The 72089-nt window shown below is 44.3% G+C and overlaps 1 protein-coding gene across 1 annotated transcript; it reads left to right on the top strand.

Annotated features, from left to right (window-relative positions):
- The first annotated feature begins 18162 nt into the window (after positions 1–18162).
- CX3CL1 (C-X3-C motif chemokine ligand 1) lies at positions 18163–51220 on the top strand. The gene is made up of 3 exons (XM_070953135.1): positions 18163–18241; positions 46979–47099; positions 49506–51220. The coding sequence occupies exons 1-3, from the start codon at positions 18163–18165 to the stop codon at positions 50695–50697; spliced, it is 1392 nt and encodes a 463-aa protein (XP_070809236.1). The 3' UTR covers positions 50698–51220.
- Positions 51221–72089: the final 20869 nt, after the last annotated feature.

Below are 72089 nucleotides of genomic sequence, written 5' to 3'. Positions count from 1 at the left end.
TCCAGATGGAACTCTACAGACCTGAACACTGGGCCCTTTCTAACAAAATTAGTCTGCTGAGCCTGGATAGCTCTGCAGACTAAAAGCACTGTAATTTAACACCAGTTGTCTGCAATTACTGTAAGTTCGAATCTTGCCAGGCTCAAGGTTGACTCAGCCTTCCATCCTTTCTAAGGTAGGTAAACTGAGGACCCAGTTTGTGGGGGCAATAAGCTGACTTTGTATAAATATACAAAAGGATGAAGGCTATTGCTTAACGCATTGTAAGCCACCCTGAGTCTCCGGAGAAGGGCGGCATATAAATCAAATTTAAAAAAAAAATGAAATTCAGTGTAGAGAAAAGTAAAGTCCTACACTTAAGAAAAACCAAAAGTACAAAGGAAGACAAAATAATGGTTAAATTAGGTGGAGAAATATAAAAATAAATGGGAAGGTATAAAAATTGTGGAAAGGAAATGTTTATGTCAAATGTAAATAAAATAATTAGAATAATAGTATATATTAAAGCGGTATATAATATACATACATATATATATATATATATATATATATATATATATATATATATATATATATATATATATATATGATATACTAGAAATATATGTATAAAAGATATAAAAATAAGAAAGAGAAAATGTATAAATATGGATTACTGATGGGAAGATGTTGAACAGAAGAAGATGTAAATATCTGAATTTGCTTGTTTTTTAAAAAAACTGTTTAATAAAAATATTTTAAAAAAAAAAAAAACCAAAAGTACACATGTAAACTGAGTGAAACCAGGCTTAATAGCAGTGACTGTGAGAGGGATTTTGGAGTCTTAGTGGAAAACCAGCTAAATAGGAGCTAGCAGTGTGCAGTGGCAGCTAAACAAGCCAACGCAATCCTAAATTGCATTAACAGAGGGATGCAATCAAGATCAAGGGAGGTACTCATACCACCCTATAAAGCCTTAGTAAGACCACACCTAGAATACTACATCTAGTTTTGGTCACCACACTATAAAAAAGATGTTGAGACTCTAGAAAGAGTGCAGAGAAGAGCAACCAAGGATGATGAGGGGACTGGAGGCTAAAACATAGGATGAACGGTTGCAGGAACTGGGCATGGCTAGTCTAGTGAAGTGAAGGACCAGGGGAGACACGATAGCAGTCTTCCAATATTTGAGGGGCTGCCACAGAGAGGAGGAAGGGGGTCAAGCTATTCTCCAAAGCACCTGAAGGCCAGACAAGGAATAATCGATGGAAATTGACCGAGGAGAGAAATAAGGGGGAATTTTCTGACAGTGAGAACAATCAACGAGTGGAACAGAAGTTGCCTTCGGAATTTGTGGGAGCTTCATCACTTGAGACTTTCAAGAAGAGACTGGACAGCCATCTGTCAGAAATGGTGTAAGGCAGTGGTGAAATGTAAAATTTGTTACTACCGGTTCTGTGGGCGTGGCTTGGTGGTGGGGGGGTTAATATGACTGAGTGGGCGTGACGACTTTTTTTTTTAACTTTTAAAACCATTTTTTCTCCAACCTCTTCGGCTGAAGAGGTTGTAAAAAAAATGCTTTTAAAAGCCTCTGATGATCCCAGCTGACTTGCCTGATCGGCAGAGGCTTTTTTTCCTTTTAAAAACATTTTTTTCTATAACCTCTTTGGCTGAAGAGGTTGTAGAAAAAATGCTTTTTCTAGAATTAGGGGTGACACGATAGCAGTATTCCAGTATTTGAGGAGCTGCCACAAAGAAGAGGGGGTCAAATTATTCTCCAAAGCACCAGAAGGCAGGACAAGAAACAATGGATGGAAATTAATCAAGGAGAGTAGCGACCTGGAATTAAGGAGAAACTTCCTAACAGTGAGAACAATTAGACAGTGGAACAGCTGGCCTCCAGAAATCGTGGATGCTCCACAAGTGGTGGGTTGCCTCCGGTTCGCACCGGTTCAATAGAACCAATAGTAAACTGGCGGGAGACCCTTTTGATCAAGTCAACCTAATCCAATTTGACACCTTTGGGTGTATACAGGTAGTTCTCAACTTACTACCATAGTTGGAACCAGAATTTCCGTTGCTGTTGTGGCCCGCCAGCGGCCTGCATTGATTGTTGCTGATCCGGACGACAAGGAGGCTGGTGTGGTGCTGCGCCAGCAGCCTGTGCAGCTGGCACTCGAGTTGGACAGTGAGGAGGCTGAAGAAGATGTGGGGCCAGAGGCAGGGATTCAGCCAGGGCCTTCAGAACCTCCAGAAGCTCCCATAAGTGAAGAGGATGAAGAGGAGGAGCCTCTTCTCGATGCACGAGCACGCAGGGCTGCCAAAAGGCAGGAGTGGTTACTCAGGAGGAGGTCTCCTCAAGAGTAAGGCATGGGGCTAGTTGGCCACTTCCTTAGCCTACTTAAGTTTGCACACAGCTTGTAAAAAGCTGCAGGAAACAACGTGTGTTCGTCCGTTCGTTCGCTGATCATTGGGTTTGAATTTTCTCTGCAAACCCGGCTTCTGGGCTTTCTGCCAACTCTAGTAAGACTCTATCTTATCTGTGGAATTTCTGGCGGGTTGTTAAGAACATTTTATTCACAGCCTGCATTTGCAAAAGACTGTGTTTTGAAGTAAACTGAGTTTTGTTCGGAGTTTGTGTGTGCTACATTCTTTGGGGTCCGTAGCTGGGGCAGAACAGTTGCCAAGCAAGGCAGTTGGGAGCCACACCCCGTTTTCCAACTTTTATTTTTTTTTGCCACAGTTATTAACAAAAGCACAGCTGTTAAAACAATCATGCAGTTGTTCAGAAAATCTGGCTTCTCCTATTGACTTGGCTTGTCGAAAGCCAGCGAAGAAGGTCATAAACAGTGACCCCACGATCACCTGAAGCTGCAAATTGTTGTAAATACGAGCTGGTTGCCAAGGGCTCAAATTTTGATAACAGGACTGGGTTGATGTCGCAACAGTCCTAAGTGCGAGAACCGATTGTAAGTCACATTTTTCAGCAGTAACTTCAAACAGTCCCTAAAGAATGGTTGTAACTCAAGGACCAGCATGTTTCAAGAAATAAGACCTGGCTATAGGGACTGATTATCTAAAAATTTTAACAATCCTTTCGAAGGGTGTGTCAAATTTTTCAACTTTCAATTTTCAAACATTAGGGGTGCTCAAAAGGTGTGACTTGCCTTGAGGATCCTAACGATATTTTGGTTACTTTAATATAATAATAAGAATATAATAAGTAACTACATAAATATCATAACTTTTTAACATTTTGTTTGTTTCATCTGAGCGTCCACGTTTCGGGATTATGTTGAGACTTTTGGAAAAAGTGCAGAGAAGAGCCACTAAGATGATCAAAGGCCTGGAGACTAAAACATACAAAGAGCGGTTGCAGGAACTGGATAGGGCTACTCTAGAGAAAAGAAGGACTAGGGATGACATGATAGCAGGATTCCAGTACTTGAGGGGCTGCCACAAAGAGGAGGGAGTCAACTTAGCCTGTTTCCCCGAAAATAAGACCCAACCAACTGAGACTGAGTGGCTGTGGTTCCCAGCATCCCGATATAGTCAGCTGACTCCATCGCTGACTATTGGGGGCAAGTCTTTGGCCTCCTCGGAGAGGGCGCGCAATCTGGGAGTCCTCCTGGATACGCAGCTGTCCTTGGAGGAACATCTGATGGCTGTAGCCAGGGGGACCTTTTGTCAGGTTCGCCTGATTCGCCAGTTGCGACACTTTCTTGATCGGGATTCCTTGTGTACAGTCACTCATGCCCTCGTCACCTCTCGCCTGGACTACTGCAACGCTCTCTACATGGGGCTCCCTTTGAAGAGCACTCGGAGGCTCCAACTGGTCCAGAATGTGGCCGCGCGGGTAATTATGGGAGCTGCATGGTGCTCCCACATAACACCGCTCCTGCGCGAGCTGCACTGGCTCCCAGTGATCTTCTGAGTGCGCTTCAAGGTGTTGGTTACCACCTTTAAAGCGCTCCATGGCATAGGACCTAGTTATCTTCGAGACCGCCTGCTGCTACCAACAACATCCCATCGACCCGTGCGCTCCCACAGAGAGGGCCTCCTCGGGGTGCCATCAGCCAAACAATGTAGGCTGGTGACCCCCAGGGGGAGGGCCTTCTCTGTGGGGGCACCTACCGTATGGAACCAGCTGCCCCCAGAGATAAGGAGAATCCAAGACCTTGGTGCCTTCTGCCGTGCCCTTAAAACCTTCTTTTTCCAGCAAGCTGGGCTGGCCTAACATATTTTTTAAATATTTTTAATTGGTTTGTCATTTTAAACTGGGGCCAAATTAATATATATTCTTTTAATTGTTTTTAATGTTTGTATTGTATGTTTTTATCTGGCTGTACACCGCCCTGAGTCCCTCGGGAGAAGGTGCGGTATATAAATTTGAAATTAAAAACAAAAACAAAAACCGGAAAATAAGTCCTAGCATGATTTTTCAGGATGCTCGTAATATAAGCCCTACCCCCAAAATAAGCTCTAGTTAAGATTGTCAGCCAGATGGATGCATTTAGTACTGTGTTTCCCCCAAAACAAGCCCTAACCAGAAAATATGCCCTAATGCATCTTTTAGAGCAAAAATTAATATAAGACCCGGTCTTATTTTCAGGGAAACACGGTATTTTCCAAAGCACCAAAAAGGCAGGACAAGAAACAATGGATGGAAACTAATCGAGGAGAGAAGCAACCTGGAATTGAGGAGAAACTTCCTAACAGTGAGGACAATTAACCAGTGGAACTGCCTGCCACCATAAGTTGTGGGTGATTCATCGCTGGAGGATTTTAAGAAGAGACTGGACAGCCACTTGTCTCAAATTCTATAACTTGAGCAGGGGGCTGGACCAGAAAACTTCTAAGGTCCCTCAAGCTCCTTTCTGATTATGAAAACAGAAGTCTGACACATTTGGAGGGCATTCGATCAGGGAAAGCCTGGCTAAACCGTTTCACATCTGACTGAGGAATTATGGGAATAGAAGTCCACATGTCTTAAAGTTACCAAGACTGAGAAACATGGTATGCAGCTAGACCTCAACTTACAGCCATTCATTTAAAGACTGTTAAAGCTTTAAATGCACTGCTACAGTGGCCCTGGAAAAGACGACTTACGACCGTTTTTTGCACGTACGACCATTGCAGTGTTCCCATGGTCACTTCAGGGGTGAAATCCAGCAGGTTCTGACAGGTTCTGGAGAACCGGTAGCGGAAATTTTGAGTAGTTTGGATAACCGGCAAAAACCACCTCTTGCTGGCCACAGAGTGGGGTGGGAATGGAGATTTTGCAGTATCCTTCCCCTGGAGTGGGGTGGGAATGGAGATTTTGCAGTATCCTTCCCCTGGAGTGGGGTGGGAATGGAGATTTTGCAGTATCCTTCCCCCAGGAGTGGGGAGGGAATGGAGATTTTGCAGTATCTTTCCCCCAGGAGTGGGGAGGGAGTGGGGATTTTGCAGTATCCTTCCCCTGGAGTGGGGAGGGAATGGAGATTTTGCAGTATCCTTCCCCTGGAGTGGGGAGGGAATGGGGATTTTGCAGTATCCTTCCGCTGCCACGGCCACCAAGCCACACCACGGCCACCAAGCCACGCCCACAGATCCGGTAGTAAAAGAAATTGAATTTCACCACTGGGTCATGTGATCTGGGACTGGGTGCTTAATAACTGCCATGGATTTATGACAGTGGCACTATCCTGGGGTCATGTGTTCACTATTTATGACCTTCTCAGACAATGGGGGGAGCCAGATTTAGTGACGATTCACTTAACCACAGTAATTGACTTAACAGCTGTGGCAAAATCAAACATAACTGACTGCCTTGCTTAAGATATTCTGATCCTAACTGGTCATAAGTCAAGGACTACCTGTATTCGATTAGTTTACAACAAGCTTTTCATGTTTTGGTTCAATGGTGCTCTTTGACATTCCCTGCCTCCACTCAGTGGTGGGATTCAAAAAATTTTACTACCAGTTCTATGGGCATGGTTTGGTGGGTGTGGCATGGCATGGCATGTCTTGGTGGGCATGGCATGTCTTGGTGGGTGTGGCATGTCTTGGTGGGTGTGGCTTGGTGGGCGTGGCAGGGGAAGGATACTGTAAAATCTCCATTCCCACCCCACTCCAGGGGAAGGATTACTGCAAAATCCTCATTTCCACCCTATCAGCTGGGACTCGGGAGGCAGAGAATAGATGGGGACGGGGCCAGTCAGAGGTGGTATTTACCTGTTCTCCGAACTACTCAAAATTTCCGCTACCGGTTCTCTAGAACTGGTCAGAACCTGCTGAATACTACCTCTGCCTCCACTGTAATTCACTTTGCACTAAGTCTCCAACCTTGATCACTTTAAGACCTGTGGACCTCAATTCCCAGAATTGACTGGGAGTTGAACTGGCTGGCTGGGGAATTCTGAGAGCTGAAATCCACAGGTTTTAAAGTGCAAGTTGGAGATCCCTGCACTAAATCCATTTGAATTTTGATTTCAAATATGAAAAGCATCTGAGATGCCTCAGGCTGCAGAAGAGGTGGCCCCATCAGCTCCGCCTTGCTTTAGCTTTAGAACCAGATATATGGTGTGTGGTATATGCAGTACAATGCAGCGAGCCATGTGCTGTTCTGTACACTGGGGAAACAAAACAATCACTTCACAAGCACATGGCACAACATAGGAGAACAAACCCAACAGGACTAGGATTCAGCAGTCGATCTGCATTTAAAAGACAAAGGCCACTCTTTTGAAGATAACAAAGTCCACATTTTGGACAGAGAGGACCGCTGGATTGAAAGAAGGATCAAAGGGACCATCTATGTCAAAATTGAACAGCCCTCTCTCAATGGAGGGGGAGGGATACGACATCAACTATCTCCAGTCTTCAACATAGTCCTTTCAGCAGTTCCAAGAAGGCTCCACACCCCTTTGCACTTCTCAGGTGACCCTGAGGACACAGAGGAACTTCCAAGTGGCCTCAAGGACTCTCTAAAAGGATGCAAATGACCAGCTGTCTGCAAGGAATATAAATCCTTTCATTCCCCACCATCCAATCAGAGCTGAAGAAGCTTCTTGGATGAAAAGAGAAACGTCTTCAAAGAAAAACCAGAAAGTCCAGTTGCCTCTTGAAAAATGGGATGTTTTAGAACCCAAATTGCACAAACCAGTTCTATCAAACTGTTCTCCGTTGGCACTTTTACAAATGTGCAGAAATGATTTGTTTTCTTGGACAAGATGATTGCTGTCCCAGGGATCTCTTGAATGCTGGGGAAAAGATGCCAGGCAAAAAAAAAAAAAACCCTCAGAGCTGGCAACCCAATTTGGCAGGTTCCCTGCATTGTTTATGGCCATGCAACTAAAATGAACAAGCACAAAAATTTGGGTCACTGCAAGGCCAGGAATAATTGAGTTGACTTGCCTGGACAGGCACAAAGTTTCTGGCGTCTCTCAGAGATCAACAGAGACAGTAGTCTCGTCCCCCGTTCTGTTACATCACAATGCGCTAGGTTCAGCGATGGGAGTCAAAAATTTTAGCAACTGTTTCTCTGCCCGGTTCCTGGGTGGCGGTGGCCATGGTGGGCGTGGCCTACTCGGCCTCCTGCATTGCAAGGGGAGGGCGTTTTTGCCCTCCCCAAGCTCCGGAGGCTTTCCTCACACATCTGGGAGGGTGAAAATGGCCTCCCCCAGGCTCCAGAGGACCTCTGGAGGCTGGAAACGGGCCCGTTTCCAGACTTCTGGAACTTCCCCCTGTGGGCATTCTGTGGGCGTGGCTTGGTGAGCATGGCATGGCTTGGTGGGCATGGCTTGGTGGGTGTGGCTTGGTGGGCATGGCTTGGTGGGTGTGGCAGGGGAAAGATAGTGTAAAATCTCCATTCCCTCCTGATCACCTGGGACTTGGGAGGCAGAGAATAGATGAGGGCGGGGCCAGTCAGCATTTTTACTACCGGTTCTCCAAATTATTCAAAATTTCTGCTACTGGTTCTCCAGAACTGGTCAGAACCTGCTGAAACCCACCTCTGGACTAAACGCCAAAGGCACATGGAATGCTGTCACCTTCCCACCAAGGTGGTCCCTATTTTTCTACTTGCATTTTTTACCTGCTTTTGAATTGCTAGGTTGGCAGAAGCTGGGACAAGTAATGGGAGCTCACCCCGCTATGCGGCACTCGGGATTCAAACCCTAGTAATATGTTAGAGATTTGTTTATTTATTTAACTTCAGAAGTTGTGGTTGCTCCAAAACTGGAAGTTTTTACAAAGAGACTGGACAGCCACTTGCCTGAAATGGTATAAGGGTTTCCTGCCTGAGCAGGGGGTTGGACTAGAAGACCTCCAAAGTCCCTTCCAACTCTGTTATTCTATTCTGAGATAGGACCATTTGTGGTTTAGCATCTGGAAAAAAAAATCATCTATTAGCGAGTTATATGTAGACCTCGATTTTCAATCACAATTGGGCCCAGATTCTCCGTTATTAAGCAAGGTGGTTGTTTAAATGAGCCACACCCCATTTTAGGACTTTTGCCATGGTTGTTAAGTGAATCACACAGTCTTTAAGCAAATTCCAACTTCCCCCATTGACTTTGCTTGTTGAACGTCGGCCGGGAAAGCCGCAAATGACAATTGCGTGACTTCGGGATGCCGCAACCGTTATAAATTACATACCAGCTGCCAATACCTGAATTTTGATCAAAGTGAACCTGGAGAGGCTGCAACAGTCCTGGTTGAGGTTTAGTAGTTAGCCATTTTTTTTTCCACTGCTGGTGTAACTTCCAAATGTTGCTAAACGTCTTATATATGTTGATGGCAGCAAAATTACTTTCTGCACAAAATGGAAGGAGGCTTCAATCCCCGCAATGGATAAACAGTTGCAAAAGCTCATGGAATTTAGCAGAGCTAAATAAGTGCTTTATCAAATGCTTTGATAAAACAAAAAACAAACAAACCACAATTAACTTTTGTTTCTGCTTGGAAACCGCTTCTGGACTTTGTGCCTGAGGTGGGGAAAAAAATGTAACTTTGTTTTTGAGTTTTGTGGATTAGATAGATCTGTTGCTATAGAAATGGCTAGTGGATACTGTGATCAACTATTATCACTTCCAGGAATTCAATTCTAACCGGCTCAAGGTTGACTCAGCCTTCCGTCCTTCCGAGGTGGGTAAAATGAGGACCCAGATTGTTGGGGGCAGTAGGCTGACTCTGTAAACTGCTTAGAGTGGGCTGTGAAGCCCTGTGAAGCAGTATATAAGTCTAAATCCTATTGCCCATCCATCCATCCATGATGCGCAGTGGTTAGAATGCAGTATTGCAGGCTAACTCTGCCCACTGCCAGGAGTTTGATTCTAACCGGCTCAAGGTTAACTCAGCCTTTCATCCTTCCGAGGTCGGAAAAACGAGGACCCAGATTGTTGGGGGCAAGAGACTGACTCTGTAAACCGCTTAGAGAGGGCTATTGCCTTTCCATCCATCCATCCATCCATGATGTGCAGTGGTTAGAATGTATTATTGTAGACTGGCTCTGCCCACTGCCAGCAGTTCAATCCTGACTGGCTCAAAGTTGACTCTTCTGAGGTCAGCAAAATGAGGAGCCAGATTGTTGAGGGCAAGAGGCTGACTTGTAAACCACTTAGAGAGGGCTATAAAGCATTATGAAGCGGTATATAAGCACTGCAAAGATGTATATAAGTCTAAGGGCTATTGCTATCTTCCTTTCTTCCTTCCTTCCTTCCTTCCTTCCTTCCTTCCTTCCTTCCTTCCTTCCTTCCTTCCTTCCTTCCTTCCTGTCTTCCTTCCTTCCTTCCTGTTAGAATGCAGTATTGCAGGCTAACTCTGCCCACAGCCAGGAGTTCGATCTTGATCAGCTCAAAGTTGACTCACCCTTCTGTCCATCCAAGGTCAGCAAAATGAGGAGCCAGATTGTTGGGGGCAAGAGGCTGACTTTTAAACCACTTAGAGAGGGCTATAAAGCATTATGAAGCGGTATATAAGTCGAAGTGCTATTGGTATGGCTATTATGTAAAAGTATAAAGTTGAGGTTTGATATTACTATCTTATTCTACTGCATTAAAGGGAGTCGGGAGTCAATGCCTTGTCTTTTTTTTCCCCTTCTTTTCTACACTTTTCTCTTCCCTTTTCCCTCCCCTATTTTTCCTATTATTTCCTTTTGTATTCTTGTATTTTATATTATGAACTACTCAAAAACATAATTCACCAAAGGCAGCTCAATGAATTCTTGTAAGCCAAGGACTTATTCATATGTCTGCCAAGCACTGACATGTATCGCTTTGGAAAGTCCCATGGCATTTGTGTTGTTTTCTTAGGTTTCATATTTAGTGTGTTGTTGGAACCCAGCCACAACAACTTGTTACCCTCCAGAAAAAACTAAGCACGGTAAAAACGACAGGTAGTCTTCGACTTACGACCAGAATTGAGCCCCAAATTCTTTTTCCTAAGCGAGACATTCATTAAGGGAGTTTTGCCTCATTTTGCAACTTTTCTCACCTAGTTGTTAAGTGAAACATTGCAGTTGTTGAGTTAGTAATCCGGTTGTTAAGTGAATCTGGCTTTCCCCTTGATTTTGCTTGTCAAAAGGTCACAAAAGGGGATCACGTGACACACACACACACCCCCGGGACACGGCAACGGTCATTAATCTGAGTCTTAATTTTGATCACGTAACCATGGGGATACTGCAATGTCGTAAGTGTGAAAAACGGTCATAAGTCACTTTTTTCAGTGCCATTGTAACTTTGAACAGTCACTAAATGAATAGTCGTAAGTCCAGAACTACCTGTATACATGCACACTAGATTATAACCTATGTTTTGTAAACCAGAATGGCTACATTCGCACAAGCCAGGACCAAGTTAGCCAGAGGTGGAATTCAGCCGGTTCAGACCGGTTCGGGTGAATCGGATGCTAATTTTAGATCTGGTTCACCGAACTGGTAGTTGCAAGGACTTTGCTGGCCCTGCCTACCCCTCCCTGCCCCCTCCCAGGAGTCTCCACGCAGCCCGTTTTGGATGCCAGATAAGTGCAGAGCCTGGGTGGAGGCTCTGGGAGGGCAAAAAAGGGGCCTCCCGGAGGTTCCAGAAGTCTGGAACCGTCACTAAGTGAACTGTTGTAAGTCAAGGACTACCTGTAATCAAGATTTAGCAGGCGGAGACAGAATAGACTCTGTGACAGGTTGGAATGCAAATTCTGGAGATTTTGTGAGCTGAGGATGTGACTTTGAAAGGGCTGCTGGGGGTGGTGGTGGCTGCAGGTAGGTAGAGTGTGTTATCTTCAGGTGAGTTCTTGTAGGAGGGGGAGGAGGAGGGGGATTCTGGAGTGTTGGGAGGTACATTCCCCACCCACCCACCAGGGATGGGTTCTACTTAACTTTACTACTGGTTCGCAATGGGAAGCTTTTGCGCATGCGCAGATCGCTGATGATGACATCTGGGGCGGTGGGCAGGGCCTCCCACTGGTTTTACTACTGGTTCTTGCGAACTGGTCCGAACCGGGGGCAACCCACCACTGCAACCCACACACCGACCCCGCAGTTCCTCAGCCATGCTTGTTCCAGGAGACTTTTTCCTTCTTTGCCTTTGCCCTTGGATTTGAGTTTTATTTTATTTACTGAATTCTTTCTAGGCTTGTCACAACTGCTCACCCCCACACCCACACACCCCATTCTTGAAACCACTCAAGAAGGAGGTTAACTTTTTATGTGGGAAACAGAAGGGGGTTTGTTTGTGCAAGCTTGATTAGCACGTTAAGCAAGAAAGCTAAATATTTAAGGTAAAGGGAGGGAGGGAGGGAGGGAAGGTGAGAAAGAGGAAGGGAAATAAGGCAGGAGGGCAGGGGAAAGGAAAGGAAAGAAGGAGAGGAGAGAGGGGAGGAGAGAGGAGGGGAGGAAAGAAAGAATGAAAGAGTGAAAGAAAGAAAGAAAGAGAAAGAAAGAAAGAAAGAAAGAAAGAAAGAAAGAAAGAAAGAGAAAGAAAGAAAGAAAGGAAAGAAAGGAAAAGAAGAGGAAGAGAGGAAGAAGAAAAAAGAAAAAGAAAGAAAGGAAAGAAAGAGGAAAAGAAGAGGAAGAAGAAAGAAAAAGAGAAAGAAAGAAGAAAGAAAGAAAGAAAGAAAGAAAGAGGAAAGAAAGGAAAAGAAGAGGAAGAGAGGAAGAAGAAAAAAGAAAAAGAAAGGAAGGAAGGAAAGAAAGGAAAAGAAGAGGAAGAAGAAAGAAAGAAAGAAAAAGAGAAAGAAAGAAAGAAAGAAAGAAAGAAAGAAAGAAAGAAAGAAAGAAAGAAAGAACGAACTTCAAATCTGTGGTCAAATTTTTCATTAGGTGCCCTCAGAAACTTCTGCCCTTTCGCAGATTCTGTGGAAGGGCTTGGCGTCTATTATACTCACCCTGTCATTTCCTTGTAGATTTATCAACTCACCTTTTCCTCAAAGCCAGAGTTGGTTAGCTGACAGTGCGGATACATTTTTCCCAGCCTTAACCTGAACTCCCCTATTATGATTGCACCATAATAAATTTTTTTAAAAAATCATGTTTCCTTGCCAGTAAAATAGTTTACATTATTCTTGGCTAGCAGTATGTATAGCCGGAGTAGGCGAAGGTATTTTTACTTGCTTCCTTGGAAATGTAAGGTGGGCCTTTGGACAATAAGCTGCTGAAAGGGTTTTGATTGACCGTCAAGGCTTCCCAAGGTCTTTAGATTTCTCAATCCAATTTTCATTAAGGTGAGATTGTCCCAAGAGACCTCATCGTATTCGCTGGAAATTCCGGGTAGGGAATTTTGCTTCAGTCGATATTTCTACCTGCAGCTGTGGGAATGTAAGCCTTTGAAGCTTGTAGAAGGAGATTATAACCTGATCCTTCTCTCCTCAGCCTGTAGCCAGGCCAGGCACTTCAGGATGGGATTTCAGCATGTACTTATCCTCAACTTTGTGAAATGTATGCAGATCCATTTGTCCCTTTCCTTGTTCTCAAGTTTTATATATAACCCTTGATCTTATTAGGGGAGTCAGCATGTATTTGGAAAAGTTTAGGCAAAGGAAGGAAGGGAAGGAGGGAGGGAGGAAGGAAAGAAAGAAAGAAAGAAGAAAGGGAGGGAGAGAAAGAAAAGGAAGGAGAGAGGAAAAAAAGAAAGAAAGAGGAAGAAAGAAAGGAAAGAAAGAGGGAGAGAGAGAAGGAGAGAGAAAGGAAGAAAGAAAAAGAAAGAAAGAAAGAGGGATAGAAAGAAAAGGAGGGAGAGAGAAAGGAAGGAAGGAAGAAGGAAAGAAAGAGGGAGGGAAGGAGAAAGAAAAAGAAAGAAAGGGAGAGAGAATGGAAGAAAGGAAGAAAGGAAGGAAAGGAAGGAAGAAAAGAAAAAAGGAAGGAAGGAAATAGAAAGGAAGGAATGAAGGAAAGAAAGAAAGAGGGAGAGAAAGAAAAGGAGGGAGATAGAAAGAAAGAAAGAAAAGGAGGGAGAAAGGAAGGAAGAAAGAAAGAGGGAGGGAAGGAGAAAGAAAAAGAAAGGGGGAGAATGGAAGAAAAGAAGAAAGGAAGGAAAAAGGAAGGAAGGAAGGAAGGAAGAAAGGAAGGAAGGAAGGAAAAAAAGAAAGAAAGAAAGAAAGAAAGAAAGCCCCCAAACTTTTCTGGAACGGAAGGCAAATTTAACAAAATGGATCCCACAATGAGCATGGTGAGTCCATGAGGCTTTGGCTGCCTCCTCTGGTTCCTAGTTTGTTTTCTACGTTACCCTGCCTAATCTTCATCTGGGCACAGAGGCATCTTAGTGTGGACACAAGTCCCTTCTCGGGACAAGGTCTCTTTCTGGAACCATCTCCCCTGAATACACAACAGGTCACAATTTTGATTGCTTCCAGCAAAGTGAAAAAGACTTGGCTCCTTTCCCGCTTGCTCATTTTAATTGTCCTTCAGCTTGTCCTTTCATATATTGGGTTACTTCTTAAGTGCCGAGTGCCAATCTTTGGCCCAGAATGGCATTCTTTGGGTGGCCTTAGAAATACTTGCACCATTTTTAACAAACAGAGCAAACAAGGAAACAAAAAAAAAAGCAGAGCCTTGGACTGCAAGACACTGGCCATTATTTTAATGCCCGGGGAAATCTAACTGCAACAGATAAAACATTCTTGTCAACAGCCAAGAGGGAGTTGGCATGGCTGGCTTTGCAAGATGCTAATTCCTTTTATTTGTAATTTTAATAAATCTGCATTTTGAAGAAAAATCCAGAGCAGGCAGGGCTGGGGATTGAATGATGTTGTGAGATGAAACTAGGTGCTAAGGCTTCCACATTTGATATTATCAGAGCCAGGTATTTTTTTTTCCAGGTATCTGTGGCACAAAAAAAAAAAAAAATGAATTTCAGTCCTGTGTAGAGAAGACTCCAAAGTGGAATAGCAGAAATAAAATGGGTATCTGTATAGGCAGCCCTTGACTTGCAACCATGTTCAAAGTTACAACGGTACTAAAAAAAAGGTGGCTTATTGCACTTATGACCATTGCATGGTCATATCATCAAAATTCATACACATGCAGCATTTTGGAGTCATATGATTCCATTTGCAACCTTCCCAGCTGGCTTCCTACAAACAGTCAATGGGGGAAGCTGGATCTGTTTAACAACTGCATGATTCACTTAACAACTGCAGTGAGATGCTGTACAACCGTGGCTCAAGGGGTCATAAAATGGGGCATGACTCGTTCAACAACCACCTTGCTTTAGCAACGAAATTTCTGATCCCTATTTTTTTTTCCCCTTTAATTTATATGCCGCCCTTCTCCAGAGACTCAGGGCGGCTTACAATGCGTTAAGCAATAGCCTTCATACTTTTGTATATTTATACAAAGTCAGCTTATTGCCCCCACAAACTGGGTCCTCATTTCACCTACCTTTGAAAGGATGGAAGGCTGAGTCAACCTTGAGCCTGGTAAGATTCGAACCTGCAGTAATTGCAGGCAGCAGATGTTAATAACAGTGCTTTAGTCCACTGTGCTACAGGCTCTTTTTGATCATACGTTGTGTACTTCCCATTTTTTTGTGCAAAGAATTTCTAATTCAGCCTCTGAATTCTCCTGTGGAAATCCTCAGGAACCTCAATGGAGTCCAGCTTTTTGCCACTCTGTGGACTTCCACTCAGCAGAATTCCTTGAGCCTGGGTGAGAATTTCAGAGCACTGAAACCCACCCATCTGGACAAATCTCTTTCTCTAGGATTGACAGACATGGTAAGAGAGACTGACAGCTTGATTTAAGGCAGGGACTGGTTTTCTTGCCTGTCACTTTGTTGATCGGCTGTCATTAACCTAAAATTGATGGCTCTTTTTTGCTCCTTTGTGTTTTAAGGAATTTCTCCTAAACACTCTGCATCGGTGATGAAACTTCACTTTTTGTTTCTTGGAATTAGGATGGATCAATGCGTTTGGAAAAAAAATGTGATCTGGACTTTATTAAACCATAAAGCCATCCTTTCATTCTTGGCTGCCCCGTGCCATGTTTCTACCATGAATTTCCCCATGAAATTATCCCCATCTCCCCTAGATGCTGGTAGATTGCTCTCATTTTCATTTTTAATTACAAATGCTTCTTTAATTCTCTTCTCTACCCAACTGGCTTGCTTGGAAAAAATTTTTTTTTTAAGTGTTTGGAGAAATCCTAACATACACAACTCTACAGAATTACCACCAAACAGGCTTTTCGCCTCGTTGAAGATGATGGATGAGTGGTGGACATCTAAATTTTTGCAAGAGGTTTTGTGAAAAAGGTCTTTCTTTGTTCTTGATTGCTATTTCTCGGATTCCAGAGGAAATCTGAATGGTTTGACGGCTGAACAGAAGCAGACTTGTTAAGAAAGGTGGGTCCTCTGTAACATGTTATTGCAAAACATTTAGCATATCTGATGTTGGTTTACAGTAAGAGCTTCCAGGAAGAAAGTTCCTTGTATTGTCAACTGATGGTTAAGGGCACCACTAGAGTAAACACCATGTTATTCTTAGGAGGAAAAAGTAGGAAAAAAAGATAAGAGGGTTATAAATGCAAATCTTTTGGATGTCGCTAATCTTCTTCTTGTGCCATATCCGTCATCGGATGTTGGCAATCATGTTGGCCATCCTATTTTTTATCAACAGCCGCATGAAAAAGGGCTGTTGAGTTTTGTCCAAACTGGTCCCTTAGGTTTTGAAGCCACTATGTTCTTCTTCTGCCTGGATCTCATTTGTCTTCAATCTTTCCCTGGAGAGGATTAAGTGAAGGATGGTGTATTTTTCTGGGTGTCACATCACATGTCCGAAATATTCTAACTTTCACTTTTTTAGGGTTTTGATGATTTCCCTTGACTTTCCCAGGTGGCTTATCACCTCATTTCTGATTTTGTCAACCCAGCTTATATGTAACAGCTGCCTAATGTCTCTAATAACATTTCAGAATGGAATAGGGGGATAGACAGGATTTCTGTCTATCAGAAATCCTGAGTCCAGATTAAGACTATTTTTAAGTTATGTTTAACAGACATAAGAACATAATTTCTGGAACTGATGCCTGAATGCTTCAGAAAGTCTTACTTTTTGCCTGCTGATAACCTGCTCCAATATTGAAAGAATCTAAAGCAAAAAAAAAAAAAAAAAAACCAACAACAGACTATCCAGGAAAAAGAAGGACTACGGGTGACATGATGGCAGCGTTCCAATATTTGAGGGGCTGCCACAAAGAGGAGGTCAACTGATTGTACATGTATACATCCGGACTGGACTGTGATGTCTCTTCTCTTCTCTTCTCTTCTCTTCTCTTCTCTTCTCTTCTCTTCTCTTCTCTTCTCTTCTCTTCTCTTCTCTTTCTCTTCTCTTCTCTCCTCTCCCCTCCCCTCCCCTCCCCTCCCCCTCCCCCTTCCATTCTCTCTTCTCTTCTCTTCTCTTCTCTTCTCTTCTCTTCTCTTCTCTTCTCTTCTCTTCTCTTCTCTTCTCTTCTCTTCTCTTCTCCTCTCCTCTCCTCCCCTCCCCTCCCCTCCCCTTCCATTCTCTATTCTCCTTTCTCTTCTCTTCTCTTCTCTTCTCTTCTCTTCTCTTCTCTTCTCTTCTCTCTTCTCTTCTCTTCTCCTCTCCTCTCCTCTCCTCTCCTCTCCTCTCCTCTCCTCTCATCTTCTCCTCTCCTCTCCTCTCCTCTCCTCTCCTCTCTCTATTCCATTCCATTCTCTATTCTCTATTCTCTATTCTCTATTCTCTCTCTTCTCTTCTCTTCTCTTCTCTTCTCTCCTCTCCTCTCCTCTCCTCTCCTCTCCCCTCCCCTCCCCTCCCCTTCCATTCTCTATTCTCCCCTCCCCTCCCCTCCCCTCCCCTCCCCTCCCCTCTCCTCTCCTCTCCTCTCTATTCCATTCTCCATTCTCCATTCTCCATTCTCTTCTCTTCTCTTCTCTTCTCTTCTCTTCTCTTCTCTTCTCTTCTCTTCTCTTCTCTTCTCTTCTCTTCTCTTCTCTTCTCTTCTCCTTCTCCTCTTCTCTTTCCTTCATAAGTTTCCATTCGTTGCTTCTTGTTCTGCCTTCAGCTGCTCTGAAGAAGAAGAGCAGAGAATAGATGGGGGCCAGTCAGAAGAGATCGGGAGGAATCAGCTGGGACTGATCGGGAGGAAATGGTGATTTTACAGTACCCTTCCCCTGCCACACCCACCAAGCCACACCCACAGAACCGGTAGTAAAAAAATTTTGGAACCCACCACTGCGCTGCACCATCCTAAATGCATGCCCAGTTGCCAAGCGGCTGACGTTTCAACACATGACTGTGGAAATAACAGAACAACAAGAGTCGGAGGGGACCTTGGAGGTCTTCTAGTCCAACCCCCTTCTTCAGCTCTGGAAAGAAATCAGCTTTGGGACACCGGTTGCAAAGTTTTCTCCGCCTTCCTTCCCGTCGCTCCGTATCCGTGCTCCGGCCACCCCGCCCTACCTGGAGTCGTTCCAACCTCCGCTTGGGATCCCTGGAAGGAGTGGGGTGAGGGGGGCGCTTGGGGGCCTGTCCCACACGCCTCCCCTTGACGTCAGCGCAGAAAACCCAGCCCGGAGCCGCGCGGAGTTTCCAACCTGCGCCGGTGCCAGCAAAGAGCAGCGGCTGAGCAAGCGGAGAGAGGCAGAATCCGAGCCAGAAGCCCGGGCGCCGCACCGGCTCAAGGCGACCGTGACCCGTCGGGGTGCCCTCGGGGTGCCCCGGGGACGCCCCGCTCTCGGCAGCGGGACCATGCCCGATGCGGCGCGGAGCCTGCTGGCGCTGCTGGCGCTGACGGTCGCTTGCGAGTGGCCCATCCCGGCGGTGGCAGGTGAGGCTGGATTTGGGGGTGGATGGGCATTGAGAGGGGGGGTGTCCCCCCCCAAACCAGCAGCCGTCGGGGAGAAGCCGTGGGAAGCGAAGCGCTGGAACTCAAACCCGGGTTAGCTCGGTTGTCTCCTCACACAACCTGCTGGACCCGGATAGGAACGGGGTTCACATGTGGCGTCGAACCAGAAAGGATTCCTAGTATGGGCTAGATTCGCGCAGCGGGTTTAAACTATCAATCCGAACTAGTCAGGGGTCGTGAGAATGCAGCCGATTTTTTTTTTAAATTTGATTTATATGCCGCCCTTCTCCGGAGACTCAGGGCGGCTTACAGTGCGTTAAGCAATAGCCTTCATACTTTTGTATATTTATACAAAGTCAGCTTATTGCCCCCACAATCCGGGTCCTCAATTTACCTACCTTAGAAAGGATGGAAGGCCGAGTCAACCTTGAGCCTGGCGAGATTCGAACCTGCAGTAATTGCAGGCAGCTGGTCTTAATAACAGGATGCTTTAGACCACTGTACTACCAAGGCTCTAGGTAGTAGGATTTGATGGCTTGGGTTAGTTTGGCAAGCAGCCAACTTGGAAGGCGGTCTAACCCAAGGGTCTCCAACCTTGGCAACTTTGAGACTTGTGGACTTTCAACTCCCAGAGTTCTGTTTTAAGTCCACAAATCTTCAAAGTTGCCAACATTGGAGACCCCTGGTCTAACCTGATGACTTTTTTTTTTTTAATACAGCACTGAAGGTAGGAACTGGCCAGGCAAGAGTAGATTAATCTCCCGTCTTCTCTTATGTGGACCTGCGCGTGTCCCCTGCGCACGGTCACTCATGCCCTCGTCCCGTCCCGTCTGGACTACTGTAATGCTCTCTACATGGGGCTCCCCTTGAAAAGCACTCTGAGGCTCCAACTGGTCCAGAATGCAGCCACGCGGGTGGTTATGGATGCGACTCGGGCGCACCCACGTAACACCCCTCCTGCGCGAGCTGCACTGGTTTACGGTGGTCTTTCAGGTGCGATTCAAGGTGTTGGTCACCACCTTTAAAGCGCTCCATGGCTTAGGACCGGGGTATATACGAGACCACCTTCTGCCATCAACAGCCTCCCACCGGCGAATATGCTCCCACAGAGAGGGGCTCCTCAGGGTGCCGTCGGCCAAACAATGCCAACTGGCGACACCCAGGGGGAGAGCCTTCTCTGTGGTGGCACCAGCCTTCTGGAAAGGGCTGCCCCTAGAGCTTCATCTTAGCTCCGACTTGTGTACTTTTCGCCGCGCCCTTAAGACCCTTTTGTTCCAGCAAGCTGGACTGGCCTAATACGAATTTTATAATGGGTGTATGTGTGTTTTAATTCCCGGGCCAAATTTTATATATATATATATATAAATATATATATATATATTTAATTTGATTTATATGCCGCCCTTCTCCGGAGACTCAGGGCGGCTTACAATGCGTTAAGCAATAGCCTTCATTCTTTTGTATATTTATACAAAGTCAGCTTATTGCCCCCACAAACCGGGTCCTCATTTTACCTACCTTAGAAAGGATGGAAGGCTGAGTCAACCTTGAGCCTGGTGAGATTCGATCTTACAGTAATTGCAGGCAGCTGGTGTTGATCACAATGCTATCAGTCTGCTGAGCCACCAGGCCCATTATTCGATTTTAATTGGTTTTAAATTTCATAAATCTATGTGTTTTAATATGGCTGTACACCGCCCTGAGTCCTTCGGGAGAAGGGCGGTATAGAAATCTAATAAACTTCAAACTTCAAACTTCAAAGCTTGTTGTTGTCCCCCAACAGAATAATTCCAGCTTCAATTTAAATTGTTTACCTACAGAGCATAAAAGTCAACCCATTAAGTTTCACTTTCTTTCACCACCTATTGCAACCTTTACTTTCCAAATTCTTCCTGGATTTCTCTGTTATTATTCACGTAATTAGGCCCACAGGCAGTAGGGAAAAGGAGAAGCCTCCGCTTTCTCTAAGATTGTGTTGAACGCTACACACTAGTAGTAGAGGCAGTTTGTGTCCTGGGGAAAGGCATCTGCTAGAAACTGGGAGGTGATGAGTTTTAGTCCTGCCTTAGGCACAAAGCCAGCTGGGTGACTTTGGGCCAGTCGCTCTGTCTCAGCCCTAAGGAAGGAGGCAATGGCAAGTCACGTCTGAGGAACTTTGCCAGGAAAACTGCCGGGACTTCTCTAGGCATTTGCCAGCGTTCACGATGGACTCAAAAGCCCCTCCCCCTAAAAAAGCCTCAATGACCCTTGTGGGCAAATGGAATAGATTAGATTAGAATTCTTTATTGGCCAAGTGTGATTGGACACACAAGGAATTTGTCTTCGGTGCATACACTCTCGGTGTACATAAAAGAAAAGATACATTCATCAAGAATCATAAAGTACAACACTTAATGATAGTCATAGGGAAACAGTCAATAGAAATCGTAAGGATACCAGCAACAAGGTTACAGTCATACAGTCATAAGTGGAAGGAGGTGGGTGATAGGAATGATGAGAAGACTAATAGCAATGCAGACTTAGTGAATAGTTTGACAGTGTTGAGGGAATTATTTGCTTAGCAGAGTGATGGCGTGGGGGAAAAACTGTCCTTGTGTCTAGTTGTTCTGGTGTGCAGTGCTCTATAGTGTCGTTTTGAGGGTAGGAGTTGAAACAGTTTATGTCCAGGATGCGAGGGGTCTGTAGATATATTCACAGCCCTCTTTTTGACTCGTGCAGTATACAGGTCCTCAAGGGAAAGCAGGTTGGTAGCCATGGTTTTTTCTGCAGTTCTAATTATCCTCTGAAGTCTGTCTTCAGCTCCTTTAATTGTGTATACAAACAACTTGGGTAGGCAGTGATGGGAAGAATCAAGAAGTTTCAGAGAATATCAGATGGATAATACGGTGCCTGGGATGGACCTCACATATAATAATTACATCTACTAGGGCATGGCTAGTCTAAGAGAAGGACCAGGGGAGACAGGAGAGCAGTCTTCCAATATTTAAGGGGCTGCTACAGAGAGGAGGGGGGGGTCAAGCTATTTTCCAAAGAACCCGAGGCCAGACAAGGAATAATGGATAGAAACTGACCAAGGAGAGATTCAACCTGGAAATAAGGAGAAATTTTCTGACAGTGAGAACAATCAACCCATGGAACAGAAGCTGCCTTCGGAAGTTGTGGGAGCTTCCTCACTGCAAGCTTTTAAGAAGAGACTGGACTGCCATCTGTCAGAAATGGTGTCGGGTCTTCTGCTTGGGCAGGGGGTTGGACTAGATGACCTCCAAGGTCCCTTCCAACTCTGTTAATCTGTTAGTTTTTGGAGAGACATGATCCAGCCAGAAGCAGCAGTTTTGTTACATAAAATAAAAAATGGCAGGCAGCCCCCTTTTCCTCTGACAGGCCAAATGAGCTGGGAGGATTGCTGAAGTTCTTAATGCAAATAGACAGAGAGAAAGAAAGAAAGAAAGAAAGAAAGAAAGAAAGAAAGAAAAGAAAGAGGGAGAGAAAGAAAGGAAGGAAGGAAGGAAAGAAAGAAAAAGAAAGAAAGGAAGGAAGGAAAGAAAGAGAAAGAAAGAAAGAAAGAAAGAAAGAAAGAAAGAAAGAAAGAAAGAAAGAAAGAAAGAAAGAAAGAAGAAAGAGCCTCTCAGTAAGTCAACTTCTCTGGGTGACATAATTCCTGGCTGTTTTCTTCACCGCCCAGCTGCATCTGCCACTTGGAGTATCGTATGGAAGCGCTGACCTAAGGCAAGGGGATGTTTCTCTTGCTTCCACTTTGCACATGTTCAGACGCTAGAATTGGGGTGTGAAGCAGGCAACACTCTGAATCGTGCCTTGCTTGGTTCTCCGATCACTTGATTCCAGATATTAGGACACTGTTTCTCAACTTTCCCAATTTAAGATGTGTAGACCGGGGAATTCTGGGAATTGAAATCCACGGCTCTTAAAGCAAGCTGGCTGAAGGAATTCCACATATTGCAAAGCAGGCTGGCTGGGGATTCTGGGAGGTGTAGTTCTATGCATCGAAAGCATGCTGGCTGGGGGATTCTGAGTACTGAAGACCACACAACTTCATCTTGCCAAAGCTTAAGAAATACGGGTAATCCCCGATTTACAATAGCTCTCTTAGTGACCATTTGAAGTGACAACGGGACAGAAAACAGTGGCTTGTGATCCTTTTTCACACTTACGACCATTGCAGCATCCCCAATGTCACGCGATTGGGACACTTGGCAAGCGATTCATGTTTATGATGGTTGCAGTGTCCACCACCCACTTTTGTGACCTTCTGATAAGCAAAGTCAACGGGGAAGCCAGATTCGCTTAACAACCATGTGACTAACGTAACACCTGCAGAGATTCGCTTAACAAGGGTGCCAAGAAAGGTCGTAAAACGGGGCAAAGCTCACTTGACAAATGTCTCGCTTAGCAATGGAAATTTTGGGCTCAATTGTGATCGTAAGTTGAGGACTACCTGTAACACCCTACGGCTGTGATGGCGAACCTATGGCACGCATGCCACAGGTGGCACGCAGAGCCGTATTGGTGGGCACGCGAGCTGAGCTCCGCCAGCTGATTTTCAGGCCTTCTGGACCCACCAGAAGTCAGGAAACACACTGTTTCTGGCCTCCGGAGGGTCTCCGGTAGGACCGGAAGGCCTGTTTTTTGCTCTAGAGTCTTTCTAGGAGCCTGGGGAGGACGAAAATGACTTTCCTCACCCCGCTGGAGGCCCTCTGGAGGCCGGAAACGGCCTGTTTCCTGACTTCCCATTCCACCAGAAGTCCGGTGGCCCACATGCCATCATGTGCCAAAAGTGGGGGGAGCATGGGGGGGTCATGTGCGTATGCGCAAGGGGTGGGGCACATAGAATTATGGGTGCGTGCATGCGTGCACACGACCCCCCCATGTTCTCCCTGCTTTTGGCACTCGATGGCAAAAAGGTTAGCCAACACTGCCCTAAGGCTACGCTGGCTGGAGAATTCTGGGAGTTGAAGTCCACAAGTCTTAAAGCTGCCAAGTTTGAAGACCTCTGCCCCAGGGAGTTGCTGTCACACCAATATCTGCACCCAAAACAGCCCAGCACCAGCCAATCTCAGAGCCTGGCAAGCCCCCCTTTGCTGCCCGCCTTTCTTATTGGGTGGGGAGAACTGAGACAACCTAGCTAGGTCTGAGCAGCTGGTCCCCCTGCCCTTTAATTTCCTTTCTGGACATATTTGTCATCCCAGAATACTTGGAGGAAACGAAGTGGCACCCTGCCCAGAGGCTGGCGCTGCCTGGAAATTCCCCCAAAGCAGAATCTTGTTGCTTCTTGTCACAAAATTTTGCCACTCCTGCTTTGTGGATTCACATCAGATAGCATCTGGGAGCAAATTGTTTCCTCTATCAGATGAATTTTCTTCTGGAAAACATGGAAGTGGGTTGCCCACTTTGATTTTTATTTTATTTTTTTCTGAGAAGGTTGTTTGAGATTCCTTTCCCCACTCTATGGACTAATCTGCAATCCTGTGATTTCCTAGTGGTCTCTCCTCTACGTACCAACTAGGCTTCACCCTGCTAAGCTTTTTTTTTTTTTTTTAATTTGATTTATATGCCACCCTTCTCCGGAGACTCAGGGCGGCTTACAATGCGTTAAGCAATAGCCTTCATTCTTTTGTATATTTATACAAAGTCAGCTTAATCCCCCCACAATCTGGGTCCTCATTTCACCTACCTTAGAAAGGATGGAAGGCTGAGTCAACCTTGAGCCTTGGCGAGATTCGAACCTGCAGTAATTGCAGGCAGCTGGTCTTAATAACCAGCTTAATAACAGGGTGCCTTAGACCACTGTACTACCAAGGCTCTTCTCACCTCTCTTCTCTTCCCTATTCTATTCTCTGTCCTCTCCTCTCCTAGGTTGGCAGAAGCCAGGACAAGTAACGGGAGCTCACCCCATTATGCGACGCTAGGGATTCAAACCGCTGAACTGCCGACCTTTCGATCGACAAGCTCAGCATCTTAGCCACTGAGCCACTGCGTCCCAAGCTTTTACTGGGATCCCCAAGTGGCTAAGCAGTGGTACCCTGCATTAGTGGGCTGCAATTGTCAGATTTGCTTGAAATATTGCGTGCCTTTAGAAGTAAACATTTCTTCCTTCTGCTGTTGCTGTGGCCCGATGCAAACAAAGCATCTGGATCCCTTCGTGGTTTGGTTGAAAGACCAACCAGAAGCCTCCTTTCTCCCTCAAATCTTGGCATCGATCCGCTTCCTGCTTGAGAAACCGCAGCCATGCCTCCTTCTGTTCTCAATTGGGCTGGTTTTAAACATGCAGAGCATGGCTGAGATTCTTTTCAAACATCGGCCCTTGATGTTGCAATGGGATGTGGAGTGGGACCCCTTCGGTGCAAAACCACACAACTCTGGAGGTGCAACAGGTTCATGTACACCGGACTGAAGGAAAAATAGAGTAATCTTTCCTTCTGTTAGCCAGGTGGGAGGACCTGGAACAGATGCAGGTAGCAGCAAAGGGGCTGGGGGCGAAACACACCTGTCCATATCCATACCTTTGCCTAAGCCAGGGATCAGCAACCTGCGGCTCTGGAGCCGCATGTGGCTCTTTCACCCCTCTGCTGTGGCTCCCTGTTTCTCAAAATATGCGTCACAACCGCCAATGTGTGACATCTGCTGGCACGCAATTTATTGAGCTTTTCAACCCCCGGTAGGCCAACCATGGATAAATCCAAGAAAAGAAAAGTTTCAGAAGAAAACAGAACGTTGAATTCAGCTACATATGCTAGTTTTGTGGCCGCTCAAGAAATACTCAGGCACGGGAAGGGTTTTGTGGCTCCCGGTGTTTTCTTTTCTGTGGGAAACGGGTCCAAAGGGCTCTTTGAGCGTTTAAGGTTGCAGACCCCTGGCCTAAGCAATGGCTCGGACAGGTGAGCATTTGACCTCAGGGCAGCCTTTCTGATCTTTCACACAGAATTACAGATAGTGCTCGATGTACGGCCATTAGTTTAGTGACCGTTCCAAGTTACAAAGGCACTGAAAAAAGTGACCTACGACCGTTTTTCACACTTACGACCATTGCACTTATAACCAAAGTTTGGATGCTTGGCAACTGGCATGTATTTAGGACTGTTGAACTATCCTGGGATCATTTGATCATTGTTGGTAATTCATTCATTCCAGGAAGGACCGGTTTCAGAAGGAGGAGGGAAAAATGTCCATCCCTCGTCTTCCCCTTCGACTATTTAGCTTCTCTTCTCCAAGTGTAACAAAACGTAAATGTAAGAGCTATTCACGTGTTGGCTTCCTTGGGCAGGAAATCCAGAACAGGGAAGGAGGAAAAAAAAAAAAAAGCAAAGCCCAGGAATGTTTCTTAGATGTTTAGCCAAGTTGCAGAGGTCTTCAAACTTGGCAGCTTTAAGACTTGTGGACTTCAACTCCCAGAATTCTTCAACTCCCAGAGAATTCTGGGAGTTGAAGTCCACAAGTCTTAAAGTTCCCAAGTTTGGGGACTCCTGGGCTAAGGGAACTGGTTTTCTAATGGAAGGGAATATCCGAAGCTCAGGGTTGAACTTCAGAATCCTTGGGGCTCTCTGAGTTTGATTGCTGGCTTGCAGATGTTTTGGGACCCGATGAGGCAACATCAGCCAGTGCTAGAAGGGACTGCGGGGGTGGGGCTGAGGGTTGGCTCTCTGTTTATAGGCATTTCTGCAGAAAGAATAGTGGGCGGAGGTTTGCCTGCATGCAAATTTCTCCCATTTCCATGCTTTCTGAAGCGTCTGATGCCCATGTGTGGCTCCAATAGAAGAGAATCTCTATGGCTCAGGGTTGGACTGTGGGGGACATTGGTGCTCTCAGCTGGGTGTTTTCTTGCACTTGTTTCATGACCCAACTAGGTAACTTCATCAGTGCCCAACTAGGTACCATCATCACCACTGATGATGTTACCTATGTCAACTTGCAAAAGCATTCATGATTTAATGAGGGCATCTGTCGCAACCTTCACAGCCTAGTTCAATAATGAGATGTCTACAAGAAAACCATCAAGCTCAGAGAACATCAAGGACCCACAGTCCTCCTCCTTCTTCTCCTTCTCCTTCTCCTTCTCCTTCTCCTTCTCCTTCTCCTTCTCCTTCTCCTTCTCCTTCTCCTCCTCCTCCTCCTCCTCCTCCTCCTCCTCTCCCCCAAACCCCACTCCCTTCTAGCACTGATTTTCTAGTAGGACAATGAGATGTCTGCAAGAAACCCACCAAACTCAGAGAGCACCAAGGACTCCTCATTTCAACCCTGAGTGATATCTATTCCCTTTTATTGACTTCCTCCATTCCTGTTGTAACTCCTGCATCGAAGTAGTGCAATATTCTAGCTATTTGCTACAGTGAGTTAAGCCCTGTAAATGTTTACTTGCTAACATCTGAATCTCACACGAACAAATGAAAGACTGTACGATCAAGTGGGCACACATGGTGTGATTGTGCAACAATGGGAATTTCACTGGAAGTCTAATGTTAATATTGTGCAGATGACGTACTAGAGAAAACGGGCACGAAGCGTTCTTTCATTAGATGATCGCACTGATTATTGTTGTTGAAATGGATCCCGAATATTCCAACGTTTGTGAGAAAGATAACAAAAGAAGTGGGAACTTCTGAAGAAAACCTAATCATACTTGCCTTCTGAGTAATAGTTTTTATGTGGTGAATTCCATCAGATGAGGAGAACCTGTTGATTACTGTGCTAGTAATCACATGTTTTAAACCAGGAGCATTTGCAGAATAAATCTGGTTTTCTAGATGACAACCACAACTGTGTGATTGCAAGTTTGTAGGCTTTGTTTGTACGAGTCATGCTATTGTATTTTTCTTCAACCAGGTATTTCGGATTGATTGGTCCTCATCAGTTAGCCACACCCTTACCATATATTCCCTCCCTGTAGAGGCTAAATATTTGCTTTCTTCACTTCAAACTTGGCAGTATTTGATTCACTGAACAACTGTGGCAAAGAAGTTCATAAAATGGGGCAAAATTCACTTAACATCTGTCTCACTTAACAACAAAAAATTTGGGCTTAATTGTGGTCGTTGGTTGAGGATTACCTATATAAACATTTCCCAAAAATTATCTTCCCTATTTTAAGGGCTGCCATAAAGTATTTACGCTAAACATGCTTTGACAATTCTTCTTTCTTACTTGAAATGCTTTTGTAGGGTAGTTACAAAAATATAATAGACGCACAGCGCAAATATGGGCTATCTGTATTTTAACGCAACCAAATAGCAGTGAAGTCTGCATGTTTCACCTGTGGGATTCCTTATCAGAGGACCTGCTGATAGCAGCCACTAGCTTAACTTTCAAAGAGGATTGGGTCCATTGATGATGAAGGACAAACCCTTGGAAGGCTATCAGTCTTGAAAACTGAATGTTATCTCTGAGTTGGGGGCAGCATGTCTCCAAAATCCTCCTTCCAGAGGAACAATGGCAGGGGAGAAAGAAAGAGGTCTCCATCTGCTTCTTGAGGGCACCTGACCAGAAGTTCTTTGGCCATCACATCCAACAGGTTTTGCTGCATCTATTTAAGGTACACTGGTATCCAACATTTTGCAGAGATGTGGTTATGAAGCTTGGCTGTTCTTCTGGATTCTTAACTTTTTTTTCCCTGTAATGGCTGAAAACAGCTGTCAAAAACCCAACCCAGTTGTTTTGCGATTGAATTGTTGGACTTCCTGCTGCTTGGACTTTGTAATTTGAATTGTCCTTGAGAATCTGTAAGGGTTTACCACAACCCAAACATCATAAAAATATGGACAAACCAAACAGCAAAGAAACTGAAAACATTTTCTCTTTCCTTCTACACTTATATATGCTTAGATTATCAAGGCCTGGCATTATTAGACTGGTGCAGTGAAGAGAATGAAGACTTATACTTTGGGGAACAAATTATATATATATGTATGTGTGAAGACAAACTGAAATTTGATGGGAATGATGAGACACTGGTTTGGTATGCATTTTAAGTTAGTGAATTCGAATTTTAAGATTTAAACTTTATGTTAGTGAATTCGAGGTACCTCGATTCAAAATATTTTGTGCTCTGAGGCACTGTTTGGGCTAATTGAAGGTTACAACCAGACAACCAGGAGAGTTTTAGTAATGTATAGATGATATATGATAGCTTTAGCTTTCTAAAAATATGTGTAACAGTATTAACAAAATAATATTGAGAGGCTACCACAAAGAAGGTGGGGGGGGGGGGAATCAACCTATTCTCCAAAGCACCAGAAGACAGGACAAGAAACAACAGATGGAAACTAATCAAGGAGAGAAGCAACCTGGAATTAAAGGAGAAAGTTCCTGAGAGTGAGGAGAATAAACTAGTGGAACAGCTGGCGTTCAGAAATCGTGGAGGCTTTTAAGAGGCTGGACAGCCATTTTTCTGGAATAGGGCAGTGATGGTTAACCTTTTTGCCATCGCGTGCCAGGAAGGGGGGGAGGCAGGGGAGGTTCGCATGCATGCGTACCCATAACTCTATGCGCCCCGCCCCGTGCATGCGCGCGCGACCCCATCTCCCTCCCCCCCCGCTCCTGGCACTTGATGGCCTGGTAGGTCCGTTTTTCTTTCTCACCTGGCTCCAGATCCACTATGCATCTGGGGAGGGCGAAAACAGTCTTCCCCACCCCCTTGGAGGCTCTCCGAGGCTTGAAACGGCCCGTTTCCCAACTTCCGGTTGGACAGGAAGTGACATTTTTGCTGTCCCCAGCCTCCAGAGATGCCTAGAGAGGCTCTGGAGGCTGGGGACAGCAAAAAATGTCACTTCCTGTCCAACCGGAAGTTGGGAAATGGGCCGTTTTGGGCCTCCGGAGGGCCTCTGAGTGGGTGGGGAAGGCTGTTTTCGCCCTCCCCAGATGCATAGAGAGGATCTGGAGCCAGGTGAGAAAGAAAAACGGTCCTTCCCCACCCCCCCAGGCCCTCCGGAGGCAGGAAACAGCCTGTTTCTCTACTTCTGGTGGGCCCAGAAGGCCCAAAAATCAGCTGGCCAGTGCGCACATGTGCACCAGAGCTGAGCTGGCGTGCCAGGCAACATGGCTCCATGTGCCACCTGTGTCACGCGTGCCATAGGTTCACCATCATGGGTATAGGGCATTCTGCTTGAGCAGGGGGTTGGACTAGAAGACCTCCAAGGAACCTTCCAACTCTCTTATTTTATGTATTTAAAATGAAACAAAGAAGGGAAGAAGAAAAACTGGTGAGAGTAACAGTTGGTAGCAGCCTCAAAAAAAATAAGTCACAGACAAAACAGTTCCAAAAAAGTTAATGATATTTTCTTGTAAGATTTCTTTTCTTGCTTCTTTGGAACAAAAAGGGAACAATTTTAATGCGGACTGATGACAAATGTTTACTTTTTGTCCAAAAGACATTTATTTGTGCATACTAGTGTGGCTTTGGGAGCTGGGTTATATAAGAGGAAAGTCAATATGTTAGGCTGTCTCTACCCTTCTTTTTTTCAAAGGGATGCAGTAGCTCAGTGGCTAAGACGCTGATCTTATCAATCAAAAGGTTGGAAGTTCAGCAGTTCAAATCCCTAGTGCTGGGTAACGGGGTGAGCTCCCATTACTCGTCCCAGCTTCTGCCAACCTAGCAGTTCGAAAGCACGTCAAAAATGCAAGTAGAAAAATAGGGACCACCTTTGGTGGGAAGGTCACAGCGTTTCGTGTGCCTTTGGCATTGAGTCATGCTGGCCACATGACCACGGAGACGTCTTCGGACAGCGCTGGCTCTTCGGCTTTGAAACGGAGATGAGCACTGCCCCCCTAGAATCAGGAATGATTAGCACATATGTGCGAGGGGAACCTTTATCTTTACCTTTACCCTTCTTTTATATCATCACCTGTGTGAACCACAATAAAAAGGGAAGGGAGTCTTTGATCATGTGGTCATAACAACATCTTGACTTTTTAAATTCCTTCCCCCAAGGTATATGCAATCACTACGGTAGGAAGCCAACAATACTCAGTGGCATGCAAGAAAGAAATGTTCCATTGCGTTTCTGCAAAGCAAGTCTAACTCTTTAATTCCAGAGTTGGGTAAGGATTTTTCTGCTCATTCCCCAACGCCTGAAATTTTTTTCAGGTCTTGCTATCTTGATAAGATTCCAGATACGAGGCCAAATACCTTAGAAAACGGCTTTCTCTCAGTAAAGTGATAGTTCCCAAACAAAGGGACTCAATTCTCCTGCCTCTTTATTTATATTACTCTGTGCTTTGAAAAGACTGACTATAATCAATTCTGTCTGAGCTGGTATCACACTCTGGGCCTTGAGATACTAAAATGATATCACTTTTACTGATTAACAGCTAAATCGTTTGACCTTCTCTGAGTAAAAGGCTGTAATTTGATTTATATTATTCTGCGTGTCGAAAACACTGGTGTTAAAAAAATCTATTTTGTCTGATCTTATTACATTCTGGGCTTTGAAAGACTAAAATGATATCGCTTCTACTGATTAACAGCTAAACCCTTTGATTCTTGGCACCTTCCCTGATTTAAAGGGCTGTAAAATGGATTTTTCTCTACTACCTCGAGTAACATTTTTTCCTGCTGTCAGGTTGTAATTCTCTCTGCCTATTTGTTATTCCTGTGGTGGATCCCTGCTCTGTTCTCAGTCTTGGTAGCTGGCATTCCTCTCCAAATTTTATCATGAGGTGGAATAAGAAGAAGATGAAAAGAATTTACTTCAGTTCACTTAAACACAATTGAAATCAGTAGTTTTTTTTTTTTTTTTAAACTTGGTGACTTTAAGATCGGTGGATCTTAAAGTCAGATGGCTGGGGAATTCTGGGAGTTGAAGTCCATCCATCTTAAAATCGCCAAGTTTTTTAAAAAAAACAGTGACCTAAATGCACTCAATAATTTATTTATTTATTTATTTGGAAAAAATATCTTTTATTTTGTATTAAAATTTATATTTAGATTCTTTATTTACCCCTGTTTCTAGAAGAAAGATACCTTATTGAAATCTGGCTAATTCTTGCTTCTCGTGTTGCCTAGTTGCACCGACCTTGATAGATGTTTTCCAATATCTCAGGGGCTGCCACAAAGAAGAGCTATTCTTTGTGGCAGCCCCTGGGGTCAAGCTATTCTCCAAAGCACCTGAAGGCAGGAAAAGCAGCAATGGGTGGAAACTAATCAAGGAGAGAAGCAACCTAGAACTAAGGAGAAATTTCCTGACAGTGAGAACAATTAATCAGTGGAACAACTTGCCTCCGGAAGTTGTAAATGCTCCAACACTGGAAGTTTTTAAGAAGATGTTGGATAATTGTCTGAAATGGTTGATTATGGGTTGATTATTCTCACTGTCAGAAAATTTCTCTTATTTCCAGGTTGAATCTCTCCTTGTTCAGTTTCCATCCATTATTCCTTGTCTGGCCTTTGGGTGCCTTGGAAAATAGCCTGACCCCCTCCTCTCTGTGGCAGCCCCTCAAATATTGGAAGACTGCTATTCATGTCTCCCCTGGTCCTTCTCTTCACTAGACTAGCCAGGCCCAGTTCCTGCAACCGTTCATTGCATGTTTTAGCCTCTAGTCCCCTCATCATCCCGATTGCTCTTCTCTGCACTCTTCCCAGAGTCTCAGCATCTTTTTTATAGTCTGGTGACAAAACTGGATGCAGTACTCTAGGTGTGGTCCAGGGGTAAAATCCAGCAGGTTCTGACAGGTTCTGGAGAACCGGTAGCGGAAATTTTGAGTAGTTCGGAGACCCGGCAAATACTATCTCTGACTAGCCCCAGAGTGGGGAGGGAATGGAGATTTTGCAGTATCCTTCCCCTGCCATGCCCACCAAGCCACACCCACCAAGTCATACCACGCCCACCAAGCCATGCCCAGAGAACCGATAGTAAAAAATTTAGATTTTACCACTGGTGTGGTCTTACTAAGGCTTTATGGAGTGGTATTAGTACCCCATTTGATCTTGATTGTATCCCTCTGTTAATGCAGTTTAGGATTGCATTGGCTTTTTTGGCTGCCGCCGCAGACTGCTGGCTCCTATTTAATTAGTTGTCCACTAAGACTAAGATTGCTGAGCACATTGTAAGCCGCTCTGAGTCTTCGGAGAAGGGCGGCATATAAATCAAATTAAAAACAAAAAACAAAAAACTGCAAGATCCCTCTCACAGTTCCTGCTATTAAGCCCGGTTTCACCCAGTCTGTATGTGTCCTTTCTTGCCTAAGTGTAAGACTTTACTTTTCTCTACATTGAATTTCATTTTGTTCGATAGGGCTCCGTGTTCAGGTCTGCCAGGATCCATCTGGATCTTGAGCAAATCTGCAAGTCACACTGATTTTAAAGACTCTGAAACAGGGATTGTGTAGGTGGGACCCCCTAGGCATGTGTGTGCAAAAGACTGAAAAGGGTGTGATTCACACCTTGGAGACCCACAAAAAGCGGGAGTTTTTCCAGTTTGTCCTGAAGTAGAGTATCTTTCATCTGAAGATTGCTAAATTTGCCTGCACAGGAATGAAAACATGACGTCTAGCTGATTTTTACCTACAGATGGCTGTCATCCCGACTGCCCCAGGCACGTGCCTTTCAATAATGCTGTTTATTATAGTTCGGCAGGCGAGATCCACGGAATAGCTGGTATGAACAGCTTTGGAAGTCAGTGCCCTAATTGTGTGGATGTGTTAAGACAAACAGATTCTTGCTTCATCCGTCACATGTCTGCTTCTCCAAGATACATCAGCCCTTCACAAAGACGCTCAGAGCATTAAAATAAAGGCAGGATTGTGCAATTCCAGCCTATCCTGGCAGACCTGGACACATTTGTCACTCCGTTTGGCTCCAGATGGGAAACCCTTTCAGGGCTGTTTTTCTGGATGGGCATTTTAGCAGCATGTGGGGATTTAGCAGCATTTGCAACCAAGGACAGTTTGAAAGGGAAGAATTCAAGAATCCGTCCGCACGATCAATCCCAGAGCTCCTTCTGGTTTTAGATGGGGAAAAATGCAACAGGCAATTTGCATCTGGCGCTTTGTAACTAACCCAATATCTTTCTCCTGAATTGAACTGGAATTTCTTACTTTGGCCTGTCCATAATTTATTCCCCTGGCGAACAAGGCAAGTCCTTTTTTTTAAGAGGCAGTATCTCCAGTCTCTTGAGGAAAACTGTGTGTGGGGGGGGGGGGGAGAGAAAGAGAAAAAGAGAAAGAGAGAAAGTGAAAGAGAGTAAGAGAGAGAGAGAGAGACAGTGAGAGAGACAAAGAGAGAGACAAAGAGAGAAAGAGAGAGAAAATGAAAGAGAGAGAGAGAGAAAGAGAAAGTGAAAGAGAGAGAGTAAGAGAGAGAGAGAGACAGTGAGAGAGACAAAGAGAGAGACAAAGAGAGAAAGAGAGAGAAAATGAAAGAGAGAGGAAAAGAGAGAGACAGAGAGAGAGAAAGAAAAAGAGAAATAGAAAAAGTGAAAGGGGGGAGGAAGAGAGAGAAGGAGGGAAAGAGAGAGAGAGAGCACGTTCTCTCAGGCCCATTCTGTTTTTGGGAATCATTTATGTAATCAGTTGCACCGTCTGATTTTTATCAGAGAAATTGATCTGCTCAGATTCCTAATTCCTTGGAGCTGTTTCCAAATCCCTAAATGAAAGTCCCATTGCTCATATCCCTGTTTATGTAAGTAGCATCCAGAGGAGGGAGTGTCAAAAAAGTTATGGAGGTGACTGCAACCATGTGGTCGAAGCCCCCTCCTCAGCTGTTTCTGGTTGCATATCCTTTCCCTTGACAGGATCCCATAAAAGCACCAGATTGTATCGGATTCTGAAAGACACCAATTACCGGCATTTCCCAATCTTGGCAACATGAAAATGTGTGAATTTCAAACCCCCAGAATTCCCCAACTGGCAAAGCTCCAGGACTTTAACTCCCAGAATCCCCAAACTGGCAAAGTTCCAGGACTTCAACTCCCAGAATCCCCCAGCTGGCAAAGCTTTGGGACTTCAACTCCCGGAACCCCCAAACTGGCAAAGCTCTAGGACTTCAACTCCCAGAATCCCCCAACTGGCAAAGCTCCAGGACTTCAACTCCCAGAATCCCCCAGCTGGCAAAGTTCCACTGATCTTTGGATCAAACTTTAGATCCAGAAATGACACATCTGAAGATTAGACATTAGAGACGTGGGGGGAAAAAATCTGGAAAATGAATTTGATCCTAAAATTAGTCATATGAGGACTTCAACTCCCAGAATTCCTCAGATGGCAAAGCTCCGGGACTTCAACTCCCAGAATCCCCCACTGATCAACAAAGTTCCACTGATTATTGGATCAAACTTTAGATCCAGAAATGACACATCCGAAGATGTTTTTGAAACATTAGAGACGTGGGGGGGGAAAAATCTGGGGAAACGAATTTGATCCTAAAATTAATCACATGAGGACATCAACTCCCAGAATTCCCCAGCCACCCCTGTTGGCTGGGGAATTCTGGGAATTGAAATCCACACATCTTCAAGTAACCAAGATTAAGAAACATTACCCTGGAGTTTAATATGGATGTTGCAAGGTTCCTGGAAAAAAACTGACTCCAACTATCTCTGCTGTCAGAATGAAGCAATTCTCACAACCAGAAACATTCTCACAACCACAACATTCACTTCTTTCAAGTGAATGTTGGGATTTCTGTAAAAGCTGCAGAGGCTTCTCCCCTTGGTTCTGTGCAACGTGACCATGGACTTCGGCTGTTTGGAATGCTGAAGCTGCAGAGTTATAAGAAAACTCAAATATTACAAAATGGCGATAAGCTTCTGAGGACTACTGTAGAGAGGAAACCAGATGTAGATAAGATGTGTGCATTCTTGGGATGTTTGCAATTTAGAGATTTGGGGAAGGCATCGTGCAGCAAGTGAAACCTCTCCTTGCTCTTCGGCTGATCAGATCCAGATGTTGGGGATTGACAGCTGTCCAGAATGAAATATACACAGGTACTGTAGTCCTTGCCTACAACAATTGGTTTAGTCCGCAGCGAGAACTGTATTTGCACAAAACTGGAAAAGCGGAGAGATTCCTACTGCAGTGATGGGTTTCACATCTTTTTACTACCGGTTCTGTGGGTGTGGCTTGGTGGGCGTGACATGGCTTGGTGGGTATGGCAGGGGAAGGATACTGCAAAATCCACATTTCCTCCCGATCAGCAGGAACTCGGGAGGCAGAGAATAGATGGGGGCGAGGCCAGTCAGAATTTTTATTACCGGTTCTCTGAACTACTCAAAATTTCCGCTACCAGTTCTCCAGAACTGGTCAGAACCTGATGAAATCCACCTCTGCCCTACTGATGAGAATGGGATTAGGAAAATATTAGAATGTGCAGAAATGAATAGATTAATGCTTGCTATAAAGGAGAAAGAGCAAACTGAATATTATATGACATGGGCGTTATTTTATGAATGGTTGGAAAATAAAAATAGAAGTTAGAAATAAATGGAGATCAGTGAAATATAGAAAACACATTAAGATGGAGAAGCAAATAATATGATTGCTACTAATATGATTATTAAGATTATTATATTTAATATTATTATTATATTCTTATTAGAAGATATGTTAAGAGGGAGAAATGAATAGATGTATTATGCTCATTATTATTATTGTAAGATTGGAGAATCAATATCAATGGAATGAATATGGTTGTAAATTTTGATTGTTCTTGCACAGAGATATTTGTACCCAGTTGACACACTGTTTAATGGAAGATGGAATGTTTAAGTTATATATATATAATATATATATATATATATATATATATATATATATATATATATATATGTATTTCTTTTCATAGAAACTGTCTGACTTACTTCAAGACACCACATATAAACCCATAAACACAGACCCAACAACATATCTAGAAAAAACCACGAAGATAAAGATAAAATCAAATACTATAAGTAAAGAAATCCAACAAAAAATTATTCCCAGAGAAAAATCATCAAAATGCCCAAAACTGTATGGCCTCCCAAAAATACACAAAGATGGAATACCTCTCAGACCCATAGTAAGTTCCATAGGCTCACCTTTACAAAATCTAGCCAGATATTTAGCAAAACATCTTCAACCTTATGCAGAATCTGCTGCTTCATATGTACAGAACTCATACCATTTCATACAAATAATAAAAAAGCAACACATAAAAGAAAGTGACCTTCTTGTAAGCTTTGATGTTGTATCACTATTCACACAAATACCTGTCAAAGAAGCCCTGTCATCAATTAAAAACAAATATCAACTACCAAAACATATCACAAACTTAACAGAACATTGTTTATCCAACACATATTTCATACACAGAGGACAGAGATATAAACAAGTAGAAGGTGCACCAATGGGGTCACCATTATCACCAGTCATCGCTAATCTTTTCATGGAAGAATTCGAATCCAATGCCTTAGAAAAAACTGTTAACAAACCAAAATTATGGCTCAGATACGTTGATGACACCTTTGTGATCTGGCCACATGGAAGAGATAAATTGGAAAACTTCTTAGTATATTTGAACAGCCTCCATCCCAAAATAAAGTTCACCATGGAGATAGAATCAGAAAACCAGTTACCTTTCCTCAATGTATTAATTTATAAAAAATCTGATGGCACCTTAGGACATACCATCTATCAAAAGAAGACACATACGAACCGCTATCTCAACGCCAAATCACACCACCATCCAGCACAAATAAACTCTGTTGCCAAAACATTAACCACAAGAACTAAACGTCTGGCTGATGAAGCACATTTACAAACAGAATTATATACACTAACTAATGTACTGACATCAAATGGGTTCTGTAGAAATAAACTCATCAATATTATCAAACATACAACACCAAGACAGAATAAAAAACAACAAGAGGAACAAAACAATGGGAAAGCCATCTTGCCCTATATAAGGGGAACAACAGATAAAATTAGCAAAGTACTACATAAACACAACATCAAAACCATATTTTGCACAGATAGAAAGATATCGTCCATTCTGAAAAACCCCAAAGACAAAATAGAATTAGAAGATCAAGGCATATACGAAATCCCGTGTGCTTCCTGCCCATCAACATACATTGGACAGACCAACAGAAGAATGAGTGTGCGCATCGAGGAACACAAAAACTCAATACAAAAGCAAGAACACACATCATCATTAGTTCAACATATAAATACAACAGGACACAACATTAATTTTAATAAAACAAAAACAATTGCAAAAATAGAACATCTCAATGGCAGGATAATCAGAGAAGCAATAGAAATGGAAAAATTTGAAATACCAACGGCAGTTAGTGCAAAATGACTACTGACTTAAGCCTGATGATGGCAGATGGGATTCTGTCAAAACGTCGCTTCTACCCTTTTAGGGATATATCCACAATTACACGGGAAGAAACCCGAAATATTAACTATACACACATGCATACCTGTGAAAACTTACATAAACATATATATATATATATATATATATGTACACACACATATATATACACACACACACACACACTTTTTTTAAAAAAAACTTTTAAAGCCAATTTTTTAACAACCTCTTCGGCTGAAGAGATTGTAAAAAAATGCTTTTAAAAGCCTCTGACGATCCCAGCTGAGTTGCCTGATCAGCACAGGCTTTTTTTGTCTTTTAAAACCATTTTTTCTACAAACTCTGAAGAGGTTGTAGAAAAAATGCTTTTAAAGCCTCTGACGATCCCAGCTGAGCCGCGCAATCATCAGAGGCTTTTTTTTACTTTTAAAAGCATTTTTTCGGCCAAAGAGGTTGTAGAAAAAGTGCTTTTAAAAATTAAAAAAAAAGCCTCTGATGATTGCGCGGCTCAGCTGGGCATGGGGGGAGGCAGGGATTTTTGCTACCAGTTCTCCGAACCACCTGCCACCATCGCTACCGGATCAGGCGATCCGGTCTGAACTGGGAGCATTTCACCCCTGGTTTAGTGACTGTTCACAGTCACAACAGCATTGAAAAAGTGACTTAGGACCACTTTTCGCACTTGCAGCATCCCCCTGGCCATGTGATAAAAATTCAGATGCTTGGCAACTGGTTTCACATTTATGACGGTTGCAGTGTCCAGGGGGTCCTGTGATCAACTTTTGTGACCTTCTGACAAACAAAGTCATTGGGGAAACCAGATTTGCTTAACAACCATGTTAGTTAACAACTGCAGTGATTCATTTAACAACAGTGGCAGGCAAAGTCGTAAAATGGGGCAAAAACCTCACTTAACAAATGTCATAAATTTGGAGCTCAATTTTGGTCATAAATCGAGGTTTACCTGTACATCATTGTTAGTTGTGAAGTCTTTTAGAAGACTTTTGTTTCAGAGTGTTGAAGAATTTAGGGTGATGTTTCTCCACCTTTTATAGTTTGTGGGTTAGATCTCCACTGCCCCATTTACAATGAGATCAGGGCCCAAATTTTTATAGCAAGTAAACTCAAAGGGTTCTTGAAATATTGACCTGTCTTCTTGCAGACATGTGTCCAACTACTCTGTTTCTCTGAAAATAAGACCTCCCCTGATAATAAGCCCAATCGGGCTTTTGAGCGCATGCGCTAAAATAAGCCTCCCCCTGAAAATAAGCCCTCCCCGAAAACATTTAAACACAGAGCTGGAAATCAGGTAAGACAGGCACCCCATCTTGCTCCATGTACCCCAAAATAATAAGACCTCCCCAAAAATAAGGCCAAGCACTTATTTCGGGGTTCAAAAAAATAGAAGACCAGGTCTTATTTTCGGGGAAACATGGTATCAGAATCAACCTGCTATGTTTACTCTGTTGTGGTTTAAACATAGAAAGAAAAAATGTAAGTTCTTAGTTGCAGCTTTGACTTCCCCTTGCTATTTCTACTAATACCGTACTCTTTTTATTACTTTCTTTTAGAGTCTTGCTAGTTTATTGTTATTACGACCTGTGGCTAGACCAATAAACTAAACTCAATCACCATGAAGTTTGCTCTCAGTGCAGGGTCCATCAGATATTAAGTGGGTGGGGAGCCTGCGTCTCTAAAATGTTGAATTGCAGCCAGTTCCTGAGAGTAATGTAAATCAGTGGTCCCCAAATTTTGTGACTTTGTGGACTAGTGGGAGGGGGGGGGAGAGAGAAAATGGCTCTTTGTAAGTGGCTTGCATGGCCCAATTCCAAATGGGCCGCGGCCCAATTCCAAATGGGCCGCGGCCCAGTTCCAGTTGGGGCAGAGGTGGGATTCAAAAATTTTAGTAACCAGTTCTCTGTCCAGTTGCTAGGTGGGCATGGCCTACTCGGCCTCCTGCATCACAGTGGGGGGAGGGGCAGGCGTTCTTGCCCTCCCCAGGTTCCGGGGGCTTTCCTTGAACCTTCAGGAGGGTTAAAATGGCCTCTCCTGGGCTCTGGAGGCCCTCCGGAGGCTGGAAATAGGACAATTTCCAGACTTCCAAAACTTGCAGGAGGCTCATAGCCTCCATGTGGGCCTTGAATTTACTTACCTGGTATCCAAAACGGGCCATGTGGAGATTCCTGGGAGGGGCGGGGCAGGGTGGGAGGGACCAGCCAGTCCTTGCAACTATCAGTTTGGTGAACCAGATCTAAAATTATCATGATGTCAGCACTTCAAGCTGCATTTACTCTAGTGCTGACATAAGAAGGAGAAGCGGAGGCGTCTGGAAAGGGACGTTTGACATTTCACCTACTTATTTTCCCTGGAGATAATATCCTCTAGGAGATGGGATGGGAGGGGGGAAATTCCTTTGAGCTGGAGCAGTAGATTAGGGGTAGAGTGACTTGGAAGATGGCCAATGAGTACAGAGGAGTGGGGAAAGGAAAGGGAGGGTTTTGGGTCTGGAAGTCAGTGTTGGCTACAATGGAGTCGGAGTTAGAATGTCGTGCTTAATAAATGGGAGTTTTTCATCAAAGACTTTGTTTGAAATGCAATTTATTTGAGACGACCTCGAAACCTGACACATCCAGTGCACCCAAAATGGTCCAAATTGGCTGAATCTTACCCCTGAGTTGGGGGACCCCTGATGTAAATGTAAGAAGCACTGCCTGCTTCAGCAGCTGCCTGGAATAAATGTGTTGTGGGTGTCAACTCTGAAGCGGGCCTGACTGAGGCCATCTTGGAGGCTTCAGTGTTGTCAGAATGGTGCTGAGGGATAGGGAGGGGGACGGGAATAGAGATAGTTGGGGTTTTGTAGCCAAAACATAATAGCTTCCCCTGAGAACCAAGGACATTCCCACAGGTGGTCAGAGAGAGGAGGAGTGAAGTTACCAAGCAACCAGACAGCACCTTGATTGGGCCGTGGGACTGTTTGTTTGGGAAAAGGGGAACACTTTTACTTTTAATTAGGTGAAAACCACGGGAACCTTTAGAGCAGAGTTTCTCAACCCTGGCAACTTTCAGATGTGTGGACTTCAACTCCCAGAATTCCCCAGCTAGCACGGTTGGCTGGGGAATTCTGGGAGTTGAAGTCCATGCATCTGAAAGTTTCCAGGGTTTATTTTATTTTATTTTTATTTTATTTTGAATTTGTATACCGCCCTTCTCCCTGAGGACTCAGGGCGGTGAACAGCCAAGTAAAAACATCAAGTACAAATATTAAAATACAGTTAAAATATACATATATAAATTTGGCCCCATTAATTAAAAACAATAAACAAAACACTTAAAAACACTTAAAAAAATTAGGCCAGCCCGGCTTGCTGGAAAAGGAAGGTTTTAAGGGCACGGCGGAAGGCACCGAGGTCTTGGATTCTCCTTATCTCTGGAGGCAATTGATTCCAGAGGGTAGGTGCCCCCACAGAGAAGGCCCTCCCCCTGGGGGTCACCAGCCTGCACTGTTTGGCTGATGGCACCCCGAGGAGGCCCTCTCTGTGGGAGCGCACGGGTCGATGGGAGATTGTCGGTGGCAGCAGGCGGTCTCGAAGATAGCTAGGCCCTATGCCATGGAGCGCTTTAAAGGTGATAACCAACACCTTGAAGCGCACCCGGAAGACCACTGGGAGCCAGTGCAGCTCGCGCAGGAGCGGTGTTACATGGGAGCGCCAGGCTGCTCCCGTCACTACCCGCACTGCTGCATTCTGGACCAGTTGGAGCCTCCGGGTGCTCCTCAAGGGGAGCCCCATGTAGAGAGCGTTGCAGTAGTCAAGGCGAGAGGTGACGAGGGCATGAGTGACTGTGCACAGGGAATCCCGATCAAGAAAGGGCCGCAACTGGCGGATCAGGCGAACCTGACAAAAGGTCCCCCTGGTTACAGCCGTCAGATGTTCCTCCAAGGACAGCTGCCTATCCAGGAGGACTCCCAGATTGCGAGCCCTCTCTGTGGGGGCCAACGACTCGCCCCCAATAGTCAGTGATGGAGTCAACTGACTATATCGGGATGCCGGGAGCCACAGCCACTCAGTCTTGGAAGGGTTGAGCCTGAGCCTGTTCCTCCCCATCCAGATCCGCACAGCCTCCAGGCACTGGGACATCACTTCAAGGGCATCGTTGGGGTGGCCTGGGGTGGAGATGTACAGCTGGGTGTCATCAGCGTACTGGTGGTATCTCACCCCAAAGCCACGGATGATCTCGCCCAGCGGCTTCACATAAATGTTGAACAGGAGGGGCGAGAGGACCGACCCCTGAGGCACTCCACATATAAGAGGCCTTGAGGTCGACCTCTGCCCACCTGCCAACACGAACTGCGACCGGTCGGAGAGAAAGGAGGAGAACCACCGTAATACGGTGCCCCCCATCCCCAACTCTTCCAGCCGGTGCAGCATGATACCATGGTCGATAGTATCAAAAGCCGCTGAGAGGTCTAACAGGACCAGAACAGAGGAACAACCCCTGTCTCGAGCCCTCCAGAGATCATCAACCAACGCGACCAATGCCGTTTCCGTGCTGTGTCCAGGCCTGAAACCCGACTGGAACGGATCTAGATAGGATGTTTCCTCCAAGAATTGTGGAAACTGTCGCACAACCACACTCTCAACAACCTTCGCCAGGAAGCGAAGGTTGGAGACAGGACGATAGTTGGCCAATATTGCCGGATCCAGGGACGGCTTCTTGAGGAGAGGCCTCACCACCGCTTCTTTCAAAGCGGCGGGGAAGTGACCCTCACTCAACGAAGCGTTGATAACACCCTGGAGCCAGCCTCGTGTAACCTCCCGGGAGGCCAGTACCAACCAGGAGGGACACGGGTCCAGTAAACATGTGGCCGCACTAAGTCTCCCCAAAATCCTGTCCACATCATCTGGAGTCACAGCATCAAACTCCTCCCAGGTAACATTCTCAAGACTATTCCTCGTCACCCTGCCCTGATCTACCCAGTCAGAGTCCAAATCCCCCCGGATCTGAGTGATTTTGTCATACAGGTATTGTCCGAAATCCTCCGCCCTGCCTTCCAAGGGATCCTCCCGCGCTCCCGGATGGAGCAGGGAGCGGGTTACCCTGAACAGGGCGGCCGGACGATTCCCTGATGACGCAATAGAGGCGGAAAAGTAGTTAAACTTTGCCGTCTTTATCGCCACTAGGTAGGTCTTAATATGCGACCTTACCAGTGTTCGGTCAGATTCAGCGAGACTGGCCCTCCAACCACTCTCTAGGCGTCTTTTCCGGCGTTTCATCTCCCTCAGCTCCTCGGTGAACCAAGGAGCCGCGAGGGATCGACACCGGGTCAGAGGCCGCAAAGGCACGACTCGATCCAAGGCCCCACCAGCCGCCCGATCCCAGGCAGCTACCAGGTCCTCGGCCGAGTCGTGTGCCAGATCTTCAGGAATTGGCCCAAGCTCCGTCTGGAACCTATCAGGATCCATCAGGCGCCTGGGGCGGATCCATCTAATTGGGTCCGCCTCCCTGCGGCGGGGTGTAGCGGTTCGAAGGTCCAGACGAAGGAGTGAGTGATCTGACCATGACAAGGGTTTCATGTCTATATCCCCTATAATAAGACCACTCAACCACTGGCCAGAGACAAAAATCAGGTCCAGCGTGTGTCCCCCCCTGTGAGTGGGGCCATGAACTAACTGGGTCAGGTCCATGGCCGTCATGGAAGCCATGAACTCCCGAGCCATCTCTGACGTTTCACCAACGGACGGCAGATTGAAATCACCCATGACCATAAGCCTGGGTGTATCAACTGCCACCGTGGCTATCACGTCGAGTAGCTCGGGCAGGGCCGTTGCCACGCGGCAGGGAGCCAGGTACGTAAGCAGCAAGCCCATCTGAACCCCATGACCCCATCTCACAGAGAAACTCTGCTTTAGAGTCGGTTTTCACCAGCCTGTGCCAATATGATATATCCAATAAAACTATTCTTTGAGGAACCTGCTTGTATCGGAGTTCTGTTTGCTATGGGTGTATTACTTGGCACCCTGGCAGTGGGTTCACACCTATGTATTGGTCCTAGAGCAAACATCTCCATTGTTCTTGTGTAAAAGAAACCTTGCTTGGCTTGGAGACCACAGTTAGATTTCCTGCCCCCCCACCAAAAAAAAAAAAAAAAGAGAGAGAGAGAGAGAGAGAGAGAGAGAGAGAGAGAGAGAGAGAGAGAGAGAGAGAGAGAGAGATGATCTTTGGAATTTGAGGATAAGTTCTGATTTGACTAGAGAAATATTGTGTTGTGTTAAATATAAGGTTGTGATTTATATACAGAGAGATTAATATATGGTAGATGAAACTTAAAAACATGAATATCACTTATTTTTAATGTCTATTTTGATTAGCATTTTAAAGGTTTTTAAGTACTGATTTATTTAGAAAAAAGTTGGATTTTATTAGTGTTCTCTGTATTGGAAAAAGTCAGAGGTCACTTTTTAATATATTTGCTTTTTTGGTTTTCTGGGGTCATTTTTCAACTTGTATTTTATTGTTTTTTTTTAATTGATTAAAGATATTGTATGTCTGGCTGGCTGAGACAATCAGCGGTGATGAAAGATACATGAGAGAGATAAAGGAGTTATTTCATTGGCTCAAGAGGTCATCAACTTTCTTTGATCAAAGAATGAAGGGCTGGCAAGAGAGTTGAGTTTTATGAGTTCTTGTGACAGATTAGAAAAGGGAGATAGTAACATTACAGGCTAAAAGTTATTTCTTTAAAAAAAAGCTAGTCTATCCATATATTAAAAACATCAAACAGGGCATAAATAACATTAAGAAGACTCTGGAGGTGTTAAAGATTTTTTTTTTTTAAATGGTGTATGTACATCAGTACATTAAAAATAACACATGGTATATGAAGATAATTGCTAAAAATGTCGAAGATAATAAAAATGTTCTATCAATACATAGAAAACAACAAATGGCCTGTAAGCAGGTTATAAAGACATTTTTAAAATAATAAAAAAATAATCTATAAAGATATTAAAATAAGAGAACATAAATATGTATACAGTACTAACCAGTACTAAGTGGTGGGTTCTACTTACCTTTACTACTATACTTGGAAGTATATATATATATATATATATATATATATATATATATATATATATATATAGTGAAATGCTCCCGGTTTGGACCGGATCGCCCGATCTGGTAGCGATGGAGGCGGGTGGTTCAGAGAACCGATAGCAAAAATCCCTGCCCCCCCCCCATGCCCAGCTGAGCCGCACAATCATCAGAGGCTTTTTAAAAAATTTTAAAAGCATTTTTTCTACAACCTCTTTGGCCGAAAAAATGCTTTTAAAAGTAAAAAAAAAAAGCCTCTGATGATCGCGCGGCTCAGCTGGGATCGTCAAAGGCTTTTAAAAGCATCTTTTCTATAACCTCTTCAGAGGTTGTAGAAAAAATGCTTTCAAAAGGCTCTGATGATCCAAGCTGAGTTGCCTGATCGTCAGAGGCATTTAAAAGAAAAAAAAAGCCTCTGCCAATCAGGCAACTCAGCTGGGATCGTCAGAGGCTTTTGAAAGCATTTTTTTACAAGCTCTTTGCCGAAGAGGTTATAGAAAAAATGGTTTTAAAAGTAAAAAAAAAAAGCCTCTGATGATCGCGCGGCTCAGCTGGGATCGTCAAAGGCTTTTAAAAGCATCTTTTCTATAACCTCTTCAGAGGTTGTAGAAAAAATGCTTTCAAAAGGCTCTGATGATCCAAGCTGAGTTGCCTGATCGTCAGAGGCATTTAAAAGAAAAAAAAAGCCTCTGCCAATCAGGCAACTCAGCTGGGATCGTCAGAGCCTTTTGAAAGCATTTTTTTACAAGCTCTTTGCCGAAGAGGTTGTAGAAAAAATGGTTTTAAAAGTAAAAAAAAAAAAGTTGGCCACGCCCACCCAGTCACATTACCCCCCCCAAGCCACGCCCACAGAACCGGTAGCAACAAATTTTAGATTTCACCACTGAGATAGCACGTGTGAGTGTGTGTACATATATATGATTCCATCATTATATAAAGTTGTACCATATATAAATTTATTTTTAAATGTGTTTTATAAGTTTGCTAAAAATGAACCAAGATGTAAGGAGAAGGAGAGGCATTTCCCCCCCCCCCCGAGGATTCTTACTTTAAAATGACCAAATGAACCGTGGCCTTCTTTGCAGGGCTGTTGTCCGATTTGACTAAGAGCTAAAGGGAAATCTTTTGGGGGGTTTTGTGTCCCAAGCAAACTGAAACCCTGAAAGCAGAAAATTGCACTTCTGAGTCTAATGGAAGCCGTCGGAGAATCGCAGCAGCATCTCACACTGAGCGGGCTACATGTGCCCCAAGCCTGGGTGGGACTTTTGGAAAGGGGAAGTTTTGGGGTTGTGGGAAATCCAGAGTTCTCAGTCTGTGTTCTGCCCCAGCTATTGACCCCAAAGAACGCAGCACACACAAAGTCCATTCAAACCTTAGTTTACTAAATAAACCAGTCTTTTACAACAACAGCTGTTAATTAATTGCATTAACAGCTGCCAAGAATTCAAAGAATAATAACTGAAAGCTTACTATGGTTGGCAGAATGCCCAGAAGCAATTTGCAGGAAGCTGATAAGCAAGACAAGACCCAAAGGTATGTGAACAAAGTTGTTCCCTGCAAATTGCTTCAGTCAGCATTCCTCCTTAAATAGGCTAAGGGAGTGACCAATTAGCCCCAAGCCTTACTCTCGAGGAGACCTCCTCCTGAGGAGCCATTCCTGCATTTTGGCAGCTCTGCACGCCCGTGCATCGAGAAGAGGCTCCTCCTCTTCTTCCTCTTCACTTAAGGGAGCTTCTGGAGGTTCTGAAGGCCCTGGCTGAATCCCTGCCTCTGGCACCACATCTTCTCCAGCCTCTTCATTGTCCGACTCGAGTGCCAGCTGCACAGGCTGCTGGAGCAGCACCACACCAGCCTCCTCGCTGTCTGAATCAGCTACTAGCTGCACAGGCCGCGTACGGGCCAAAACAGTGTGTTGGATGAAACGGCAGTTAAAATTCTAAGAGTCAATTTGGTTTATATTTCTGCCTAGAGCAGTGCTGGTCAACTTCAGCAAATTTAAGGGTGGACTTCAACTCTCAGAATGCAATGTTGAAATAGATAGATTTCAACTCCCGGGAATGCAACACTAATATTGGCAGTGTTCCATTCCCAGAATGCAACTTCAAAGCGGATGGACTTCAACTCCCAGAATTCCCTAACATCTTAAATTTGCCAAGGTTGAGAAAGACTGGGTTAGTTTATATTATGCAACCAGTGCAGTTGTTGGTGTTAATCCAGATTTAAGGTTTGTGGTGTTATATGAACCTAACCAATCGTGAGATTTTATTCTTGCAAAAATGGAATGGGTGGTGATTTTAATTCCTTCTTGGATTGTTTCCTTGCTCCAGGAGAACCTGATACAACCAAAGCTTGTAAAATGGAATGCCCCAAGTTTTCAAAGCATGTATATCATTTGAGAATACTAGAGAGCTACACAATTAGCACCTGCAGAGCCAAGACGTCGATCATGTAAGTGCCTTTTTGTCACAATATTTCTCTCTTTCCAATTCAAAGACTTGGACATGAATTCTATGCTGGTTTTTCAGAGTCTTTGCACAGAACTCAAGAAGGGTATTTAGCAATAGCACTTAGACTTATATGCTGCTTCCCAGTGCTTCCCAGCCCCCCTCTCTAAGCGGTTTACAGAGTCAGTCTATGGCCCCCCAACAATCTGGGTCCTCATTTTACCCACCTCGGAAGGATGGAAGGCTGAGTCAACCTTGAGCCTGGTGAGATTTGAACTGCCGAATTGCAGGCAGCCGGCAGGCAGCAAAATTACCCTGCAGTACTGCACTCTAACCACTGCGCCACTGCGGCTCATGTAAAATGGTGTTTTACAGGTAGTCCTCGACTTACGTCCATTCATTTAACAATCATTCGAAAGTTATGACAGGGCTGAAAAAGTAACTTGTGACTGACCCTCTCAGTTATGATGATCACAGCATCACCATAGTCACAGAATTACAATGTATGTGCTTCGCAACTGGCATCTCTTTACAATAGTTGCAGCATCTTGGGGAAGTCAGATTCATTTAACGACCAGGGCAAGAAAAGTTGTAAAATCAGGAGTGACTCACTTAAGGACCACACCCCTTAGAGAGGGAAGTTTGCATTCCGGTTGTGGTGGTCGTACATCGAGGGCCACCTATAAAAGGTTTAGCCTTGTTTTAATATTTCATGTGAGTTTAGGATGAAATTGACCTATTTGTTATTTATGACTTCTAAGAAATTGTTTTTTTTTGTTTTTGTTTTTGTTTCTTTGTTTTTTTTTTGTTTTTGTTTATTTGTTTGGAAGTGAGCAGAGCAAGACAAAAATGGTGTTAAACTAAATTACTGTAAAATCAAATCCATCTATCACTGTAATTCAGGGATGGGACCTGTTGTCTGTGCTATTCAGCTGAGCTATATTATTTGGTGAGTTTATATGGTACACTAGATTAGGTTAAATTGGGATTGCATCACATATGGTTGTGCCCAGTGGTGAAATCCAATTTTTTTTACTATCGGTTCTGTGGGCGTGGCTTGGTGGGCATGGCAGGAGAAGGATACTGCAAAATCCCCATTCCCTCCCCACTCTTGCGGGAAGGATATTGCAAAATCTCCATTCCCACCCCACTCCTGGGGGAAGGATATTGCAAAATCTCCATTCCCACCCCACTCCTGGGGGAAGGATATTGCAAAATCTTCATTCCCACCCCACTCCAGGAGAAGGATACTGCAAAATCCCCATTCCCTCCCCACTCCAGGGAAAGGACACTGCAAAATCCCCATTCCCTCCCCACTCCTGGGGGAAGGATATTGCAAAATCTCCATTCCCACCCCACTCCAGGAGAACGATACTGCAAAATCCCCATTCCCTCCCCACTCCAGGAGAAGGATACTGCAAAATCCCCATTCCCTCCCCACTCCAGGAGAAGGATACTGCAAAATCCCCATTCCCTCCCCACTCCAGGAGAAGGATACTGCAAAATCCCCATTCCCTATTCCCTCCCCACTCCAGGAGAAGGATACTGCAAAATCCCCATTCCCTCCCTACTCCTGGGGAAAGGATATTGCAAAATCTCCATTCCCACCCCACTCCTGGGGGAAGGATATTGCAAAATCTCCATTCCCACCCCACTCCTGGGGGAAGGATATTGCAAAATCCCCATTCCCTCCCCACTCCAGGAGAAGGATACTGCAAAATCCCCATTCCCTCTCCACTCCTGGGGGAAGGATATTGCAAAAACCCCATTCCCACCCCACTTCTGGGGGAAGAACACTGCAAAATCCCCATTCCCTCCCCACTCCTGGGGGAAGGATATTGCAAAATCTCCATTCCCACCCCACTCCAGGAGAAGGATACTGCAAAATCCCCATTCCCTCCCTACTCCTGGGGAAAGGATATTGCAAAATCCCCATTCCCTCCCTACTCCTGGGGAAAGGATATTGCAAAAACTCCATTCCCACGCCACTTCTGGGGGAAGGATATTGAAAAATCTCCATTCCCTCCCCACTCTGGGGCCAGCCGCAGGTGGTATTTGCCCGTTCTCCGAACTGCTCAAAATTTCCACTACTGGTTCTCCAGAACATGTCAGAACCTGCTGATTTCACCCCCTGGTGGTGCCTATCAAACCGAACCGTTCTTTTCATTGGTTGTGTGAATGTGGTTTATCTGTTCGTTTTAGCATTTAATGCTTTTGGAATCCAGAAATTATATTTTAATGATTCTTGAGTCAGGCAATGGGGTAGGAATATCCTTCCCCAATACTTCAAAATGAAAGGCCTTCTACTGAAACTCAGTGGGATTTAAAAATGCTAAAATGGCCTGGAATGTCTAAAATATTGATTCCGTCTATTCTTACTTGGTTTTTTTTTTAACCTTCCTTTTTCTAGACTGACAACAACGAGAAAGACAAATGTTTGTGTCGACCCAAAGCTTGACTGGGTAAAGAAAGTTATGCAGGGCATAGATGCAAGGACTAAATTTGGCACCCCCACAAAAAAGCCTCCTTTAGCTAACAGACATTCAGGAGAAGCTAAATTGGAGGTTGAGAGCCATGCTCAACCCACAAAAAAAGTTAGCACAACCTCCCACAAGACAGACACACTCCCTGTGAGAACCACGGCAGATCCCCAACCTTTTGTGGAAAGAGGATTGTCTGGCGTGGAGGCCACCACATCTTCTGCATCGTTGACTCCTCAACCAGAAACCACGGCTGAGAAATCCACCCTTCAGCCTGAGTCGACTGCAAATCGCGAGATAGAGTCAGAAACCTTTGAGGGGCACAAAAGATTGGGGGAACGTGTCACACCAACGAAGAAAAGCCTGGAGGATTTCTCTAGAACAACCCAACGATTGGTGTCACCTCCTATGCCTTTTCCGGGAACTGACAAAACAAGTACCAAAAGTCCTGCGTTTGTTTCAGAAACTCTCACGAATCCTTCAGCCCGTCCTGCCACGAACTCTTCCGTCAGCAAGCTTCTCCTGGAATTTGTCACAAAAGATAAGACGTCGATGACGATGCCCACCAAGCTTCCCAACTCTTCCGATCAACACCGTTTGTTTTTAAGCACCTCCAGCGCAGACCATAAACCAGAGTCAGTTGAGGGCGCCACAACTCAACTTCCTACCGACTCTAGTAGCCCATCAAGCAGACAGTCCAGCTCTGATAGAACCAGCCTCAGTTCCGTCCAGTTTCGAGGTATGGTTGATGCAGAACGTGAAGGAGACACCACAGAAACACTTTCATCTATTGGAACTGGTAGAACTTTCTCCAAACCTTCAGACACGTTCCAAATTTCAGGTTATCACCAAGAAACTTTTATGGAGAGTACTTCAATATCCATCTCAAACACCTCAGCAACAACTCTAAGTTGCAAACCCCATTCCCAATCCATGGTACAAAATTACATTATCCCCGTGCTTTCTATTGGGGGTATCCTCTGTGTCCTCCTGGCACTTGGTGGCTTAGTCTACGCTAAACGTAACATATGTCCCAGACGGTCACCCAAGAGGCAGATTCAAGGCCTATTGTACTACCCATGTGACTCCCAAGCTGAGTCATATCCCATGGAAATTGTTTAACCTTCCCATCTTTTTGGATTGGCAAAAATCCGTCTTATTTTACAAGAGGGATGGACTGGGTTAGTAGCACGGCTGATGGGGAGTCCTGTCTGGTCTCTGTCTTCTTCTCTGCCAAGGTTAAGAGGGTTCGCAAGCTGTTGGTCAGAGCATGCACTAAAGCATCGCAACCCCCTTATTGGTCTTACGAGATGTTGTAGCCCATTGGGCTATGGACCAAGGACACAGTCTTCAATGTGGGAGGCGGGCCTCCCTACCAAAGCAAGAATGTCCATTGGAAGAAAAGAGAACTATTCCTTCTTGGGCTTAAGATACTCAGGTGCCAATAGGTTGTCGGTACGGTTTGATTGTAATTGATGTTTGCAGTGTTGAGATAAACCATGAGGATGGGCGGGGCTGGCCCAGAAAATCTACCTGTTTGAGATGAAAGAGGTGTCTACTACCAGTGGTGGTATCCAGCTGGTTCTATCCGGTTCGGGAAAACCGGTAGCAGTGGCTGCAGGAGGCTCCGCCCACCTGCCCGGATAGAATCACGTCCCAGTTTTGATGCTCTGCGCATGCGCAGAAGGTCCTGCGCATGCGTGGAGGTGGTGCGCGCTCACATTTGCGAACTGCTAGCGAAGGTAAGTGAATACCACCTCTGACTCCTACCCTACTCTACTCTTCTAGGTTGACCTTGGAGGCTGACCCAACGGGTGGTTGAATTTTCTTCCACTGCTGGTGATAAAAGAGCACAAATCCAGGGAATGTACCCTGCAGCGTCCCCCCAGGCCCCAACACCTTTCTTAGTCCTCTTGGTAGGTGCTGAGTCTTTGGTTGGTCTTTGGTTGTCCAGCAAGAGCCTTTCAGATCATGACATCATCAGTTGATAACAAATCCTTTGGGTGCTTGGGGTGAGGGGGTGGGGAGAAGGCACCCCTACGCTTCTTCTGCGAAGAAACGATCATGTCAGGCAGTGGTGGGATTCAAATTTTTTTACTACCGGTTCTGTGGGCGTGGCTTGGTGGGGGTGGCATGGTGGGCGTGGCAGGGGAAGGATACTGTAAAATCTCCATTCCCTCCCAACTCCAGGGGAAGGTTACTGCAAAATCCCCATTTCCTCCCGATCAGCTGGGACTCAGGAGGCAGAGAATAGATGGAGGTGGAGGTGGTATTTGCCGGTTCTCCCAACTACTCAAAATTTCCGCTACCAGTTCTCCAGAACTGGTCAGAACCTGCTGAAACCCACCTCTGGTCTCAGGGCTGGGAAGGAAGTGAAAGTTGTTACATCAAAATTTCCATGGGGGGGTGGGGAAAAAAACAACAGAAAAAGCTATTTCACTTGTCTCAAAATGCACTTTTGGTATTTTAAACCCTGTGGGTTTGGGAAATCTGCTTGAGATCAGATCTGTTTTATATTATCTTTTAAAAACAATAAAATAAATAAAACAACAACAATAAAATAAATCAGGGCTGTCTTACATTCTCTTCCCAACTAATAAAACTATATCAGAACCGTTTTTTTTAATATGATCTTTAAAAACAATAAAAGAGACAATCAGACTTAAGCTCGAGCAGCGTGTCGTCTTTCATCGGTGCAAAGTTACAAACGACAAAAGCGATTTGGTGAATTAAAAAAACGAGAGAAACGAATGGCGAGAAGCACAAAACCAGTTGTAAGCCACCCTCGTAACACTGAACTGTGAATGGTCATCGGTCAAGGAGTACTATAAATTGCTTCAGTCGGCCTTCCTCCTTAAATAGGCTAAGGGAGTGGCCAATTAGCCCCAAGCCTTACTCTCGAGGAGACCTCCTCTTGAGGAACCACTCCTGCCTTTGGCAGCTCTGCGCGCCCGTGCATCGAGAAGAGGCTCCTCCTCTTCGTCCTCTTCACTTATGGGAGCTTCTGGAGGTTTTAAGGCCCTGGCTGAATCTCTGCCTCTGGCACCACATCTTCTCCAGCCTCCTCATTGTCCGACTCGAGTGCCAACTGCACAGGCTACTGGCGCAGCACCACACCAGCCTCCTCGTTGTCGGAATCAGCTACTATCTTCACAGGCCACTGATGGGCCACAACAAGAAGACCAAGCTGGGATAGACCCAACATTAAGCTAGAACTGACGTTTTCCTGTTTAAAAGCATTTTGGATAACTTTTCCCTTTCTTCTCCTTCCCCCTGATTATTCCCCCCCCTCAATCCAATTAATTTAAAATAAATTGTTTCGGTAACCGTCCCTGTCTTGGCCTTGAAGCAGCCAATGGCTCTCAGGACAGCACTATGAGTAGCTTTGATTTTCCCTTCCCAGCCAGTGGTGGGTTGGTAATGGTTCTCTCCGGTTCTTGTGAACCGGTAGTAAAAGCAGCGGGAGGCTCCGCCCACCTGCCCGGATGTCATAATTGACGATCTGCGCATGTGCAGAAATTTCTGTGCATGCGCAGAAGCGCAAGTGCACGCACTCCTGTTGTGAACCGGTAGTAAAGTTTAAGTAGAACCCACCCCTGTTCCCAGCCCCCTTTCCTCCCTTGCCCCCCTTGTCTATGGCAGACTGGCATCAGGTGAGGCTTGGCTGAGGCGGCAGAATGACAGTTCCCGACAAACATTTTGCTCCATGGCTTTGGTGAATTTGTACATATAATTCAAGGTACTGATCATCAGCCATAAAGATAAGGTAAGGTAAAGTAAAGTAAAGTAAGGTAGATAAAATGAGAAGAGAAGAGAGGAGAGGAGAGGAGAGGAGAGGAGAGGAGAGGAGAGTGCAGAGGAGAGGAGAGAAAATAGAATAAGGAAGAGGAGAGGAGAGAAAATAGAATAAGGAAGAGGAGAGGAGAGAAAATAGTATAGGGAATAGGAGAGGAGAGAGAATAGAATAGGGAAGAGGAGAGGAGAGAGAATAGAATAGGAAAGAGGAGAGAGAATAGAATAGGGAAGAGGAGAGGAGAAAAAATAGAATAGGGAAGAGGAGAGAATAGAATAGGGAAGAGGAGAGGAGAGAAAATAGAATAGGAAAGAGGAGAGAAAATAGAATAGGGAAGAGGAGAGGAGAGAGACTAGAATAGGGGAGAGGAGAGGAGAGAAAATAGAATAAGGAAGAGGAGAGGAGAGAAAATAGAATAAGGAAGAGGAGAGGAGAGAAAATAGTATAGGGAAGAGGAGAGGAGAGAGAATAGAATAGGGAAGAGGAGAGGAGAGAGAATAGAATAGGAAAGAGGAGAGAGAATAGAATAGGGAAGAGGAGAGGAGAGAAAATAGAATAGGGAAGAGGAGAGAAAATAGAATAGGGAAGAGGAGAGGAGAGAGACTAGAATAGGGGAGAGGAGAGGAGAGAAAATAGAATAAGGAAGAGGAAAGAGAAGAGAACAGGGAAGAGAAGAAAGGTGAGAGGAGGAGAGGAGAAGGAGTGGAGAGAAGAGGAGATAACATTCATTGTCATTTTTTACTGTGAGCACACCCGCCCACATTAAAAATGATTAAAAATGCCTGCTCTCAAATCCCAGAAGATAACAAGAAAAACAGGTTGTGAAGAGGACGAGTAGCGTCCGACAGAATCCTGCGGACTCTGCTCAAGCATTGCTTATATGCCATGTCCTAGATAGAAGGGAGTGAACTTCCAATAATCTTTTCTGCCGTCCTCACCACTCTCCGCACAGCCTTCCTGTCTGAAGCAGTAAAGCTCTTCAGGGCATAAGGTCAAAGAATAGGAGGGCCACCGACCCCCATTGTCTGTACTCACCCCACTAGATTTCACAGGGATGGCCTGCCCTGGGTCTCTTCCATCAAACAATGTCATCAAGAGCCTCCTCAATGGAAGATGGAAGTTTAATAATAAATAAATAAAATCGTGTTGGGTCCAGAAGTGGTGATTACACAGGAGCAACATCTGTGCTAAGAAACAGCAGCCCCTGGAGATCCAGATGGCCCTGACTCTCTTAGTCTCGTAAGATGTTTGGGCCAGGAAGCCAGGCAGCTGGTTAATATTGTTTGTTTTATACGGAGAGATTGTTGTTTCCGCTACGGATGTTGTAGTTTGGATTGTGAAATGCTTGTTTTAATCTTGTGTACCACCCAGAGTTCACCGTATCAATTCAATCACTCACTTTGGGTCAACTGTCATCAAACTGGTCTTCCATAGAAATGAATAATCACGATTCTCAACTGGTAAGCCCACCCAAGGGAAAGCTGAACACCATGGGAATTGTAGTACATCAAGCCCCGCTCGAGGCAGGTTTGGGGGGGGTTGCTGTTTTAAATGCAAATGGTGAGCCCCATGTTGTAGTTTAGGGGAGGTTAAGAAAAGGAGAGCTGGGTAAATTAAAAATCACGATCTTGTTGAGATGATCGTATTTTACTTCATTAAGCTAAGAGGACTGTTCACTGGGCTTGCATCTCTTCCGTGCCAGCCATGATTAAACCAGAGATTTGGCTTTGAAGGAAATTGATTGCATTTCTTTATTTTAAATCACAGTTTAGATGCCACTGACTTTTAAAAAATGCAATATATAACCTCACAATTCTCTTAGAGGTTTGTTCCATCCATGGTTCACTTGAATGAAACAATGTTTTTGGCTTAAGGATCTGGAACATTTAGGGCTGGCGAGGCAAGGGGGGGCATTTGTGAAAAAACTAAAAAAAAAAAAATGGAATAGTAAGAAGAGAGGAAGGGAAAAAGAGGGATATAGGGATACAGTGGCTCAGTGGCTAAAATGCTGAGCTTGTCGATCAAAAGATCAGCAGTTCAGCGGTTCGAATCCCTAGTGCCACGTAACGGAGTGAGGTCCCGTGACTTGTCCCAGCTTCTGCCAACCTAGCAGTTCGAAAGCACTTAAAAAATGCAAGTAGAAAAATAGGGACCACCTTTGGTGGGAAGGGAACAGCGTTCCGTGTGCCTTTGGCGTTGAGTCATGCCCGGCCACATGACCACGGAGACGCCTTCGGACAGTGCTGGCTTTTTGACCCCCTAGAGTCGGGAACGACTAGCACATATACGCGAGGGGAATCTTTACCTTAAGTTTAAGAATAAACTGAAATAATAATATAAGGAGCTAGAAGCCATTGAGAGGGTTCTTCACCTCTGAATTGTCTAGTTTTCCTTCTGCACCTCTGCCCCCAATGACCCATTTGCTTTCTCTAACATCGGGGGTTAGAGGGTTTCAAGAAAATTGCACACTTTGTCCAGGGTGGTATAAGGACTCCTGCTTTAGACAGGTTGGACTAGAAGACCCCTAAGGTCCCTTCCAGATCTATGATTCTGTGACGAAGACATTTGGAAACTTACATAATTTTAGCAATTTTTGGAAAAGACATTTGGGTTTTCTTTTTCTTTTTTTTTTTTAAAAAAACAGCAGTCTAACACAACTGTCTGGCTGAAGAAGTATGGAAAGGAAAGGAAAGAGAAGTTAATAGAGCAGGGAAACCCTGGCATTAAAACCAGAATGCAACCATTCATTGTAGAAAAATCCACCCTTTGCTTTTCTTGAATACTGGTCTATGTCACCTTTTCTCAATATATCCAACAATGTTTTAGGAAACTTCGACCCCGTTCTGTTCAGCCATTTAGATTCGTCTGAACCAGTGGTGAAATCCAATTTTTTTTTTTACTACCGGTTCTGTGGGCGTGGCTTGGTGGGTGTGGTGTGGTGTGGCTTGGTGAGCATGGCTTGGTGGGCGTGGCAGGGGAAGGATACTGCAAAATCTCCATTCCCACCCCACTCCAGGGGAAGGATACTGCAAAATCCCCATTCCTTCCCCATTTCTGGGGGAAGGATATTGCAAAATCTCCATTCCTATTCCACTCTGGGGCCAGCCAGAGGTAGTATTTGCCGGTTCTCCGAACTGCTCAAAATTTCCGCTACCGGTTCTCCAGAACCTGTCAGAACCTGCTGGATTTCACCCCTGGTCTAAATGTTCCTTCTACCTGTCTTTATTACGTCTTTTTGTAGGATTAATCAGTGAAGTGGCCTACCTTTAGAAGCTGTGTGTGCTCCATCACTGGAGGTCTTCAAAACCAAACTGGACAGCCATTTCTTCAGAATGGTATAGGGCAGGGGTATCCAACTTGGTAATTTTAAGACTTGTGGACTTCAACTCCCAGAATTCCCTAGCCAACATGGCTGGCCGGGGAATTCTGGGAGTTGAAGTCCACAAGTCTTAAAGTTGCCAATGTTGGATACCCCTGGGATACAGTCTCCTGCTTGAACGGGGGCTTAGAACAAGGCTCACCAACCTTTCGGACTTCAGGGACCACTAAATTCATAATTTTAAATCCCGCGGCCCACTAATATGAATTTTTTAAGAAGATAAATAGTAAATAGTATTTAGTGCAATATAAAAAAAATGCAAATAATTTTTCTGCGGACCACCAAAATTTTCTTGGGGACCACCAGTGGTCCAGTGGTTGGTGGCCACTGGCTTAGAAGACCTCCAAGGTCCCTCCCAACCTATGTTCTAATGTTCTAATGACAAAACTAAGCAGTGGTTTCAGAAGAATTATTAAGGGCAAGGAGAGGCCATGATGGGGTTGTCTAGAACAGACCAAGGCTCCCTAAGGAGAAGAAATGAGAAGAGAACATTTCTTAGTTGCTGCAAGGAACTATAAATAGAGCTTTGCAATGTTTTATGAATATCCATTTTGTCTTGATTCATCCGCAGAGAATCAGGCAGCAGGAAGCTAAATTACGGATGAATTCTGAACTCTTCCTCTTTTAAAAATAGGATTCTTACCAAGTCAACCCAGAGGAGAAGCGTGTATTTATTTCAGGGGAATGTGTCTTAATCTGAAATACGATGCAGATTAGAGCGATGTGAAGAGGGAGAAGTTGATATATAAAACATTTGTGCTCTTTTAATAGCGACCTAACTTAACAGCTGGTTTGATTTGCAGAACATCTTACGGTTCACTAAAGTAAACATTTGGGGGTTTGCATGATAACAAGAAAGGCCTCCATCAAATCAAGCTTGGTTCCTGGTGTCTTCATGGACATGTTTTGTGGAGTTTTTCCTGCCAACTGGGCGGAAGTTCTATTCTGAGCTTTGCTAACTCCCAAACTATTTTTTTCCCCTCTTCTTCATTTGGTTTTCTATTCATCAGTGTTGCTAGAAACACTGAGAGAGGGTTAGGGTTATGTGGCAAAAAGCTACCTGGGTGTTGTTTCATAAGAAATAAATGGATCTCCTTTTCCTCTTTTCTAACACTGGTTCCTCCTGGATGAGCAGGCACCTTCCCTTCCCTTCCCCTTCCCCTTCCCTTCCCCTTCTTCCCATCCCTTCCCCTTCCCCTTCCCTTCCTTTCTCTTCCTTTCCCTTTCCCTTCCCCTTCTTCCCATCCCTTCCCTTCCTTTCCCTTCCCTTCCCTTCCTCTTCTTCCCATCCCATCCCTTCCCTTCCCCTTCCCCTCCTTTCCTTTCCCTTCCCCTTCTTCCCATCCCTTCTCCTTCCCTTCCCCTTCTTCCCATCCCTTCCCTTCCCCTTCCCCTTCCCTTCCTTTCTCTTCCTTTCCCTTTCCCTTCCCCTTCTTCCCATCCCTTCCCTTCCCCTTCCCCTTCCCTTCCTTTCTCTTCCTTTCCCTTTCCCTTCCCCTTCTTCCCATCCCTTCCCTTCCTCTTCTTCCCATCCCTTCACTTCTCCTTCCCTTCCCCTTCTTCCCATCCCTTCCCATCCCCTTCCCTTCCTTTCTCTTCCTTTCCCTTTCCCTTCCCATTCTTCCCATCCCTTCTCTTCCTCTTCTTCCCATCCCTTCCCATCCCCTTCCCTTCCTTTCCCTTTCCCTTTCCCTTCCCCTTCTTCCCTTCCCTTCCTCCCTTCCTTTCTCTTCCCCCCTTTTTTTTAAATTTGATTTATATGCCGCCCTTCTCTGAAGACTCAGGGCGGCTTACAATGTGCTCAGCAATAGCCTTCATCCTTTTGTATATTTATACAAAGTCAGCTTATTGCCCCCACAAACTGGGTCCTCAATTTACCTACCTTAGAAAGGATGGAAGGCTGAGTCAACCTTGAGCCTTGGCGAGATTCGAACCCTGCAGTAATTGCAGGCAGCTGGTCTTAATAACCAGCTTAATAACAGGGTGCCTTAAACCCCTGTACTACCAAGGCCCTTCCTCTTCTTCCCATCCCATCCCTTCCCCTTCCCCTTCCCCTTTTCCTTTCCCCTCCCTTCCCCTTCAAACAAGGAAGAATGGATGGATGATCCAGGAGAGATTCAATCTGGAAATAAGGAGGAATTTTCTGACAGTGAGAACAATCAACCCATGGAACAGAAGTTGCCTCCAAAAGTTGTGGGAGCTTCATCACTGGAGGCTTTCAAGAAAAGACTGGACTGCCATTTGTCAGAGATGGTGTAGGGTCTCCTGCTTGGGCAGAGGGTTGGACAGCGCATTTCCTGACTTCTGGTGGGCCTGGAAGGCCTGAAAATCAGCTGGCCAGTGTGTGTGCTGAAGCTGAGCTAGGACAACGCTCACATGCCCACAGATATAGCTCCACGTGCCACCTGTGGCACGTGTGCCATAGGTTCGCCATCACGGCCCTAAAATATTCATGCAGCTTTATTGTCAACAATATGGAAGTCGACATTTGGTCTTCCTCTTGGACATTTTGGGTATAGGGAAGAGCAGGCTTCATAATCTACTGTAGGTCAGTGTTTCCCAACCTTGGCAATTTGAAGATGTCTGGACTTCAACTCCCAGAATTCCCCAGCAAGCCATCATGCTGGCTAGGGAATTATGGGAGTTGAAGTTCACCACATCTTCAAACAGGACTAAGCTACAATCTTGTGATTTCCTAGTGACATTTGATTGGACATCCATTTCTCCAGAATGATATCAGGACTCCTGCCTTGGGCATGAGGTTGGACTAGAAGACCTCCAAGATCCCTTCCAGCCCTAGGATTCTATGCTCCTATCCCTCAAATCAACTTTGTGGAAGATATTGTTCCTATTGTGTAGGAAGATGCAGAAAAAACCATGGCTACCAACCTGCTTTCCCTTGAGGACCTGTATGCTGCACGAGTCAAAAAGAGGGCTGTGAAAATATCTACACACCCCACGCATCCTGGACATAAACTCTTTCAACTCCTATCCTCAAAACGACGCTATAGAGCACTGCACACCAGAACAACTAGACACAAGGACAGTTTTTTTCCCGAACGCCATCACTCTGCTAAACAAATAATTCCCTGAACACTGTCAAACTATTCACTAAATCTGCATTACTATTACTATTAATCTTCTCATAGTTCCTATCACCCATCTCCTCCCACTTATGACTGTATGACTGTAACCTGTTGCTTGTATCCTTATGATTTATATTTATATTGACTGTTTCCTAATATGATTTGATTGCTTATTTGTACCCTATGACTATCACTAAGTGTTGTACCTTATGATTCTTAAAGAATGTATCTTTTCTTTTTATGCACACAGAGAACTTATGCACCAAAGACAAATTCCTTGTGTGCCCAATCACACTTGGCCAATAAAGAATTGTATTGTATTGTATTGTATTGTATTGTATTGTATTGTATTGTATTGTATTGTATTGTATTGTATTGTATTTTGTATTCTACTCTACTCTACTCTACTCTACTCTACTCTACTCTACTCTACTCTACTCTACTCTACTCTACTCTACTCTACTCTACTCTACTCTACTCTATTCTATTCTATTCTATTCTATTCTATTCTATTCTATTCTATTCTAAAGCAGCCGTCCCCAGTAATCCCATTTCGGCATCTCCCTGAACATTCCCTTACATTCTTCAGGGAGATGCTTTCCATGGTCTTGGCAACCAGAGTGGATACAGCTTGTGAGTTTATCTCAGAGAAATATCCCTTTTTTGCTTTTAACTTGGCAGAAGACAAATTGCAGCAGAATTATTTAATAGGGCCATGCCAGAAGCTTCCCGCTAGCCGTAAAATCCAAGTTGCTCAGGCTGAGTCTTTCTTGCAAATAAAGAGATTTATTTGTTAGGCTGAAATTCTGCCGGTGCTTCTGGAGCAAAAAGAATAATGTTTCTACGTCCCATTTTTTTTAATGCTCCCATAATCACATGGTTTATTTCTGAAAGCTTCATTTATTAGCGTTTCATCTTAGCTTTCCCCACGAGAACATAGAACACAAAATAATAAACTTGGAGGGGATCTTTGGAGGTCTTCTAGTCCAACCCACTGCTTGATCAGGAGTCCTTGTACCATTCTGGGCAAATGCCTCCCCAGTCTCTTTTTGAAAGCCTCCAATGTTAGAGCACCCACAACTTCTGGAGGCAAGCTGTTCCACTGGAAATCCCTCCTTAGTTCTAGGTTGCTTCTCTCCTTCATTAGTTTCCACCTGTTGCTTCTTGTCTTCCTTCAAGTGCTTTGGAGAATAGGTGGCAACCCCTTAGATATTGGAAGATGCTATCATGTCACCCCTCGTTCTTCTTTTCATTAATGCTAGACATGCCCAATTCCTGCAACAGTTCTTCATATGTTGTTGTTGTTGTTGTTGTTGTTGTTGTTATTATTATTATTATTATTATTATTATTATTTATTGAATTTCTATACCGCCCTTCTCCCGAAGGACTCAGGGCGGTGAACAGAATAAGATTTCATATACATATAATAATTTTTTTTTATAAACAGTAAATAATAAATTGAGTCAACTTGGTGTATCTGCTAAGACCTTGGCATAGAATTTAGCTGTTTATGCTAGCCCTGCTTGTTGAAACAGAAAGGTCTTCAGGGCACGTCGGAAAGTGCGAAGATCTGGGATTATTCGTATTCCAGGGGGTATTTTGTTCCAAAGAGTAGGTGCCCCCACAGAGAAGGCTCTCTCCCTTGGAACTACTAGACGACATTGTTTTAATGATGGTACTATGAGTAGGCCTACTCTGTGAGAGCGTATTGGTTGATGGGAGGTTATCGGTTGCAGCAGGTGTTTTAGCCTCCGGTCCCCTAATCATCTTTGTTGCTCTTCTCTGTACTCTTTCCAGAGTCTCAACATCTTTTTTCTATCGTGGTGACCAGAATTGGATTGCATTGGTTTGTTGATTCGTTCAGTTTAGATAGCTGCCCCTATCATATATTAGACTCACAAATTTAAAACACAAAAAACAATTTAAAAATGACCAAAGTCATACAACAAAATCCATTAAAAACCATAAAAGTTACGAAAACCATCAAATCGACATGTGAGAGTGCAGTCTAACCACATAGCCACTTAGCTGGCTCTATTCCACCACTACCAGATCTCCAGACAAGACGGCGGCATCAAATCTTCAGACCTTTCCTAAGACTTGGAAGAGTCGGTGTCAATCTAATGATGCTGAGAGGGGCACATGTGGTGCTCCATCCTCTCATTGTTCTCCTCAACAATAACCCTACGAATCAAACTGGGTTAAGAAAAAATCCCACAGTGAGTTTCCACAGTTGACATGAAACTCAAAACTGGATAATCTCCAGGGAGTTTCTGTGGTTTTAGATTTTTTGCTTTTCACCACCACTACTCCAGCTTGTCTCTTGGGCTGAGAAGGGAGGACTGGCCTCCAAGGAGCTTCTGAGGCAGAGGGTAAGGGACTTAGGATATGAGTTTCCTTGCTCCTTAATCCAGGACCTCTGCTACTGCACCTTACGGGTTCTAGGTTCAGAGAGTGGACACTGCATCCAGTTTTGGTCACCATACTATAAAAAAAGATGTTGAGAATCTAGAAAAAGTGCAGAGAAGAGCAACCAAGAAGATTAGGGGACTTGGCGGCTAAAACATACGATGAACGGTTGCAGGAACTGGGCACAGCTAGTCTAGTGAAGAGAAGGACCAGGGGAGACAGGATAGCAGTCTTCCAATATTTGAGGGGCTGCCACAGAGAGAAGTGGGGGGTGTCAAGCTATTCTCCAAAGCACTTGAAGGCCAGACAAGGGATAATGGATGGAAACTGATCAAGGGGAGATCAACCTAGAAATAAGGAGAAATTTTCTGACAGTGAGAGCAATAGAACAGTTTGTCTTCAGAAGTTGTGGGAGCTTCATCGCTAGAAGCTTTCAAGAAGAGACTGGACTGCCATCTGTCAGAAATGGTGTAGGGTCTCCTGCTTGGGCGGGGGGTTGGACTAGATGACCTACAAGGTCCCTTCCAATTCTGCTAATCTGAGTGGATCTGTAGGAGAAGGAGTGGCAGAACCTGGGAGTGGACTCAAAAGAGGGATAAGACTGGAATCCCTATGTGGCCACAAGCAATATCCAACCTCCCTTGAATTCCGTTGATCCTTATCTAATCCCAAGAAGTACAAGCCATTAGCTGAGAAAATTCCTGTCCATAGGCACGAGTAGCAATAAATCAGTAAAATTGGACCTTCATGTGTGGACCTGATATTTTGTGGGTGATAGGGACTGGTCCAAAGACATTCTGAGAACTTCCATGAACAAATATGGACTAAAAGATAGACCTTCCTTCTCCTAGTCCACCATCTTCATCTACTATATCATTCTCCTTCTCATTCTGTGGATTGTTTTCACCTGACACCCATTCTCTTACTTGCTTACATGTAAAACATAGGCAATGTAGACCATGTAGACCATGGACAATGCAGACCAGGGGTGTCTAACCCTGGCAACTTTAAGACCTTTGGACCTCAACTCCCAGAATTCTGGGAATTGAAATCCACAGGTCTTAAATTTGCCAAGGTTGGACACCCACGATGTAGACCTTAAACAGCCAGTGAAGATTCTCCATCTTCACTGGAGAATGAGACCGGTGACACCTGGTGGGGGGGGGGGGGAGGAGATGGGTGATAGGAACGATGAGAAGATTAACAGTAATGCAGACTTAGTAACTAGTTTGACAGTGTTGAGGGAATTATCTGTTTAGCAGAGTGATGGCGTTTGGGGAAAAACTGTTCTTGTGTCTAGTTGTTCTGGTGTGCAGTGTTCCATAGTGTCGTTTTGAGGGTAGGAGTTGAAACAATTTATGTCCAGGATGCGAGGGGTGTGTAGATATTTTCACAGTCCTCTTTTTGACTCGTGCAGTATACAAGTCCTCAAGGGAAAGCAGGTTAGTAGCCATTGTTTTTTCTGCAGTTGTAATTATCCTCCGAAGTCTGTGTCTGTCTTGTTGGGTTGCAGAACTAAACCAGGGACTTCCAAGGTCCTTCTTCCAACTCCATTATTCTGTTATCCTGGTGAAATGATTGTCCACTCTCTTTTTGAAATCCTCCAGCTATGGAGCACCCACAAATTCATAGACAAAATGCTCCAACTGTAACTATTTCTTTTTAAAAGTTTTTTTTTTATTAAACAAACATTAAAAACATTGGACATAGTTATAACCATCCCGATCTTGTCATATCCATACATATTTTTAACATAACAACAAATATAATTACTATTTAACATGCATTACTATTTTGTTCTTATTTACATATTATTATTACATATCCCTTGTCTATATATTTGTCTAAATATTATCCAGTATCCATTTTACAAACCCTAATTTTTTTTTGTTCCAACTCCTTTTCTCCTTTCCAACCATTGGTACACTTTGGTAAGGGGGCAACTCCTATTAGAATCCCTCCTTATCACTCTTGCTGGCTTCACTGCAGGATCCGTTCCTCTACAAGTAGTCCTTGTTTAGCAATTGCCATATTTAGTGACCGTTCACAGTTACAACGGTAATGAAAATCCTCACGATTGTGATCGTTACAGATCTCTAAATTAAAACTGATCTCTCCTTGTTCAGTTTCCATCCATTATTCCTTGTCTGGCCTTCAATTGTTCTGTCCCATTTTTGTTTTTAAACTTCCTCAGATGTATTGCTTGTGTAATCTTCAGAACAATGTAATTTACTTTTCGTAAATTTCCTTATTTTAAGGAAGAACAAAGAGATATAAGCTATTGGAAAATAAAAGTTTGGCAGCTCTTTAATTTCTCTGTGGTTGTGGTATTCCTTCGAATGCAGGGAGTTTGTTCCTCCACCCCTTCCTGCTCACTCAATGGGGAATCACTTGTAGAATTCACAGGTCAATTAAACAAGAAAAGGAAATCTGGAATCAAAATCTTACTTCTGTCCCTCAAAAACAAACTATGCTTGCAAACGTTATTTATCATAATAAACCGTTTTCTAGGAAAATCTTGCCCTCTTCTGGGTTCACACCGATCTAAGCCATGATTTGCTTAATAGTGGCTTCTTGAGTAAACTATAGTTGGCTGGGTCCACGCAACAAGAAGACAAACCCCATCAACTCACAGGATGGAAAGTGGAACCCCATCAGTTTATCATTATACGGAAATAGGATTTGAACAAAATGCCTTTGTATGGTTTCCTTGGATTGGTTTAGTACCATGATGGTGAACCTCTGGCATGTGTGCCAGAGATGGCATGCAGCATCCTCTCTGATGGCCCTGCGAGCTGTCGCCCCAGTCATCATGAGCTGGCTGAGGAATTCTGGGAGTTGAAGTCCACAAGTCATAAAGTTGTCTGTCTACAATTCATAAAGTTCTATGTCTACAATTTTAGCATCCTGGACAGTTTTAGCAATCCTGAACAATTTTAGAGAGGCCCAGGTAGAAATGTAATATTTTAATAGAGGAAGGGGACTGGAAATTCAGAATGGATGTTTACTTTTACAGTAAATGTAAACATGAATATAGGACAGTGTTTCTCAACATTGCCCACTTTAAGAAAATCAATTAAAAATTTTCCATGGTGTGTGTTTAGGATAATCAGAGGGTTGCTAAAAATAAAAAAAGGTTGGGAGATGATTGGTTCTGAGAATGCAGCTCATCAACCACAATCTATCTGGAATTTCATTTTCAATCTATTATAATTAAATTACGCAGTGATGCAGAGAGAAAAAAAAGGGCTTGCAAAATGACATGGGGGGAAACTGACTTTTTCCAGATCTGGCAGGACCAGAATCAGAATCAGAATAGAATCTGGAAGGGACCTTAGAGGTCTTCTAGTCCAATCCCCTGTTCAAGCAGGAGATCCTATACCATTTCACACAAATAACTGTCCAGTCTCTTCTTAATATCCTCCAGTGATGAAGCACCCACAACTTCTGGAGGCAAGTTGTTTCACTGGTTAATTGTCCTCTCTGTTAGGAAGTTTCTACTTAATTCCAGGTTGCTTCTCTCCTTGATTGGAATGGAATGGAATGGAATGGAATGGAATGGAATGGAGTAGAGTAGAGTGGAGTGGAGTGGAGTGGAGTGGAGTGGAGTGGAGTAGAGTAGAGTAGAGTAGAGTAGAGTAGAATAGAATCTGGAAGGGACCTCGGAGGTCTTCTAGTCCAGCTCCCTGCTCAAGTAGGAGACCCCATACATTTGAGACAAGTAGCTGTCCAGTCTCTTCTTAAACCCCCCCAGTGATGGAGCACCCATGATTTCTGGTGGCAAACTGTTCCACTGGTTAATTATCCTCACTGTTAGGAAGTTTCTCCTCAATTCCAGGTTGCTTCTCTCCTTGACTAGTTTCCAGCAGTTGTTTCTTGACTTTCCTTCTGGTGCTTTGGAGAATAAATTGACCCCCTCTTCTTTGCGGCAGCCAGGTAGGGGCACTACATTATTCTACCTGCCCGAATGACAGCATTTAAAAGAAATTGGACTCAGTGTACTTTTTTCGGGAAAATAAGAAATTGAACATGTATCTTTCTTTTTTCCTCAAGGGCTCTGATTGCCCCCTGCTGTTTGGTTAGAAGAATTTACCTTTGAAGAGAAAAAATGCTCCGCATAGCGTTTTAACAATTATTTTTCAAACTTGGCCCTTTTATGTTTTAAATTTTTTTTTATTTTAAACACATTAAAACACATTAAAAATCAAACATATACATACAACAAGAAGTAACACAAAACAAAAAAAAGTATCACTTTTCTTTTCAGCTATATACAGCGGTCTATTCTTTCTATACATCAATATTTACAGATATTTAAGTATTAGCTTATTTGACGTTCATTTTCTACTTTATATCATTTCTTCTTTACTAACAAAAGATCATACACATTTTCCTCCTCCTTTCTTCGTTCATTTAACTTATTTCCTTATTTTTCAACCATTCATACCATCTGCTCCAGACCTTATAATACTTTGATTCTTCTTTCCTCTTAATTTCTTTAGTTAGTTTATCTAATTCTGCACATTCTGCACGTTTTAACAAGTATTTTTCAAACTTGGTCCTTTTAAGAGGTGTGGGCTTCAATTCCCAGAATTCCCAAGCCAGCACGCATGAAATTCCGAGAGTCAAGAAAAATCAAGATGGCGGTCACAGGCTTTTGCTAGAAGACCAATTTTACCTCAAGAATGCCAGCTGGGGACCCCCTTCGACCCTACTTCCCTTACCAGATGGAATAAAAGGAGGATGCTTGCAGACATTAAAACACAGGTAGTCCTTGACATATAACCATTCATTTAGTGACCATTTGAAGTTACAACAGCACTGGAAAAAGTGACTTATGACCAGTTTTCACATCTATGACAGCATCCACATTCAAAATTCAAAATTCAGATCTCTGACAACTGACGTGTATTTCTGACAGTTGCGCTATCCCAGTCTCACATGGTCACCATTTGTAACCTTCTCAGTTGGCTTCCGACAAGCCGAGTCAATGGGGGAATCCAGATTCACTTAATAACCATATGATTCGCTTAATGACCCATGGTGACTTGTTTAACAACCGTGGCAAAAAAAAAACCCATCGTAAAATGGAACGAAACTCACTTAACAGCTGGCTTGCTTAGCATGGAAATTTTGGGCTCAATTGTGGTCGTCATTGAGGACTAGCTGCACCAGTTTACCTTCCTCCCCTTCTCTCCCCGCTGCCCCTGGGGAGAGGAGGACAGCTCCCTAGCCGCTCACTTCCAGGACATTGAAGAACTGGTAACTTGGAGGTTGCCCAGTGCCGGGAACTTCCTCCGGTCTAAATTTGGAGAGCAATTTCCTCTTTTTGGAGAAATGCAAGTGACATAACTTTGTGCCTTTCCAAAATTCTTTGCAAAGAGGAACTTTCTGCAGCTCTGCAGAAGGCCCTGAAGATGCAAATAAAAGCTTTGGCCTCTGCCCACGTCTTCCTTCCTTCCTTCCCAATGCCAGGGTCCAGAAGAGTAAGTCAGAAACAGAGACCCAAGCCAGAGTAGAAATCCCCAGATAGGCCCTGATATTCTTATCGTCCAGCCTGCCCCAAAGATGCATTTTCAGGAGGCAACTGGACTTTCTGGTTTTTTCTTTTGAAGACGTTTTGCTTCTCATCCAAGAAGCTTCTTCAGCTCTGACAGGTTGGTGGGGAATGGAAGGATTTATATTCCTTGCAGACAGCTGGTCATTTGCATCCTTTTGGAGGGTCGTTGAGGCCACTTGGAGGTTTATCTATAATCTCAGGGTCACCTGAGTTGTGCAAATGGGTGTGGAGCCTTCTTGGCTGCAGGATGTTTTTCTGCCCGGTGCCCCTTCCCCATTGAAGACAGGAGCAGGTTTATTACAGATTAACAGAGTTGGAAGGGACTTTGTAGGTCAGGCTGTTGGGGATGAATCTGTGTTGTCTGCATCTCAAACTGAATGAAGCACAGATGGTTCCTGTTCAGGGAAGGTCCCCACCCCCAGAAGAATGACATATTTTGAGGAATATTAAAAAAAAGGCAGAATATTATATTTCCCTAAATGAGAAATGGAGAAACATGGGTTTTTTTAGAGACAGAAAGCAGACTCAGTCTCCCTGCCCCCAGCAGATATCAAGAACCCTTTTAAAAATGCAGATTTGGTAATCCATTCAAGACAGGATTAAAACCCTAAGGACCTGTAAGAAAATCAAGGCATTTTGGATAAAAATCTGGTGGGTGATGCAGAATATTTTGAAAAGAAGGTTGAAATTTATTCCTCAATTGTTCCTATTGGGTATAACTATGGACTGTACAGTATCAGAGACTAAATTGATTTTGAATTTAATATCAGCAGCTAGGCTGTTGGTAGCACAATATTGGAAGAAGGACTCTTTGCCTACTATTGAAGAGTGGATACTGAAAGTAACGAACCTAGCAGAAATGGCGAAAATCTCAGCGTACTTGAAGGACTATACACAAGAAAGATACGTATCGGAATGGAGAAGATGGATTGACTATATTCAAAATAAGTATCAGACAAGAAAATATCAAATAGCTTATGAATGAATGTTAAGTATTAGAAGTATTATGTTATCTATAGTGGAGTTAAGGTTTCAGGGGGGGAGTTAGTAGTCTGAGGATAAGTAGGTTAATCTAGTTTATGATTGTTAAATGAAATACCTTGTATTTTGCTCTGGGAAGTCTGGGGGGGAGGGTGGGATGAGGGGAGGGAAAGGGTGGGGGGAATATGAGGGGGAGAAAAATTTTTGTTTTTTGTAAAACTTTTCAATAATAATAAAAAAAAGACAGGATTAAAACCCCAAGGAAGCCAGCATCCAGGATTAATTACATTTGTTAAACAAGATTAGGAATACAAGGAAGGAGCACTTTAGGACTCATTGCAGGCCTTCCCCAGACAAACTCATTAAAATCAAATAGCAAAATACACAAAACAAGCCGCTGAATTACAAAATGCTGTACAAAAAAATGGTATAAAAATCCATGTACTCATCAAACCAATTGGTCAGCCGACCCAGGGACTGCTCTTGGTTCTGCTTCACCATTAAACCCTCTTTCCAATCAGCTTCCATGTTTCCGGTGTCTTTTCCCAGCTTGGAACTGGACCAGATGGATATTCCAACACTGTAATTTGCAATTTCTTTTCTGGAAATCCATTCATGCTCCCACACCATTCAAAGGGTGTTGATCCTGCAGAAAGTTAGCACACACCCCCAGAGGTGGGTTTCAGTAGGTTCTGACCAGTTCTGGAGAACCGGTAGCGGAAATTTTGAGTAGTTCGGAGAACCGGTAGTAAAAATTCTGACTGGCCCCACCTCCATCTATTCTCTGCTTCCCAAGTCCCAGCTAATTGGGAGGAAATGGGGATTTTTGCAGTAACCTTCCCCTGGATTGGGGAGGGAATGGAGATTTTACAACATCCTTCCCCTGGCATGGGGTGGGAATGGAGATTTTATAGTATCCTTCTCCTGCCATGCCCACCAAGCCATGCCCACCAAGCCACTCCACGCCCTCAAAGCCTCACCCACAAAGCCATGCCACGCCCTCAAAGCCTCACCCACAGAACTGTTAGTAAAAATTTTTGAAACCCATCACTGCCCACCCATCCTCCTAGAAGAATGAAATATTTTGAGAAATATTTTAAAAAGGCAGGATAAAATATTTCTCCTAAAAGAGAAGGAAAAATCTTAAGGGAGACTGAAAGTCAGAGCCCCAGCTCCCTCCCGCCAGCAGATATTTGGTGCCCATTAAGAAAGACTGGACCAACCTATCTCCAAAACAAAAGACCTCCAGCTCCAGGATGAAGGGATTTAGACATGACCCTCCAGAACATAATAGGATTAACTCACTACCATCTAGCAGCAGAGCTCACCACATTGCACAATCTCCTAAGGGCATTGCATCACCCGCCAAACTTCAACCAAACGTAGCTCAGACAGAGCCAGCTATGACCCCTACAACAGCCAATAGAATACATGTTCTTGCACAGGAACAGGAAGTTCAAGTGCAAAGCCCAAGAGAAGGTATAAATGTCACCCACGCTCAACTCCATGTGGTCAGTTGCACTAGAACCATGTGCTTGGTGGTTCTGCTTCATCAATAAACCATCTTTCCAATCAGCCAGTGCTGATATTTCCAGTGCTTTTCTCCTAGCTTGGAAATGAACCAGATGGATATTTCTTCCAACAATCCCAGAGCTAAAGGGCTACCCTTGAGAAGTGTTCGGAGACTACAGTTGGTCCAGAACGCAGCTGTGCGAGCTGTCGTGGGTGCACCTAGGTACACCCATATTACACCAATTCTCCACGAGCTGCACTGGCTCCCTATTGGTCTCCGGTCACAATTCAAGGTGTTGGTTATTACCTTTAAAGCCCTACATGGCTCAGGGCCAGGCTATCTTCGAGACCGCCTTCTGCTGCATAGCTCCCAGCAACCGGTAAGATCCCACAGAGTTGGTCTCCTCCGGGTCCCGTCAGCTAAACAATGCCGGCTGGCGGGCCCACAAGGGAGGGCCTTCTCTGTGGCTGCCCCAGCTCTCTGGAACCAGTTACCTCTCCTGAGGTCTGGACCGCCCCCACCCTATTGACCTTCCGGAAAGTGGTGAAGACCTGGCTTTTCCGGCAGGTCTGGGGCCATTGATCTCGCTGTTGCGATCTTGTGAGATCCAGCCATGAATGGTGTGAATGGTTTTAATGTCTTTAATGTTTTTAATTTTTAAGTGTTTTTATAGTGATTTTTTGAGTGTATTGTGAGCCGCCCTGCGTCTTCGGAGAGGGGAGGCATATAAATTGAAAAATAAATAAATAAATAAATAAATAAATAAATAAATAAATAAATAAATAAATAAATAAATAAATAAATAAATATCCATGGAAATTCTCAGTCATCCAGTTCGTGGTTGTCCCAAAGGTGCTTTTTCAAGAGGCAACTGGACTTTCTCGATTTTTCTTTGAAAAAGAAAACTATTCTTTCGCTTCTCATCCAAGAAGCTTCTGCAGCTCTGACTGGATGGTGGGGAATGGAAGGATTTATATTCCTTGCAGACAGCTGGTCATCTGCATTCTTTGAGGCCACTTGGAGGTTTATCTGTGTCCTCACCTGAATAGTGCAAATGGGTGTGGAACTTTCTTGGCTGCAGGATGTATCATCCAGCCTGATTGTGTAAGCGAGGGATGATGGACATTGCAGCCCAGCTCAGGGAGAGAAACAAAGGGAAGGGGTGGAGGAAAACGGCTCAGCACACCCTCATGGACATATGTACTACAGATAGTTTCAACTTATGACCACAGTTGGGACCAGACTTTCTGTTGCTAAGCAAGGTACTTGTACTGCAACATTGGAGGCTTGTAAGAAGAGACTGGACATCCATTTGTCTGAAATGGTATAGAGCAGAGGTGTCAAACTCAAGGCAGACTAGATCTGTCCCGCAGGGTGCTTAAATCTGGCCCATGGGACTGGCCTGGAAATACCAACGGACTGGCCCGCGGTGCCTCTGGCAGCCCAAATGGGGCACAGGGGGTATGTGCATGATCTCTGTAGATGCCATACGCTAAATAAAAAAGAAATGGTGAGTGCCCCCACAGCGAAATTGTATTGTGAAATTGTGGGTGCCCCAACACTGGAGAGTTTTAAGATGAGACTGGACAGCCATCTATCAAAAATAGTATAGATCAAGAAGAAGAAGAAGAAGAAGAAGAAGAAGAAGAAGAAGAAGAAGAAGAAGAAGAAGAAGAAGAAGAAGAAGAAGAAGAAGAAGAAGAAGAAGAAGAAGAAGAAGAAAAGAGCAAACCACCTCCAAAAATGCTGCCAAGAAAACTGCAGAGACTTTTCCCTGTAGCCATCAAGTCAG

Source organism: Pituophis catenifer, unplaced genomic scaffold (genome assembly GCF_029215685.1).
Source record: "Pituophis catenifer annectens isolate HBS135680 unplaced genomic scaffold, rPitCat1.0.hap2 SCAF_13, whole genome shotgun sequence".
NCBI lineage: Eukaryota > Metazoa > Chordata > Lepidosauria > Squamata > Colubridae > Pituophis > Pituophis catenifer.
Note: the sequence above shows the minus strand (reverse complement) of the source record. Positions and strands in the feature narration are given on the sequence as shown.

Bases quoted from the DNA above. Each gene is read 5' to 3' on its own strand.
- CX3CL1 (XM_070953135.1), top strand. From the start codon at position 18,163: ATGCCCGATGCGGCGCGGAGCCTGCTGGCGCTGCTGGCGCTGACGGTC. The intron at 18,242-46,978 runs GTGAGGCTGGAT...TCCTTGCTCCAG, and splicing joins GCCCATCCCGGCGGTGGCAG to GAGAACCTGATACAACCAAA. The intron at 47,100-49,505 runs GTAAGTGCCTTT...TCCTTTTTCTAG, and splicing joins AGAGCCAAGACGTCGATCAT to ACTGACAACAACGAGAAAGA.